Source organism: Anas acuta, chromosome 21 (assembly GCF_963932015.1).
Source record: "Anas acuta chromosome 21, bAnaAcu1.1, whole genome shotgun sequence".
NCBI classification, from domain to species: Eukaryota; Metazoa; Chordata; class Aves; order Anseriformes; family Anatidae; genus Anas; species Anas acuta.
Window position 1 is genome coordinate 2,016,131 of NC_088999.1, and position 69,027 is coordinate 2,085,157.

The following is a 69,027-nucleotide window of genomic DNA, read 5'->3' on the forward strand; positions in this document are numbered from 1 at the left end:
GCAACTGTGGTTGCATCTGGACCATCTTGTGGAGTGGACCTTTGCTGGCACTGGTGATGGGGGGAGGAGGGACCAAATTTCTTCTGCTGCTACTGAAAACAGTGGTTTAGAGGAGATGGAGCCAGTCTCACCTCAGAGGTGTACAGGGAAAAGGCAAGAGGCATTGGACTCAAATTACAAAAAGGGACATGAGGAAAATATTTGTCACCACACGAGCGGTACAGACCTGTAACAGAGGTACCAAGGAGATGGAGACTCCAGCTCTGGAGATTTTTAGAAACGGAGTGGACCAGGCACAAGCAACCTGGGGTAGCATGGAGCAGGAGGCTGCACTGGACACCCCCAGACAACTCTTCCCATTGAAACCTGTCCGTGGTCCTCTGCTTCTGTGGTTCCTAATCTGAGCCCAAAGACCATTTTCAGTTCCACAGCACCAGTGGCCATGAATCTCAAGGTGATTACAGGTGGTTTGGTTTAACCTGACCTTTCTGTGGGGTAGCCTCAGCCCCTGTGATGTGGGATACACCAAGTCTCCCCTCCTGGTGCTGCCGATGGTTTTACAAACCGCTGCCAAACCCCTGGTTCTCACCTGCCCCACGCTGGAGGAGACGTGGCTTCCTTCCACCTGCATGAGAGATATTTCATTCCCTAATCCTTAGGTCTGCCTTTGGTGCCTTCATCACTTGCATTTCCCTCACCGATGCAGGGATGCCTGGTGCACGTCAGCTGCAGGAGTCCAAGGCTGCGAAGTGGTGTGTGGTGTTGGGCCCTTCACCCCTCTACCTTGGTTTGCCACTTGGTCCACCTCTGAGCTTTGAGCTGGTGGTTCAAACTCTGCAGTGTTTCTCAGCCTGCTTCCCTCAGTAATACGAGCAAATTTAGAGCCCATTCTTGCACAGATGTATGTAACCTTGTTCTTTCCAATGCACGCTGCTTTATATTCACTGGTGTTGAATTTCATCTGCAGTTTTATTTCCTAGCTACTAATTGTTGGATTCATCTCTTTAAACCAAGGCTGCTGTGTGACACTTGGCCACCGAGGTCTCCCTAGGAAGGAGGCAGTGAGCAGCACCGGGCACAGCTCATCAGAGGGACGCATCCTGGACAGGGTGGGCAGTGGTGGCAGGGCTGCCCCCAGGGGCTGCAGGTTGATGACCAGCACAGCAGGAGGGCTGCTGGCTGCTGGCCGGCCGTCACCCTCTCTGGGCACACGGGTCTGTGAGCAAGATGTGGGGTGGATGTGAAAAACAGGCAATGAGAAGGGAGTCCTGTAATGCTGACAGCAGATTTCCAGTTTTCTGCATTGAAAACCTGCCTGTTTGAGCAAGCACAGCGAGCTGATGCTGAACCTTCCCACAAAGCCCTCCACCCAGCACAAAGCGGGGCTCAGCTCTGCCTGCCCCAATCTCTCCAGCCCTTCCAGGGGGCACGTCTGCGCTCCCCGAACTTTGCTGCTCAGCAGCTCCTTGGTCTCGTGACTGGACTCCTTGAATCTCCCCAGTTAAATCCACCTGGTTCTGGTGATTTGCTCCTGTCGATGCTTCTGACTGATGCTTCAGTTTGAAATGCTTCCCAGACCTCATCCCTGAAGACCAGCTCTGGCGCAGGGACTGCGTGAAGCTCTCCCGGTGAGCAATAATGCAGATAATTCATCCGTGTGACCTTTTCCTCGCAGAGTGTTTCTCTTACATCTTTACCATCTCTTGGCCCAGCAGACTTTTTGGCAGGCTCTTTGCTTCTGATGTATTTGAAAAAGCTTTTATTACCAGCTTTTACACCATTAGCAAGCTGCTCCTCCAAGTCTTTCCTGGCTTGATCTGCCAGGGTTTAATATTTAGCTCACTTGCCTTCGTGCCACTCCATTACGTGCTGGGGGAGGCTGGTCCCAGCTAACCTGCTGCTGTGCCTGCCATCTCCCCCACACCCCCAGGCTCTTGTGCTCCTGGAGCAAACACGTGGGCAAAACCGTCCCATTGCATTGTGACATTTGGTACTCAAAGCTTTGGTTTCTGGAGTCAGGTAGCTCCGTGGCAATGTCAGCTTTCACCGTCGCCTCCTCCCAGCCCAGAAACAGGGCAGCGAGAAGGGAGAGCCCAAAGAGAATGGGGTAACAGGAGCAGTCTGGTGCCTGGGGTGCCCCAGGGTGAAGGAGGGAGGCTTGTGTATCTGGACAGCTCTGCAGACCTCAGCCCTGGCTGCCCGCAGCTGGTGGCAGAGGGACCCTTGCACTTCACCTGTGGCATTTAATTGTCTGGGCTGGCGTGCCAGTGAGCAGACCAGCTTTCCCCTTGCCCTGCATGCTCAGCTCACACCCCCTGTGCAGGGAGGAGAAAGCCTTGCAGGGGGAGAGGGATGGACGCAGGGTTTCGTCTGGATGCTCGCAGGCTGCAGACGGCTGATGACAAGATGCTCGAGCCAGACGGCTGGCAGGAGCTGCCGCTGGCACTCAGCAGCACTCGTGTGACACTGAGCAGAGTCGCTGATTACACCCAAGTCCTTCAGCGGGTGGGGGGGACATTACAATCAATAAGCAGCTCTGGATATTATTTAAGAAGTCAACAGTACCAGCTTCAGGACTCTCTCATCAGATAACTGAATGACTGGGGGAAATTCAGATAACACCGCGGTGAGATCGCGGGGGAAAGGCAGGTTAAGAGGCACAGCTGCCTCCAAGCAGCACAGACTCTGTTATCTGCGGAGGAGCTACCAGGTCTCACTGTCAGCTTTTAAAGCTTTTAATGACACAGCTTGTGAATGGAAATAACCCCTGTAAAATAAAGGGTGGTGCGTTTTTCAGTCTTAGATTCTAAGTTTGCGGTATTAGCGAGGAGCTGATCAATTTTTCATACAAATGTAAAAATCTAGGTTGGTTTGTGGTGTGATGAATGCTCAGCCCTGCCAAGGTCTTTATATAATCTCACTTGGGTTTGCAGAAAAAAATAAAATAAAAAAAATTAAAAAAAGAAATCTAGGAGACCCTGGCTAATGCACAGACTGAAAATGTCACAGCACGCATTGCCCCTGGTCCTTTCCAGGCCGGACTTGGTCTGTCATCCACACGGGATGGATGAGGACTGTACAGGGACCTCGATGTTCAGATTGCAGTGTGTGGTTCTTCCTAAAAGCTGTGGGCAGAGGAGCACCTCAGCCCCTGGAGCTGGCTGGGGCACTGGGAGCTGTGGGCACACCTCATGTCTCCCACCGCTGCCTCTCGGCATGTGGAGAGCTCCAGGCAGGGTCCTGTGAGCTGAGACCCCCACAGGGCCCCAGGAGCCAGGAGGCTGCTGCTTGCATCCCCTGCCAGCGGTGGTCTCACTGCGTGGTTCCTCCCCCGGGAGGTGGGTGGTGGAGCAGGAGAAGGGGACGGTGCCCACCAGGGTAATGGGGGTCCCCACCTGCTTCTGGCGTGCAAGGGGATGTGGCGCTGCGATGAGCAGGAGCTGATCTCGGGCAGCCAGTGGGAATTTCAGGCCATCTTCTGGAATCAGGGCATGTGCTGCTACTTGGGGAGGCCTTGAGGTCCTGTCCTTCAGAGGACACCCAATTCCTTGACATCTGCAGGGGGAGGCAGAAGGTACAGGCGGAAGAAAGCCAGAGGGTGCAAGGGGTGCATGGGGTGGGACACCGAGGGGGGAGAGAGTTCCCACAGGGACAGGATTCAACATCTTCCTGACATGGTTCTGTAACAAGTCCTAAGCATATGGGTACTGCTCAGCCTGCCTGGCTCGGGGGCCCACCAGAAGATGCTCTTTGTTCCCCTGCATCAGCTGCTCCTAGTCCGGCCAGTCCTGATCTCAGCTGCACACAGCACCAGGTCCTCGGCACCACTTTTGCAGACCGGCTTTGCAAAGATGCCCAGAAGCATGCCCAGGAGCTGACAGCTCCCGCGATGGTGAGAAGGTCACCTCGTGGGGATCTGGCTGGGTTGAGCTGGGCAGCCGATGGAAGCCACAGCTCAGCACACATCACTGCCCCTGCTCCCTGCTCTGCTGCTGCTCTGGGGTTTGCTTCTCCGAAGGTGTCCCCAGGGCACAGGGCTGGGGCAGCCCTGACTTGCTCGCAGGCTGAGGGATCCTCATGGGGCATTGGAAATTTGCCTCCTCCACCCAGAGCTGGCTCTGCTGTGTCCCCTGTGCTGCTCCACTCGCTCCTGCATGCTCGTTTGTCCTTCTGCCCTCCTCAGCCACCCCTCCCCACCCTGTCCCCTGCCTCCTGTCCATTTGGACCCCCCAGATCTCTTTCAGGACTTCCCTATGCCATGCCCTGGTTCAGCGTTGCTCAGTGACATCCCCAAGAACTTCCCAGGGAGCAACAGCAGCAGGAGAAGCATGGAGACCTGCAGCCAGCCTGCCCAGCTGCCCCCCAGTGCTGATTTTCACCCTCTGGCCGTGCCCACCTCTAACTTGACCTCTGCCTTTCTGCAGACACAACCCACAGCCTTGGCCAGGCTGCACCTTCTGCCCCCTGTCCTGCCCCTGGACCCTGGGCAGGGGAGGTTGTGCCTGCAGCAGTCCAGACTCTGCAGAAAGACCCCCAGAGGTAGGTGCCGGTGGGCAGCACCCTGTGGGATGGCTCACGTGGAGCCTCCCCTGAAGGAGCTCAGCCACGTCCCCAGCGCCTGCACCCCAGCAGGGCTCCCTGGGTGACTCCTGCAGAGAGGGTGTTTTTGTGGGGGATTTTAGGGTGGAAATGGGCCACATGCTTGGAGTGCCAGGCTTGCTGCTTGTTCCTGCCTCATCACTGCATCTCCAGTAACACTCACCCGTGCTGGGCTGGTGCTTGGGGCTCTCTGGGGTGGAAAACCCTGGGCTGCTGGCAGCTTCTGGTGCTTGTGGTGAGCTGAGCACTCGTAAATCCCTGGGGCTGTGATTAATAATTCTTTCTGTTATTATTTAACAGCTTGTCAGGGTTTCACATGGGCAGCTCCAAGAAGATGAAGGTTTGGGGGTGACCTCACCTCAGCGCACTCCAGCAGCAGCTGCTGGTTTTGGGTAGTGCAGTGAGCAACCACTTCTCCATCCATACAGCTGGAACGAGGGACGCCAAAGTCCTGAGCTCCTGATCCACATGATTCCTCCTCCTTTTAGACCAGTTCCCCCTGAAAACTCCAAATTTTGCTCCCAGACTGATTCAAACTCTGTTTTTCCATCCCTGCCTCCTACAGCTTTGAGTTCCTCAAAGGATTTGTGCTGCAGGCTTCGCTATTTCCTTTCCATTATTGGACTTAAAACCCGCTGTGTGTGGGGAGCAGCTCCTTGTGTCACTTTGCCTTTGACACCACACCTCCAGGGCTGCTCCCTGCTTTGCAGCCCCGTCTTCACTGCAGACCTTTGCCTTCTCCACGGCTGAGGTGACCGGTCCTGGACCTGCTCTCTGTAGTCTCTGCAGGTTTTCTGCTGAGCATCATGCTCCAGCTCTTGCCATCACCTCTCCAGAGCAATAAATAGCACAGCTGTGTGCACGAGATACCCCTTGGTGGGGGAAAGATGTGCCTACAGCCTTCAGCATCACCTTCCCTTTCCCAGCTCACATCGGTCCTTCCTGCTGCTTGGAAGCCTTGGGTGACACCCCAAGCAGAGCCTGAGCCCCTTCCCACCAGCTGTCCCCATCTCCAGCTGAGGAGGGGCGAGGTTTGGGGCAGGGGAGCAGCGCGGTGCTGCTCTGCAGCTCAGCAAAGGTCGGGGTTCAGAGCAGCCACTGGTAGCAGCTGGGAGAGCTGCACTCAGCGGGGATGCCTGACCTTGGACCTTTCAGCTTGAGCTGGGGAGAGGAAGAAGGTAAAAGAAGGCACCCGACCGAGCAGCACAGTGCAGACTCCCTGAGGAAGGCCGCTGGGCATCGGTGTCCCTGCTGCCACTGCCCTGCTGCTGCTCCTGCCTGGCCCAGGGCTGGGAGGTGGCTCAGGAGCCCTTCCTTCAAACAGGAGAACAATTAACAAGAAATAAAATATCAGCAAGCCTTGAAAATCACCTGGAAGATAATAAAGAGAAAACAAATCTCTCATTTTTTTTTTGAGAGAGCTCTTCTCATCTCAGCAGATTTATTGCTGCCTTTTTAAATTTTAACAACTTGCGAGGCCAATGCACTGACTTCCATTACATTAAAACTTTTGCTTTTTATTCCCTAATTTGAAGCAGAAGGGAAGCTAAATCACCAGGCAGTGAAAGGTTTGCAGTCGACAGGCGCTGCTGTGCGAGGAGATGAATGTCTCTGGCAAGGTGTCCTGTCTGCGAGGTGACACGGGGGTGCAAGGCGAACGCGGTGAGCGGGGAGGCTCCTGCAGCATTTTGGGGTCCTGAGGGTGGGTGAGCACTGCTCTGAGAGTGTGCTCCACCTTGTCGAGGTCAGACAATATGCATTCTGCAGGGCAGGGACTGGTTAGGGGGTTTGGGCTGGCTTAGGGCACCCATGTCCCTGTGGTGGGATGGTGCTAAATGAGAATGGGGCTGGTCCACCCGTGGACACGGCTTCGGGCCGGCAGAGGCAAGGAGAAAGCAGCTGCTGTGCTCTGCCACTCCTTGCTGCAAGACCTTGAGCAGACACATCTCTCCAGGTCTGTCTCCAGGAAGGCCCTAAAAAAGCCTTTCCCTTGGGTGTCTTACAAACCTTTTTCACTTGTCACTGCTTGGCAAGGTCTGGGGGTCTCAGGGGGATGCTCAGGGGGTGCTCACACCTTGCCTTCACCCACTGCATCTGAGCAGAGGGCAGGATGCTCTGTGTGCCTCCCCATGGGGCACCGTGCCCTTACCCTGGCTGTCCCCTCAAATTTCAGAGCTGAGCTGGGGCCCCGTGGGCACACACGGTGTCTCCCATTGCCCTCAGAAGACCTGGACCACGGGAACCCAGAGAGCTGCAGGATGCCACGATGGGCACGGCCGTGCTCAGGGCATTCAGAGCCTGGTGTCGATGTGTGCCAGACGCCCTGGGCAGTGAGGACAAGTGCAGCAGAGGCTGCAATGTGCTGTGCACCTGCATATTGCTGGCTCAGCGCACACGTTTCCTGGGGTTGTTAGTGGCACCGTTGCCTGGTGGTGATAGTGAACGCTTCACTGAAGGGGCGTGGATTTGGTGTCAGGAGGAGGCAGACTGACAGCCTGGGGTTTCTGGAGATCCCTGTGCACCAGGAGGGCAGGAGGGGAGCAAACACCACATCTCCCCACCTGGGGATGTGGAGCAGCTCGGGCTGTGCCTCGCACATCTCTGGTAGGTGCCAGCAGCCCAAGGCAAGCATGGACACTCACCTCCGACATGGATGTGGCTGAATGCTGCGGGGTTTTATTTGGCCAGGAGTCAGGGAAACTCCCGAAGGGGCAGGGTTTGCATCTCACACCTCACGCCTCGCTCCATGTGCAGACACCCACGTGCAGCTCACAGCTCTGCAGCACGTCTGTGGGCTTTGGTGAGGGGTTGGCCTGTGAGCAAAGAGCAGGCGAGGTCTGCCAACCAGTTCTAGCTGAGGCATAGAAGAATTTAGGGTCAGATCCCCTTCTTTTACAGGCTGAAGGTATTCTACCTAGGGAACAGCTTTTCCTGGTCTGGGAAACCTGGTGGCCACAGTCCTGCAGGGGTCTGCACTGCAGCATCAGCCACGCGCCACGGGGACCTGCCAGCCCTGAACGAGGGTGCTGCCCGGGCCCCAGATTTCATCAGGGTGGAAGGGGAAGCGAGATGGCACAAGCAGAGGTTGTGCAACCCCGCGGAGTTACTCATGGTCAGATGCGGCATTGAGAACCTGCTTTTCATGAGGAACTTGACTTGCTAATGAGCAGCGAATCTGGGTCAGGCATTTCCCACACTGGGGATGGGTGGACGCGGGCACGGGCATCTTCCCGGGAACCTTCAGACACGAGGCAGGGCGGCCGGGTTTGTCTCTGCCTGCGACAACCATGGGGAAACTTGTGCACGGGGCGCTCTGCCTGCTGCCTGCTGCCAGTTTCCACGGGCTGGGTGCCTCCCCGCTGGCTGCGAGCAGCCGCAGCTGCGCGTCGGGCCCCAGGATCGGCACAGAAACTTGGCTCCTGCCCGCAGTGCCTGCTGCACCATGGGTGCAAGTCCCTTCAGGCCCCAGCTCCTCCCGCACAGCACCGCGGGTCGCAGCTGCCCCTCTCCTGGGAGCAAAGAGCTGCTGTGCGACATTTTCTGTGACACAGGAATTGTGCTGCCCTGCACGGGTGTTCGTGGGGGGAGAGGCTGACCAAAGCCGTGTCACCAACCAGCCCGTGGCCCTCTGCTGTGCCCCGGGTCCCTGCTCAGCACCCTCCACCTGCCGGGGTGGGCAGGACCCTCCCTGACCCTGGACCCCCTGCCAGTGCTGGCCCAGCTCCAGCACCAGGCAGATTTTTTGGCCCCCAGGGCTGCAGCATGGCAGGGAAGGAGCCTGGCAGAGGGTCTTCCCCTGTGCCCCCCCTGTGCGGGGATAGGGCTGGGTCTTCTGTTCCAGCATCTCATGGCTCTCGGACCAAAATCTCAGCAATTAGGCACAGCAGTCTTTTTCATTTGTATGCACGTCTGGGCACTGGATTTAAACACGAAATTGGTGCACTAAACGGGGGTGGAAGTACAGGCAAGTGGCTAATCAGACCTTTGCACCCTGTGTGCCAACTGGGATGCCCTCGCCTGATTTGCAGGTTGCTCTTGCCTTGTAGTCCTCTAATTCCTTGATCCAAGCAGCACATTCAGGGAAAATCAATGTAAATAAGGCTCCTGTGGTTCTGCCTCTCCCTGTCAGAGCCCAGCACTTGAGTCAGATGGACAAAAAAACTGCTCTCAGCAACTTATTTATTTTTTAAAACGAATCCAGCCTACAGCAGGATTACGTGGATTAGCAGCTGAGCATTCCCCTGCCTACAAAACATGCGCAGCCAGCCATCCAGAGACTCACTGACGGGAACCCTGTCCTCCAAACACGGCATGTATTTGCATGGCTTCTTGGCTGCTCGCACCCAAGCCCATCTGCTCAGCTGGTTCAGGGTCTGCCCACACCCCCGGGCTGCTTGGAATGATGCCCCGGGGCAGGGGCAGCAGCCTGGGAGTGTGGGTGGGCAGGAGGTGCTGAGGGCAGGCAGGGGGTCCTGTGCTGTAGCTCCCTGCAGGATGCTTCCCTTGCCAGCAGCTGGTGGGTGTCACGGAGCCTGGGGGCACTGGGGGCTGAGGGCTCTGGCAGGAGGCTCGCTGCTTCTGTGGACAACTGCTGGCGGAGCTGGTGGCAGGATTTTGCAGACCCCTCAGGACAGGAGGGTGAAGCATGGCCTGAAGTCATCAGGATGAAACCCAGGCTGGGTGTAGGGAGTATTGGGGTGCAAAAGCACGGGTGTGGGAAAAGTGCCCCAGAAAGCACCTTGTGTGGGAGCATCACTGGGGAAAAAGGGTGGGAACAGGTAGGAGATCCCCCACCTGCACAGAGAAGTCCCAGCTGCTGTCACAACCAGCCCCCTGAGCTGCCTGATGGGCTGGGATGGCTCCGAGTCCCGCAGAGCAGCACAGTGATGGAGCTGGCAGCACCCTCAGGAGGGTCAGCCCTTGGTGTGCAGCCTCCTGTCCTCCACGCGGCCCCCAGGGGCTGCGGCTCTGGGGGCACCAAGCAGGTGGTGGCAGCAGAAAAGCTGCAGGGATGCCAGCTCTTTGCTGTGTCCTTGCTCTCCATCCACCGTTGCTGCTGGGAGGATGCTGAGCCCCAGCAAACGCTTGCAGCCCGTGGCTAAGCCAGGTCCCCTGCTCCCCATCCCCTGTGGGAGCTGCGCAGCCTCCAGGGCTGATCCCTGCTGCCAGCCCCGCTCCCTGCCTGTGCCTGCCCGCCTGGCTCAGGGGGAACAGCCCAGCCCCAGCCCCCGTGCCAGGGAAGCCCGCTTGGCTGAACAAGTTTTCACTGACACTTTTTTTTTTATCTATTTATTTATTTATTTTCTGCAATGGAAGCATGCCAGCGGATTTGGAGCTGCTGTCGTCGGAGGGAGCCCAGCTCCCTGCGTGCTCCATTGGGGCTGCTCGGGGAGCACAGCCCCTCACCGGCACGGCTCTGCCTGCAGAGGGTCAGCTCAGCCCTGGCTGCAGCTGCTGGGGGGGTTTGGGCTCTGCCCAAGGGGCTCAGCACCAGCCTGGGCAGGCGCTGGTGACCTCCCTCCCCTCTGGCTGTGTCCTGGTGCAGGCAGCCTGGGGGCTGCGTCCCCCCATCAACATGGCCAGAGCCTTGCTGCTCCCCTGCCCGGCCCCTCTCTTCTTCCTAGGACCTGCCCCTGGGATTAAACGACAACTTTCAAGAGGGAGATGTATGTGTGGAGCAGGTGAGGTGATCGGAGATAGTGGGATGGAGGGAGGAGAACACAGGTAGTGCTGCTACATCTGAAGGTTTCCTTGGTTAATGTACATCTGGTGCCTGCTGTCTCAGCACACCAGGAGCAGCACGGGCCCCTTCTGCCTTGCTCGGTGCAAGACGTGGACATGGACAAGCCTGTGACTCACTGACTGGGGAACAGAAGGTGCTGAGCAGCTTTGTCATTCCAGATGCATCATCCCTCCTCCAAACAAGGCAGGAGCGTGTGCTAATAATCCGGGATCTCGTAATTAAATACCCTGCAGCCTGAATATGTATAAGAAGGCACAGTTACTGTTCCGAGGACTATCTCACTTGTGACATTTCTGTGGGTTAGAGTTGCTTTGCTTTGCAACTTCAGCGCTCACGCAGGGCTGGCTGTATGCGGCTCGCTATCAATCACGGGTGTGAAAAGTCCCCCAAGCCACCAGAAAATGGAAACAATCTTGAATGCTCCTGAAGTGAAAGCAGAGAGCCATTCCCAAGACATTCCTTCACCAGCAAAATGGCTTTTTAAGGAATTCAGACAGAAGAGGTAATAAGGGAAAAGCTGTACAGGAAAAGAAAACCCCACCACCTGCAGCAACAAAGCATGATAGGAAAATTCAGGGTGGAAGGGACTCTGGAGGTCTGACATGCAAGCTTCTGCTCCAAGCAGGGTCAGACCAGGCTGTTCAGGGACTTTTTTCAAGACCGGTTAGGTCTTGAACGCCTCCAAGGACACAGACTGCACAACCTCCCTAGGCAACCTGCTCCGACATTTGACGTCCCTGTGATGAAAACGTGTTTCCCCATATCCAGTCCGAACCGATCCCAAATCAGCTTGTGCCTGTTGCCTTTCATCCTCCCACCCTCCCAGTGACCCCCGCTCAGGCGGTCTTGAAACTCCCCAGAGCTTTCTGGCTGCACAAACCCACTGCCCTCCGCCTCTCCCCAAACACCCTCCAGCCTCTGGAGCTGCGTGGTGCCAGCCCCTGAACTGCCTCCAGTTTTGTGGTGCCCACCATGACCCAACACACGTGGGGTCTCTGGGTGCAGTCTAATGCGTGCTGTGCAGAGAGGAGCACATCTCCTTCCCAAGCACCCTGACCGTGTGTCCTACATCTCCGGGCACGGCCTCAGCCATCCAGACAGAGCTGGGCACATGGGGAGGTGGCCACCGAGGGCTACCCAGGGGATCTGAGGACAATCGGTGAAAACCCAGGCAGGAGGGGATCAAAATCACCATCTGGGGGCTCGCTGGGCAAACCAGCAACCGAAGCTGGTGCTGCAGCACCACCATTTCCAAAGGAAGCAGCAGCCCAGGGGGAGGATTTGTCCCCTGTGGGGCAGCAGCGAAGCCCCAGCGCCTGCCACCCCTCCCGAAGGCTCCCCGGGGAGGTGGGAGGAGGCGATGCCGGGCAGGGTGGGGATGCTCAGGGTGGGGAAGTCGGCTTGGCTGCAGCCTCCCCGTGGAAAGGAGAAAGTGCAGCACCGCCCTGCGCCGGGCACGGGGCCAGCGCGTCCTGCCCCGGCAGGCAGCACACCCCGTGCTGCAGGGACGCTGCTCAACGCGCTGAGCTGCTGCCTGTTGGCCCGGGACGTCCGTGGTGGCCACGGACCCGAGCTCCAAGGAAACATATGGGGTGACCCCTCGGTGCTTTGGGGGAGCAGAGGACCGGTGGCGTGCACCAGCTGCGGTGGGAGTGCTCGAGGTGTCAATGAGCAGCCTTCAGTGTGGCTTTACAGCCAGTGCTGGGCTTCTAGAAGTGGTTTTGGGGGATGAAGTGCTCCCACCTCAACACACCATATCTATCCTTATGGAGCAGCTGTGGCAAAACCTCCCTAAACCAGTGCAAAGTGCGGTTCCTGTAAGTCTGTCCCGTGTAGGGGGAAATGATGGTGATGAGGGTCTGTGCAGAGCTCACCCCGTGCCTGCAGGGTGAAACACAGGGCACTGCCATTCTCTGTAGCCCTGTCTGGAGATTCAAACACCACCTTCAGCAGGCATAACCCCTTGGTGGCTTCCTCTCAGGTATTCTCTGTGCTGAAGGCCCAAATCTGCTGAGCTTTCCCACTGACCTCCTTCAGGCCCCTCTGTCTGTGCTGCCTGCAACGCACAGCACAATGGGGCTCTGGGACACCCCCTGCTCCCAGTGCCCTCATTTTTGTGTGTACCCACCAACTGCTGGGACCGCCTGGGCGCGGGGCAGGTCCTGCTGCATTTGGACATCACTTAGGTGTGATACAGCTTGCAAGGGGGTAGTAATTGCACGGTGTAGAGTTCCTCCTCCGCTGTGTTGAGCAACCATAAATGAGGTTGCATTGGCACCATCAGATGCATTCTGTTACAATAAGTAGGGAAATGTGTGTTTCTGGGTCTTTTCTAAGAAAAAATGGTCAGATCTCCATTGATGGACTGGCCAGCCTCTTGGGACGTGCCACCAACAGGGGGCTGCCCGTGCCTGAGCTGGTGGGCTTCCCCGAAAGCGAGGACATGGCTCGTGTCAACCCTGCTCGTGGGCCGGGGTGTGCCTGTGGGCTCCCATCCTGACGTCTTCTGACACAAGTGAGGCACCCAGCGCTGCTGTTGTCCTGCTCCGTCCAGGGCCAGGTCTTCTTCTGGGCACTCAGTGCTGGGGCAGAATTTCGGTGCACTTTGTGAAGATTTCACTGCCAGCTTCCATCGCCGAAGCGTTCCTTCACCAGCCTGTGCGCAGCAGCCCCGTCCCCACCTCTCGTGGCGGGGCAGTGGTGCGCGCAGCGTTTGAGTGCAGATTGCCTGGCACTGAAATTCTCCATCCTGTATTCGCTGGTGCTTAAAGAGTTGTGCAGATTGTCCAGCTTTTAAGCAGCTAATTGCAGAGCTATTGGCATGTCTGCAGTGCATCGGAGGCTCGAGACATATATTTTGTTGTAGGCCCGCAGAAGATTAGATAATTTGTCCACATTTGCTGACAAGAACAGGCTTTGACACGGTCTCCCTAGCTCATTGCCAAAGCAAGATGAACCCATGATGGGCAAGAGGAGTGTTTGCAGGGAAGCACAGCCTTTGCAATGAGCCTTGCAGAAAGACAAAGCCCTGGGGACATGGCACATAAAGCCCAGCCACCAAAGGGTTTGGGGTTTCCACCACCATTTAGGAAAAGACAGTCCCAGCTCTCCTGGTCCCTGGCCGCAGCCCCCAAACCCAGGTACAACCAAAAATGTCCTGCTGCATGGGGGCCGGACGGGTGGGGAGCAGAACCTGGGCTCCAGCTCATCCTAAAGGGCTCCAGGACTTCTCCATAAGCCTGGGGGCTGAGGTTGTGCAGAATTTGCAGGGGCTCGCGTGCTGGTGCAGGTGTGGAGCATGCCTGGGCTGAGGCTGAGGTCTCGAAGGTCCAGGAGCAGCACCTCGTGCTCTGCCCCTTGCACAGCTCAGCTCCCACATGCTGCACCGGGCTTAGGGGAAACTGAGGCACTGCTGCAGCCGGGGAGCACTGGAAGCAAAATACACGCAGCACCAATTGACCTGTCTGTCTCCGAGGCAAGCCAGCAGCAGGTGACCGCATCCACCCTGCACAGGGAGGGCCCCGTGCTGTGTGTTGGCCCAGCCGCTGGAGAGGCTCCGTGGGTGAGCGCATGGGGCGGGGGGCCCAGCCCTGCTGCTGGAAGCCGGCACCCCCGGGACGGGGCCGAGCAGCCGCAGGGCAGAGCCGGCAGCCTGGGGCGTCGCGAGGAGCCGCGCGTTCCTGCGGCGCTCTTGGAAAGGGTTTTCCTCCCTGCGGGCAGGGGCCGGGAACTGGCCGTCCTCCCCGAGCCGCCCTCTGCTCGGGGTCAGCAGGAGCGCGGGGCGGTCGGACGGCGTGCTGCGAGCACTGTGCTCGGGTAAAAATATCCTCTGACCAGCACCTGCCTCCCTCCCCAGCACAAACAGAGAGCCTCTGCCGGGGAAAACACACCACCAAGCCCTTCAGGAGAAAAAAAAAAAAAAAGAAAAAAAAGCATCTGTAATTTTCCATGGAATTAAGGCACATTTTTGGCCTCCCCAACCCTTGGCCACCCTTTCGGGGCTCGCAGCCAGGGTTTCATGGGGCCAAGAGCCTGGGGCGGGGGCGAGCATTGCCTTCCTGCAGGGTGCAGCCAGCACCCACCCAGGGCTTCCCAGCAAGGGACTGGCACAGCTGGGTGCTCGTCCCGCACAGCATCACCACCCCCTGGGGTGGGAGGCAGCGGGGAAGGGCTCGGGTGGGCTCCTACGGGCTGGGATGCCTGACCCCGGCTGGGGTTTGGAAGGGGAAGGAGGTTCCTGAGTCCATGAGGACGCCCCCACTTTGGGGACATCCAGCTGTGAGCACAAAGTGGAGGGGCAGGGCCACAAATCTCCTAGGTCAGACACTGAGCTGTGCACGTCCCCATCTTGCCGTGCAGCCCTCTGTCACGCCCAGGTGTGGTGGGGCCCTGGGGCACCCAGCTTCCCAGCACCCAGCCCCCTGTACTGCCCCCGCTCAGCTCCATCTCCGCAGGCTTGCCCGAGGCTGCAGCCTGTCCAGCTGCCTCTGCCTCCAGCTGGGCTCCCCTGCACGCCCTGTCCTGCCTGCACCCGCTGCCGGGCTGCCTGGGGCAGGCAGGAGCTGGGGGGGATTTGGAGGGGGCACAGAAGGGAGCAGGGTGCAGAGAGCCGGCAGTGCAGGGTGCTGCCAACCCCCCCGGGGGGCTCCCAGTGCAGCCCAGCCCCATGCTCTCACGCACCCCCAGCAGTGATGCTCTCAGCGATGCGGGACCTGGGGCTGTGACGGGGCCATGATGCCCACGGTCACTGCAGGAGCCAGGGGCTGTGCCTTGGGTGGAGGTAATTTCCCTCTTGCAGCAATCCCCTGCAGAGAAATGCTCAGAGCAAATAAGACCCATGCTCATGCTCATCCCTGCACCACCTCCCTGCAGCCTGGTTGTACTGGGACGTCCAACTGGGCCACCTCCTAGCGCCTTCTGTCTCCACCCGGGACCCTCCCCACCTCCCCTTTGGCCGGGCGGGGGCCGTGCACGCAGCCCCCACACCCCTCCTGCAGGCAGGTGCTCCTCCTCCCCACCTTGGCAATGCGGGTATCTCGGTGTGAAAACACAGAAGTATGAAAATACAGCTCAGTCCCTGCTCAGTGACCTTCAAAACCACCCGGCACATTCGGCTTGGACGCCAAGCCCAGGCAGATGGCCCCTGTCAGCCGTTCTGGCCGGGCAGCGCAGGGACGGGCAGCACAGCGTGCCAGCACGGGAGGCCTCGGGGTCATTGATGGAAGAGCAAAGAACAGGGCAAAGTCTGGGGCTGGAGGGGATGGGGTGCAGCTAGACGCCCCCTGCACCGCACTGTCCCTGTGTGAATGGGGCTGCAGGCGGTGGAGGACAGCTCGGGCACCGGCCGAGGGCAGCTCCCCTGCTTGGAGCTCGGGGAGCCGGGCAAGGTGGCTGCTGGCTGGTGGTGGGGACCAGAAGTGACCCGTGCCAGGTGGGGGAAGGCATTGTCCTCCCTGCCTCCACTCCACGGGGATGCCGAGACCCGCATCGCCGGGAGCACCACGGCTCCTGAGGGCCAGCAGAGGAGAACCAAGCCGAAGTCACATCACCTGGAGGAAGGGAAGGGTTAAACGGCCCGTCAGGGCTGAGACTCTCTGGAAGCAGGGGAGACAGCTGGAAAAGATTTAAATAGCTCGTAGCTGTGTGTCTGCAAGCCGTGGGTGCCAGCGAAAGGTAGTCTTATTTCTGATAATATCTGGTCTGACACACTCAATGTGTTTAGCAGTTTTCAGCTCACTCAGGCAGATGAGACTAACTAGGAAGCTCTCATGCAGGGACTCCTGGATGCTGCATTACCATGCACCCTCCGAGAGGGATGTTGTCACCTCTAAATGCAAATAGAGGCTGAAGCTATGGAAGAAGCCGTGGCTGATCTCAGCCCGAGGAGTCGGGCTGGCAGCTTTGGGGGCACCCAGGCCCTGGTTTGGGTGCAGTCGTGCCTGGGAGCAGGGCGAAGCCCGACCAGGGAGCACAGAAACGAGGGTGGGTGTTGTGCCCTTACCTGCGGGAAGCCAGCACCAGGAGCCAGCCACATCTCACACAGGTCTCTTGCCAAATGGTCCCTGCTTTGGATGGGGATCCCCCGAGGAGGCAGTGGCACATGGCAGGGAGCTGGTGGCACCAGGCTGTGCCGGGGGATCCGGGCGGTGCCGGTGCGGGGCCGGGGAGCCGAGCGCTGTGCCGGGAGCTCTCACTGCCCGGTGCTGGGACACGGTGGCTGGGCCAGGAGGGGAGGTTAGAGGGCTCCTGAACTGGCTGCATGACATAACACAGGTCTCTATCGAGCAAAGATACATCTAATCACATGGAATTAGTCCCAAGAATTAGCACTGAAAACTGTTATTAAGTGTTGCTATTATTAAAGAGCGGAGCGCTCCCTCAGCGCCGTTCTGGAGCAAAATTCAGCACCGAGAGCGAACGCCATAGGCTGGTAAGAAACGTTCCCCCCAGCTATGTCTCACAAAAAATGGAGCTATCAGCTACACGAGCGCGCTCCTGAACTGTCCGCTTGGTTTTTCAGCCCTTTGAAAATGAAGATTTGGGTTTTCCACTGAAAACTTTTGTTCTTGACGTGCCCCCTGACCAGAGGTATGTACCACCCGGTACAATGTGGTTATGGGAGAGGACGTGGGCAGGGATGGGGACGGTCCCTGCGCCCTGGGGTGCCCCCGGTCCTGGCAGAGCCCTCAGGGGGCTGCAGGACCCCAGCCCCGGGGAGCCCCCAGCCTCCATCCCAGGAGGTGACTGGGAGCCTTGCTGGAGCACTGTGCCCTGAGTGGGGCTGCAGGAAGGCACTGCCTGGAGGGGTTTTCCATCAGAAAACAGGTTTTTATTGAAATCAAGCCTTTTCCTGGGAACTTGTCGATTTTGCTGCCATTTTCTCCAGGAAGAAGTCTAGCGGAATCACTTTGACTTTCTTGTTTCAGCAGTGTCAAAATGTTTATTCCGATCATGTCAAAACACCAAGCTCATTTCTGGAAAGTAAAAATATTTCATTTTGACTTTATCATTTTGTTCGCTTAACTCCCAGTTTATGTTCCGTGAAAGCATTTTTTAATATGCGCCGCCTGAGATCCTTTAGCGCCGCAATGTAGGGACGTGGCGAGGAGACATCTCCCCATCACACACCCACTCCTCAAAGGCCCCGATCAGCACTTGGGCAAACCTTCATTTTGCAGGGCATGCCGAATGCCGGGCTTTGCCCTCCAGCACAGGGCGGGCTGCTTGCACAGGCAGACGCCCCCATCTGCCTTGCAGACGGTCCCTGTTCCTTCGGCTGTTGGTGGCTCTGTGCCCAAGCCCCGCTGCCCTGCTTTGTCCCCAGGGAACAAACGCTGCAGGGCTCAGCGTGGTCCTGGGAGTCCTGGAGATCCTGGGGGTCCTGGGGGTACCGGGGGTCCTCGTGCTGCAGGTTCAGCCCAGCTTCACGGGTGCCTTGCAGGTGCCCAGGCCCGGAGCACCCCGCAGCCCCCGGCACTGGGGGGTCCCTTTGCTGGCGGCTGTCGCAGGCCTGGTTGGTGCTTTCTGGGGGCAGCGCTGGCACAGGGCAGTCACAGCCACCTTCTGCCACCTTCATTTGCAAGGGGCAGTTCACGTGTGCAGGGCAGGAGGTCACTGAGCTGGCTCTGCTCACCCTGTCCCCACTGAGCTCTGTGTCCCCTTTCAGCCTCGTTCTTCCCACCCTGGAGAGGGCAGGCACCTTGCTGAGGCTGGAGAAACGCAGGACACCTCTCCTGGAGCTTCAGCTTCATGGGATCACCCAAGCTGCTGAGTGACATCATCGTCATCATCTTCATCATCATCATCATCTTCATCATCATCATCAACACCCAGAGAAAGGTGGAGCCAGTGGAGCTGGGGGGTGCACCACACCCCAGCGGGAAGGGTTTGCCCAAATGCTGCTGGAAGCTGGCAGGAAAAGAACAGATTTGGCAGGTGGGGGGGTGGCCCCTGGGGACACAAACCTGGCTCTGATGGCGGTGACAGCCCCGGTCCCACCGAGCTGCATCGGCAGCTGGGGTGGTGCTGGGTGGTGCCGCAGGGTGCCACACGGTGCCGCAGGGTGCTGTCACCCCCGTGGTTAGGACACGGGAGGGCAGCTGGGGTGACAGGTTTGCGTGATCCCGGACCGGCCGCTTGTGCAATCTGGGATGACGCTGGCACAGCCTGAGCTAACCGGCCCTGCTGCCACCTCCAGCGGGGCTGGGAACCTGCCGGCGTGGGACGGGGCTGGGGAGGGCCTCCCAAAATGCCAGCACTCACCCCCCTGCTTCCCCCAGCACAGCCACGTGGTGCCAACACCGCGGGCAGCAGGGCATGCCCACGGGATGTCCCCACTGCCAGCCCCGATGTCACTGGGATGGTGGCACCGGGTGCCCCCAGCCCTGCTCCCGAGGCCGCTCTCGCCACGCAGCAATGCACGAGCAGCCGGGCCTGCTGCTTAACGGGCTGGTGGCAGCATGCAGCCGGCTTAATAGAGATGCTCCCGCCTGGTGCCAGGCGGTTAAGTGATAATTAACCAGGTGCTGGGGAAGGTGATGCTGGAAGCCAGCCCTGCGCTGCTGCTGCCGGTGCCAGCAGCCTCAGCTGGGACGCGCTGCCCCTGCCCGGGACAGGGACCTGTCCCTCCCAGCTCTGTGCCTCCATCCCGTAGCGAGGGGCTGCACCCCGGGCACCGTCACCGTGGGGCTGGGGGCTGCTGAGCCTGGGCCGGGACCCCGGGCATGCCGGGATGGGCAGCGCTGGGCAGCTCGGGTGGCTCCAAGGTGCCAGGAGCCCTGATGGTGCCCGGCACCCGCAGCCCAGCACCGGGTCCTGCAGCCACGGAGGGGGCTGCCCGTGCCAGGAGAGGGATGGGGGCACCGCGGGGCTGAACGGGGACGGGAATGGGAGCTGGGGGGCAGCGGGAGGGCTGGGAGCGGGGCGGGAGGAGGGGGAGAGGGCTGCGGGATTGGGGACTGGGGCTCGGGGCTCGCTGGGATCAGGGGGTCGGGGACCGGGGGTCGGGGACCGGGGGTCGGGGATCGCGGCTCCGGGTCGGGCCCCGCACGTGTTGCTCCCGCCCAGCCCTGGGGGCGTGGCTTCGCGCAGTGGGCGTGGCTTCGTCCCGGGGGGCGTGGCTTGCGCGCAGGCCGCGGGGAGCCCTCGGGGGCGTGTCCTGGCGGCGGGGGCTCCCCCGGCCCCTCCGGCGGGGGCGTGGCGGGCCCGGGGGCGGGGCCCGTAGTAAAGGGGCGGGGCCCGGCGGCGTTGCCCGGGGCGACGCGCGGATGCGGCCGGCTCCGTGACGTCACCCGCGGGGCGGGGCGCGGCGGGAAGGGGGGCGACCCCCGGGGGCGTCCCGGCGGCACCGCGCCAATGGGCGGGCGGGAGGGGGAGGGGGCGTGGCCGCGGGGCGCCTCCCGCCAATGAGGGGGCGGCGGCGGGAGCGGGGCAACAATGGGGGGCGGGAGGGGGGGGGGGTAACGGGAGGGAGGGGGGGGGGCACCACGTGGGGCGGCGGGGCCGGGGCGGGGCGGGGCGGGGCCGGGCGCGGGCACAGGGAGCGGGTCCGGCCCCGCCCCGCCCTCCCCCCGCCCCCCCCCCCCCCCCCCCCCCCCGGGCCCTCCCCCTGTGTCACGGCGGCGCCCGCATTCGCGGCGGAGCCGAGCGCCGAGCACCGGGCACCGAGCACCGGGCAGCGGGCACCGAGCGGGGCCGCCCCAGCATGTGGCCCGCCCGCCCCGTGGCGGCAGCGCGGCGGCGGCGGCGGCGGGGGGCAGGTGCGCGGCCGGTGCGCGGCCGCTGAGCCGGGGACCGGGGGGACCGGGGGGCCGGGGGGGGGGACCGGGGACCGGGGACCGGAGCCGCCGCCGCCGCCGCCGCCCGAGCCGATGGACGCGGCCCCGGGAAGCGCCGCTCCGGAGCCGCCCCGCGGCTGCTGAAGCCCCGTCTGGCCCCGGGCTGGCGGCCCCCGAGGAATATGCGGCGCCCCCCCCGGCCCGCCGCCCCCGTTAGCCGCCCGTTCCCCAGCGCAGAGCCGGTCGCTGCCTCCCGGTAGAGCCCGCACGGACCCGGTGCCTCCCCGCACCCGCACCCGGACCGGTGCCCCCGCCCCCGTGCCCGTCTCCCCCCGCCCCGGAGCCCTTTCCGCGCTCCTCTCCTTTTTTTTTTTTCTTTTTTTTTTAATTTTTAAATTTTTATTTTTTTGAAAGATTTAAAAAAAAATTTTTTTTGGGTGGAAACCGACCGTACCTGCTGCTGGGGCGGGGGGCGGGGGGTGGGGGGGGTGGGAGCGCAGCGCCGGGAGCTGGGGCGGGGGGGGGGGACCATGGAAGAAAAGCTCCAGGCGCATCAGGTGGAGATCGACCCGGATTTCGAGCCGCAGAGCCGGCCCCGCTCCTGCACCTGGCCGCTCCCGCACCCCGACTTCGCGGCGGAGGACGAGGATGGGGGCGCGGCGGGGCCCCCCCCGGCGCTGGCGGCCGGCGGAGCCGAGGGCACCGAGAACGCGGCGGCGGCCCCGGCCGAGCGCAGAGCAGCCGCCGCCGCCGCCGCCGCCCCGCCGCCGCCCGGTGCGGATGTTGGACAGCTCCGCAAGGCCAAGACGTCCCGCAGGAACGCCTGGGGGAACCTCTCGTACGCCGACCTCATCACCAAAGCCATCGAGAGCTCCCCGGAGAAGCGCCTCACCCTCTCGCAGATCTACGACTGGATGGTGCGCTACGTCCCCTACTTTAAGGATAAAGGAGACAGCAACAGCTCCGCCGGATGGAAGGTACCCGCGACCACCCCCACCCGCCCCGCTGAACGACTTTGCCCCGCTCCCGGAGCCCCCCCCGCCGGTGCTCGGTGGCCCCGCGGCTCGGTCGGGTTGCGGGCAGGGGAGCGCTGCGTGCCCCGGCTCCGTGCGCCTCGGCCCCGCTTCGCCGGCTGCGCTCGGGCCGGTGCCGGGCAGGGCCGGGGCGCCCCGCGCCTCCCCGCACAGGGCACGGCGGCACCGGGGCGAGGGGCGACCCCAGCGCCCCCCTGCACCGGGAGCTCCGGGGGGAACGGCTCTGGGATGGATTCCGGCGGTGCTGGGGGTGCTGGGGCTCCCAGCCTGCTCCCAGCCCACCGGGGTGTGCAGCGCGCAGGGTCCCCTGGTGTCCCCGGGCAGGTGTCCCCAGGCTGCCTCGCACCCCGCGTGTGGCAGTACGGGGGCTGCGTCCCCTGCCCCTCGCAGACCCCACAGCTCCAAGCTCGCGTCCCCTGACCCCTCTCCCACCGGTGTCTGTGAGCCTCCTTCCCCTGGCTGTGCCGCACCGGAGCCGGCTGGGGGCACCGGAGGCTGGGGGGGCTGCCCTGACCCCCACCACCCCCCTGGCACACTGCTGCTCTCCGGTTCCGTGGTGGGCAGGGGAAGAGATCGCCTGTGTCCAGATGGTGTCAGTAAAAAGGAGACGGTTTCTCTTAAGCCCTCCCCTAAGCCCTGTCACCTCCAGCGTGATTAGTGTGTAACGAGGCTCGGGGGCTCTAATGCTGCCCTGCCGCGCTGGTGGGCTGACCTTGTGCTGGCACCGTGCGCCCCCGTCCCCTGCAGGTGGCCCAGCCTGGCTTGGCTGCTCGGGGGGCTCTTTTGGGTGCAAACAGGGCCCTTTTGGGAACAGCGAGGCCAGATGCTGTCTGTCTGTGCCACCTGCAGCTGGGCTGTGGGAGCTGTTGGTGCAGGTGGAGGCTGTGCTCCTGCTGGGTGTGCAGGGGCAGCGGTCCCGGAGCAGCCGTGTCCCCGTCCTGCGCTGTCGGGAGCTGTGGAGGAGGCAGCAGGAGGCACTGGTCCTGTGGTTCTGCTCCAGCCTGTGCCTCTGGAGAGACCAGCACGGCCTCGGGCATGTGTGGGGGGAGCTGGGTGTCCCCAGGGCTCCCACCTGCTGGGGACAGCGTGGGGGACACGCACTGAGCGGGCCTGGGGCGCAGCAGGGTGCTTGCTGTGGCTCTGGGCTGGTGGCTGGGAGTGCTGGGTGTGCTGGGGGCTCCCGGCAGCAGCTCCAGTCACTGGGGTGTGGAGCATGTGGGGGTCCCCTGGGTGTCCCCAAAAGGGCAGCCCCAGGAGCAGGACGAGGGGCTGGGGCCATGTGTGGAAACAAGTTCATGTGCCGAGCCGTACATGGGGATGGGGCTGCGTGTGCCTCTTGGGGCCGGTGCTGGCACACGGGAGGTGGGAAGTGCCGCTGAGGAGACACTGGCAAAGCCCTCCCTGTCCCTTGTCAATGGGGCTCAAGCCACCTGCAGAGGGGTGACCGGTGTCTTCTCAGGGTGTGCAGGGGCTCAGACAGGGCCACAAGGGGATGGTGGCGATGTGTGGGTGTGTTGGTGTGGGTGCGTGAGGCGGTGGGGGCTGCCTGTCCGGGGCTGCCCGTCCGGTGCCCACCGGCACTAGCTCTGACTTCTGGCCTCTGAGCAAGGACAGGCAGGACTTTGCAGGCAGGACCCTCGTGGTGTGGCCTCACCCTCTGCCAGCTGTCACCCGGCTGTCCCCTCGCTCATCCCATGGCCACCAGCAGCGCCGGCGCCCCAGTTGTGGGTCTCCCCCAGGGAAGCCTCCAGCAGGGAGCGTGTGGGAGCAACGCCGGGCGCCCAGCTCTGTCCCTTGTCCCCCACACCCTTCCTGGTGTCCCTTGTCCCATGGGACAAGGATGGCGGCTGGGCTGTTGGATGTCTGGTGCCAACTGAGCCACTCGTCCTGCACAGGGCGTCATGGATTTGGTGCGGGGGCTGTGTTGGTCAGAGGGGCTGTGTGGGTGTGCCAGGGGGGCCAAATGTGTGGCCCCACACTGCAGAACTGTGGTGGTGTCAGGGCATGGTGGTGGCTTGTTTCATGGGGCTGGGGGTGTGGGGACCCGGGGCTGTGCTCCCGGTGTGTGATGTGCCCGAGGGACGAGCTGTGTGCTGGGGTGGCTCTGCAGGACGGGGACCTGGCGCTCTCCAATGCGTCCTGAGGAGTCCCATCACCAGCCAGAGTGGCTCTACGGTGCCTCTGCTGCTGTCCCCCCACTGCCCCCCACTGCTCTGCGGTGCTGCCTCCCTTGTCCTGGCACTGGAGCGGTGTGCGGGGACCCTCCCACTTGGTTGTCACTGCCTTGGACACCGTTGCACCAGGGGTTAAGCACCCGTGTCCCTGCTGGCTGTGCCCTGCCCAGGGCAGGCTGGCAGCTCGGTGAAGCCGCGGGAGCACCTGCAGCGCTGGGCAGTCAATTTTGTAGTAACGAGCTGCTCGAAGCTTATTAAAGAGCCCCTGGAGATGCCACGTCCCTCCTGCCCCAGGCCTGGGAGAAGCATCACGGATTTAAAGCGTTTCATTACCGAGCACAGTGGCATCGGAGGGGGGTCTCGGGTAATGGGCTGCTTCTTTAATTAGCTCCTTCTCAGCCTCCCCATGCTGGGGAGAGCAAATCGCAGAGGTCGGAGAGCCAGGCCGAGGGCTTGGCTTCCCTGCGGGGCCTCAGGGTGGGCTCTGCCACCAGGACTCCATCCCACATCCAGCCGGCCATGGGGACGCTGCGTCCGCACCCGGCAGAGGTGTCTGATGTGTCCATCGGGGCCGTGCTCCCTCGGGCTGGTTCCGTACCTTGGAGGGGAAGGATGCCAGCACAGGGTGTGTTTCGTGATTTTACTGTGAGGTAAACCGAGGCACAGCACCTAAACGCTTGGCCGTGCTCAGCAGTGGGACAGGACCCTATGGGGCAGGGGTGCTCTGGCCCCGTGGAGGATCCCAGGGCTCCGAGTGCCGCAGCGGCTGGGCTGGCGCCGCGGGCATGTGCGCCGGGAGCTGCTGCTGCTGCTTCCCGATGCAGGGCAGCAGGCGCCCGTGACTGACAGTTCTGCTTAATTAGGGAGTTGTTATTTTATCAATTCCAAAGCGCTTGAAGTTTTCTGCTCCAGCTCACGCTTTCCACTTGTTAATGGGAAACCAACACCCTCCGTCAAAAAGGCAGCGGCACGGATGCATTTTAAAGGTTCTGCTCGCTCCGGTTTGACATCCAAAATATAACAATCAAGCAATCAGCTGGTGGATGCCTGTTTGATGCGGCTCTGACAGCGCTGCAAACCTTAATTTCCCAGCCCTCCCCTCCACCTCCTCCTCTATGGCACCGGGGCTGCAGCGTGACGGCGGGCAGGGGTGTGGAGACACGGGGTCCTGGTGGCCTGGGGGAGCACGGGGCCTCTGCAGAGACCCCCGGTGCTGCTGTCCCCATCGTGGGATGCGATGGGAATGAAATGGGGAGAAAAAGGAGTAGAAAGGGCGTTAGGATGCAAGGATGGCCCGGGGACCCTGTGCTGTGAGGTCAGGGTGTGCAGGGGGCTTGGCTCCCGGTCCCTTCCTCTCCACAGAGCCCATAGCCCCCTTGTAGCCCCCACAGTGGGGACAGGGCCAGGATCCCCCCTACACATGGGGGACCCCAAACCCTTTGAGCATCTCAGGGATGCAGCGGGGGCTCCTTGCCTGCCCCTGTCCCCAGCTCGGCAGCTCGCTCAGCCCCGAGCCACGGTGATCTGCTCCTGTGCACCACAGTGAGTGCCAGGGGCATGGCCACGAGGGATCCCCCAGGATCTGCTCCTCCTTCCCACCTTGCTCTATCTCTTTCTGGAGATTTTCATCTTCCTTCCCTTTCTTAATTTTTTTTTAATTTTTTTTTCCCCCTCTCTTCTGGAATCGCTTTTCACGCAGCGCTAACTGCTGAAGTAACACAAACCTGCTAAATGGTCCGGCTTTATGATAGCATAAAAATGATACTACAGCAGTGAGTGGGGCTTTATTAAACCCAAGGGAAAGGCTCCAAATGAACAGCTTGCTCCGCTCTTAGCTTCTTCCCCCCCTACCTTATTTTTAATAACCGCTGGAATATAAACTACAGTTAAGATCCTGCGGAGTAGACGAGCACTCGCAGCCCGGCGCCCGCTATCTGTCTGTCTATCTGTCCGTCCATCCCCGCGTGCGTGTCCATGCGTGCATCCCTCCCTCCTGCTCGCTGTCCGCAGCCCGGTGCTGTGACGTGAGTGCTAGATTCCTGGGCTGGGAAACGAATTTCCTGGTGCTTGGCTTTTGTACTTAAAAGGCCTCATAAATATTTTGTGTGGACGCCGTGCCCCAGCGGAGCGGGCTGGAGCCACGGGAGCTCCTCTGCCCTGGGGGGGGCCTGGGCAGGGTGCTGCCACCAGGAGCTTTGCTTTGGACGCTTTGCTAAAAACCCAGGGGATTTCCATGGCAGCCTCTTCCCTGCAGTGTGTGGAGGCAGGGGCAGGACTCGCACGCTGGCCCCCATCCCTCGGTGCAGTTTTTGGCTGGGGAGCTCTGCGTCATGCCTATTGCCACACATGGGGGCACCCCCAGCCCCACGCTGACCTCTCCATCCCCGCTGTCATCCCCCAGCCCCGCTGCCTCCCTCGGCTCACACGTGGCCGCGGGGATGCTCGGGAGCCAGGCACGGCTCTGCTGGGGTCTCCCCGCCCGCATTACTTTTAATTAGCCAGACGCTGCGCGCCAGCTCTGCTCTCCCGCTGAAGGTGCCTGATTAGTGCCGAGGTGAAAGGCACTTTGGGTTACGGAAGGACACTCGGAGAGGCTTGCCTGTCTGCCGCTGAAGCTCATTTTGGACAGCATCTGTTCATTATTATGTGCTGCCTTGGCCGCCCGCCAGCAAGGAGAACTGAAAGCACGGCACAAAGATTGCTTTCACCCGCCAGGGGGGCGGAGGCGGCCGGCGCTGGGAGGGGGCGCGGCGGCGACGTGGGTGCCGGGTGGGGACCCCCAGAGCGGGCTGGTCCCTTCCCTGCCCACCCCCAGGGTGTCCTGAGCTGCCCCCTGCTGTGGTCTGGCCGGGGGTGTCCGGGCCCTTGGGACTGCCGCAGTGGGGCTGAGCAGCGGGGTCTGTAGGGGGGGCTTTTTCCAGAGTCCCCACCACCTCCAGCACTTTGTGCCCACTGCAGGAGGGACGCAGCAGCTCCCGTGGCTGTGGGACAGAGGAGGTGTCCCAGGGGTGCTGGCAGTGGGGACACATGGTGATGCAGGATGGGTGCTTGGTTTTGCTGCCTGGGCTCCGGCATGGCCAGGGCACAGTGAGCGATTCTGTGGGGTGCCCGCTGCATCTGCACATGCTTGAGCACACATGCAGCAGCTCGGCTTGCACGCACTCCCTTGCACACCCATGTACGTGCACATGTGGTGCACGTGCAGCCCCGCTGTCCCCTGGCCACGCGTGTGCACGTGCGCAGGGCTTGCCACGTGCGCTCCCATGTGCGTGCACGCCCGCACGTTGCAGTCGGGCACGCGTCGTGCGTGCAAGGGCAGCGCAGGGAAGGACCGGGAGGGCACCCCTGGAGCCCGGCCCCCTGGGATTTGGGGTTGTCGGGAGCGTCCCCGTGTCCCCGGGGGACAGGGAGGGGTCAGGGCCTCGCTGTCGGGTGTCGGAGGCCGGGCTGCTCTCTGAAGTCACGGCTGCGCCTCGGCGGGCATGGGGAGCTGAGCGGGGAGCCGAGAAGCCACCTTTGGTTTGCTGGGAAGAAAAAAATGGAGGGGGGGGGGGGAGAAAAAAAAAAAAAAAAAGGAAAGAAAAGAAAGGCGAGGGTTGTTCGAAGCCGCCTGCCACCTGGCGCGGTGCCAGCCCGGGGACGCTCCGGAGCAGACATGCCAAGCTGTAATTGCAGACAGGCTCATTTCAAGAGACGAGACGGTTATTTTTAACTCGCGTTAAGGTAATGCACTGATCTCCAGCCTGCTGGTTCAAAAGTTCAGCCCCACCGTGTCCCCCCCAGCTCACCCACCCCACACTGCTGCCCCCCGGCCGGGGGCTCCTGGAGAGCGTGGCCCCTTCCCGGAGCATGGCCGGGCCCCCTCGTGCCCCCCGCGCAGCCTGTGCCGTGCCCCCAGAACCTGGCTCCAGTCCTGCCAGCAGAGGAGGCGGCTGTGGCCCCAGGTGCATGTGGGTGCAAGGGAGCACCCAGCGGTGCCCCCCGGGGACCTGCAGGCTGTCAGGGTGGTGCAGGGATGCTGATGACCGTCCCCATCTGCAGGGTCCCCCCTGTGCTCGTGGTGTGCCCTCATGGTGGGGGCTGAGCCTCCGGGTCGGCTGCCGAGCCCGATGCACCCAGTGCCGCAAGTTGGTTCGCAGCGGGGTCTGTGCTCTATGGGGCTCTCATTGGTGGTGGGGCTGCCCGAAAAACAGGCACTGTTTAATTCAGCTCTTTTTATTATTATTTTAGCTTAAAATTTATCACAAAGCACCAACGGGGCTGCTCCTCTGCTAGGGAGCTGAGCTGTCGCTGGTGGCAGGGCAGGGAGCGCGGGGATGAGTCTGGCACCTGCTCCCCGAGCCCCTGACCGGAGCATCGGAAAGAGGAGGAGAACCCCCCACGGGGTACCAGTGAGGCGAGAGCTGTAATTAGCACTTTGTCCCCCTTCAGCCTCCCCTGCCAGGGGCTCAGCCGCAAGGAGCCAGTGCGAATGGAAGCTCGGGGTGCAGCCTGTCTGTCCGTCTGTCCCTGAACGCCCCCGCTCTCTCCTCACCCTGCTTCGTGCTGTCAGCAGTTCGCGAGCTGTCCTGGAGCTCCCCGCGGCTCTGAGATCCTTTTGTCCTCGGCCATCGCGTGGCCGGGATCGCGGCCGCCGGACGTGGCTGCTCTCGGGTTTTTGGCAGAGCACGGTCTGAGGGGACCCACGGGGAGCTGGGACCTGCTGGGCCGGGAATGCCAAAATCCAGCATTTCCCGCGTGCTGCACGGAGTTCCGCCGCTTGCCAGGGCTCGGTGCTGGCCCACGTGGCTGTGCTCTGGCTGCCGGGGCCGATAAATCAGGGGGAATTGCTCGGTGCGTCGGCGGGGAGTCGCGGGCTGTTGCTGGTAATGAGTTCAAGCAGGGTGGCACCGGGGCTGCTCCTGGGCTGTGACCCGGACAGGACACCTCCTGGCTCAGTGCACGGCCAGCCCCACGGGGGATTGTGCACTTCCACACCCCATGTGTGCAGATCGGGGCCGTGCAGCGACCATCAGCTGCATCCAGCATCTGCTGCTGCTGCACCGGCGAGGCCTCGAGCATCCCTGCTGCGGGGCCGCCTGGCCGTGCTTGGGTCCGGGGGTTTTTGGTGCCATGTCCCGGGCTGGCAGCACTGTGCTCCAGCCCCAGGTGCAGGGTGCGTGCGGAGAAGCAGGCAGGGAATTAACAGGCTCGAGCAGCGACAGGCTCATAAATTTGGATTTTTTTTTTTTTTTCCCGAGTCTGTCAAACCTATGTCTGTCCCAGGGATGTAAGACAGCGTTTTATTGCTGCCTGCTTGATGGTTGTTCCCTTCTCCTCCGCTGCCGTGATTTATCTCTGCACTTTGCGCTGATTGGATTAGAAGTTTAAATGCTAAGGGTGCATAACAATATATTTTTCTTATTAATATTAAAAAATCATTATTGGATTTTTTATAGTTCTGTTTTGAATTGAATCCCCTTGCTTGATTTATTCTCTCTCCCAGAGTAGAATTTAATGCTAATAGGAACAATCATTGCTTTGTTTTGAATCTTTGACTGTTTGGAAAACTTTCCCTGCAAAGGGAAATTACAGCATTATTAAGAGTCCATTAAAAGAGGGTTTGCCCATTCCTGGCTATTACCTGCGAGCTGGAGAGAAAACACAAAAAAAAAAAAAAAAGCAAAGACAAAGAGTCTCTTCTGTAGGGCTTTCTGCTTACACCCTTCCCTAGGTGTAACGCAATTATCACGCCAATTATTGTAATCAGCTCTATTATGTTGCAGGTATTAATTGCAGGTCCCATCGGTTAGGTTTCTTGTGGGACGCCGTGCTGTGGACACGCACATCGCGGCTCAGTCTGACCCGGCCGCGTTGGCCTGGGCACAGGTGGTGCCAGGGGGCTCGGCCAGCTCCGAGGGGCACCGGGTGGCACGGGGTCAGTGGGGCCAGCTGCCCGCTGGGCTGCAGACGTTTAAGACAGAGGAGAAGCACGGCAGCAGCCCCGTCCGATGCTTTTTGCTGCAGTGCCCACAGGCAGCGGGTGCTGTAGCAGCGCGGCGGGGAAGCTGTGAAGTGGTGCTGGAACCCCCTGCCCCAAAGCTTGCACCCCAGCTATGCCCCCGGCATGCTTTGTCCTGTGTCCCACTCCCTGCACCCTAAACCCTGCATACAGCACCTCAAAGGCTTCAGCTGCAGTCCCACTCCCTGCACCCCAAACCCTGCTGCGTGCACCCTGCATGCTTTGTCTTGCATCGTGCACCCCTATCCTGCACCTTTCATCTTGCATTGTGCACCCTGACCCCAAACCCAGCACCCAGAACCCTGCACCCCACCTGCCCAGCCCTCCAACCAGCCATTGCCCCTTGCAAACCTGTACCCACACCCCTCGTGCAACCCGTACCTTGAACCCCCCTGTACACCCCACTCCCTAAACCCACACACCCCGAAACCCACCTGTGCTCACTGGGCACCCCATGCCCGCACCCCACCACCCTCCTACCCATACCCAGCACACCCCATACCTGGAGCTCATCTCCCACCACCTGCTCCTTGCTCCTGCCCACCCATAGCTCTGTTTTCCCGGTGCAGGGGGTGCTGGAGGGGACAGTTGGGACGTTGGGATGTGCCTGGGACACTTTGGTTGCACAAGGTCACTGCAGGGTGCATCAGCTGGGGGCAAGCTCCTGTCCCCCCATGCCGGCTGTATCCTGCACCCCATCACTCCTGGCCTGGACCATGCCCAGGGATCTGGGAGTGTGGTGCCACCCCCAGGGTGTGACAGGGTCCCCAACACCCCTGCCCACAGCCCCAGTGGGTGCGATGTGTTTGGAGACCATGGGGGGCCCTGTGCTGTGGGGATGCTGCTGCTGCTCCCGCTCAGCCCGCGCTCCCACGGCGCACTGCCAGGCCTGCAGAAGAGTTTTTCCACCGCTGTGGCAAACGCAGGCAGCAGAACAGAAGCCCTCAGTGTAATGAGAAGATGCCAGACGGGTGCGTCAGAGCTGGGGCTGCTCGGGGCGAACCCAGCCCCGCCATGTGCCCTCCCTGACCCACGGCGGGGGCAGCCCCCAGCCCTCCTGCGGCGCTGCCCGGAGGGGGGCCAGCCCCATGTGGCCTGGCTGCCTTCACCCCACGTGCAGGGGCGTCCTCCACCCCGTTCTGATGCAGCCCCGATGCAGGCGCCGTGTCCTCAGGCGTCCTCCCTGCTCTCTCGGCCAGGCTGCGTGGGGATGCTGGCGCTGGCCTCTGCTCACCATCCCCGCATTTTTTCGTGGCTGTCCTGCTCTTGTTTTCACTCTGTGGAGCCCGAGCCCACTATTGAGGAGTGGCTGCGTGGGGCAGCTCCTGCCCAGGGCCCTGCGCTGGTTGTGGGGCCATGGGGGGGATGGCAGCGGTGGGGGGCTGAGGACAGAGGCATGTGGGGTCCCCAGGGTGCACAGTGCAGTCCTGGCTGTGTCCCAGCACGTGGCCTGGCCCTGGTCCCACTTCTGCCTGTGGCTTCTCAGAGGAAGGGGGGACAGGATTTGGTCACCCCCAGTGCAGGGTGCAGGGCAGGGGGATGCAGGTCTGGGTTTGGGGGTTTGGGGAGATGTGGGTCCTATACCAACTGGTGTGGGTCACGCTGTGTGAAGCCTGGGGCACGGCATGGGGAGGTTTGGGGTACGGCACCAAGCAGTGTGGGGTGCAGGGCTGGGAAGTGTAGGGTGCTGCTGCTATGGGTAGGTGTGGGGCAGCGATGGCCTCGGGGTCCCAGATGCTGTCCCATGCCCTCCCCGTGGCACAAATTCTGCTCCTGCCTGCCTGAGCGAGCAGGACCAGGGGGCTCCTGTAATTATCGTGCGCCCTGAATAATTCATGGCCGTTCCCAACAAAGCCTCTCCCTGCCCCAGCTCCCCCTACACCGCCTGGCAAGCGCCGGCAGGGGCCGGGGGGTGCTGTGAAGGGCGGTGAGGTGGGGACGATGTCCCCAGGCTGTCTCCATCCCGGAGAGGTCCCCGTGGTTGTCCCCTCCCCTCCCTTCCTCCTTGTTATGGTGCTGCTGACAGTCCCCGGGGTGACTGGCACAGGGACTGGGCTCTTTGGGGGTCTTGGCACGAGCACTGAGCACCCTGAGCCGCCCCTGCAGGGCTGGGTTTGTGCCGGGGGGAGGCTGAGGCTGAGTTTTGGCTGTGGGGCCGGGGGGGCTCCTGGCACCGAGCATCTGCGAGGCTGGGAGCCGCCAGGGGTTAAATGAAATAAAGCCGGTGTGAAACTTTTGGCTCGGGAGCTGCAGGCAGAAAGTGCATTTGTAGCCGCAAGTGGCCGCCTTGAAGACAATCCAGATCTGTCTGGGAGCCGTCTGCTGCTAAAACCCTTTGATCCACTTACTCCTCCCCGGGGAGCTCCCTGCAGCGCTGCTGCTAATGCCCCCGTGGCGACAGGGGCTTAGCTGCCAGACGGCTGCAGGAAAGCCCCCCCTGCCAGGGGGGCGGCAGCAGCAAAATGGGGAGAGAGGGGCTTCTGGGGGGGCAGGAGAGATGCCTCCAGGCTGTCTGCGAGGCTCGGCGAGGATGCTTGGTGCCAGCCCCATGGAGGTTTTGGTGCCACACAAGCCCAGCGTGTCCTTGCACCTCCTGCACTGGTGTGCCCTGGGGTGCTCCCAGGGGTGTGGGTCCTCCTTGTCACCACCCCTGCACCCCCTGGCAGGGCCCATGGGGCAGCTGTGCCCCCGTGTTTGGGCTTTATCCTGGTGGGGTTGTGCCCGGCCTCACTGTGCCTAGCTGGCAGATGCAGGGATGGGGGCGTGGAGCTGGGTTTAGAGCCAGTTGGGGACCCTTTGCTGGTGGGGAGGCTTTTCTGAGTAGGAAAAGCAAATTTGGGTCAAATTTGGCCCATTTGCAAAAAAAAAAAAAAAAAAAAAAAAAAAAAAAATGAGAGAGAGAGAGAGAAAAGTGGCAAAGGGCAGAGAGGAGGCAGCCCCTGTGGGGTTGGATGGGGTGGGGGTGGTTTGGGGCCACGCTTTGATTTGACTTCAGGAAGTGTGCAGAGAGCGTGGAGCTGCACCAGCTGCTGTGAATGACCTCGTGTTGCACCTCTGTGGGTCTGGGGGCTTGCGGGGTGCACCCAGCCTCCCGCTGGTCCCCACTGCGGGTGGGCGACTTTTGGATGGACCCAGGGGGCCTGGAGCAGGATGAGGCCGTGGGCAGGAGCAGGGGCCCGGTGCTGCCTTCCCCTGCTGGGGCTGCAGCCGCTGGGCTCTGGCACGGCGCGGTGCTGCCCGCGTTTTCGGAGATGCCGAGTGTCCCCAGTGGCAGCACCTCCACCCCGAGCCTCGGAAAGGGGACGAGTGGCCGGGGATGGTCGTGGGGGGCAGGCGGCGGGGGGCCGGAGGTGTGAAAGGAGGCAACGGCGGGGCGAACAAAGGCTGCATTGAGCCCCGGCGCTTGGCCGCCCCGCCGGCAGCGGAGCAGGAGGCCGGCCAGGAAAAACAGGGCCGGGAGCGGGGAGCACATCGTGTCCCTGGCTGGGGCCGCCGCAGCCCTCGGTACATTCTGTAGTGGAGGAAGCTGGCGCGGGGACGCGCTGCCTCGCCGGCCAGCCCCGCACATCTGACCCCGGCGGGGCCACGGGTGCTGCGCCCTCCGACCACGCTAATTGTCTGATTAACGAGCCCCCCCCCCCGAGGCCGGCCGGACCCCTTCTCCCGCCCGCCCTGGGGGGCCGCAGGCTCCTTGCTTCTGGGTCACTGCAGGGGGAGGAGGGGGGGCGGCTCGCAGACAGCGAGCGGGCGCCGTGCCCAGGAATTCGAGGATGGTTTGCAGGCTGCTCTGCCCAGGCAGCAGCGTCTAATTCAATTAGAGCTCGGTGTCACGCAGCCGGGAGGCCGGCAGCGCGTGGGAGCGGGTGGGGGCCCCCGCGGGGATGGAGCCCGACTGAAGGGCTGCCAGGTCCCCCGGGAGACGCCCGGATGTCACCGGGCTCCCCCCCAGCCCCCAGCGGTCGGGGTCCCCGTGTCCCCCCATGGCCATCCCCTGGTGCGCGCTGGGCAGGAGCAAGTGGGTGGCATCGCCCTGGTGGCAGCTGCCTCCCCGCAGTGCTGGGGGGGTTTCCAGGGCTTCCCCCCTTATCCCAGCCCCATCTTCCTCCTCCTCACTGCCCTCCCCTCTCCAGCCCCCAGCTGCCCCACAACTGCCCCCCAGCCCTACTGCAGCACTCGCCCCCCTCCTGCCCCACCATGCAGAACCCTAAAGCCCAAATTAGTGACCACGAGGGCTGGATGGGGCTGAAACCTGCGTGGTTCTGCCTCTCCCTGCACCCCAGGGCCTGCGTGCTCCTTGTGGCCCCGTTCTGGTTCCTCTTGTCCCTTTGCCAGGCATTTTGTCACCCCTGGTGCTGGTTTGCAGGCGGGCTGTGCCACACAGAGGCCGGGCAGGTTTCTTGGGTACTGTGCTCTGCAGAGCCCTGTCTGCACCGGGAACAGCCCTGAGGGCGCTGGCTCCTCCAGGTGGGCGAGGGGGACCTGGCCCCACTGCAGCACCCACGGCAGAGCTCAGGGCGGCCCCATGGGGCTGGGGCAGGGCCGGCGGCTCGGGCAGGCTCGGGCTGATGCAATTCTTGCCTTGGCAGGTAGCACTGCCGAGCTCCTGCGGGAGCGGCAGGAGGGGAATTGTTGTGCTCCTGTTGCTCTGCAGCATCCCGCGGGGATGCTGCCGCCTGCCCAGGTGTGTCCGCATCCTGCTCGCGCTGCTGATGCTGCAGGTTCACCCTGGAGGGGAATTTCGGGGGCTCCTCTGGGGGAGCAGGGGCTGTGCACAGCTCTTCCCCTGCCCCTTCTGCTTTGCTGCGTCCCTGCGTGGCTGCGAGTGCAGCCCAGAGACTTCCCCGTGGATTTCTTGTCACCCTGTAGCACCTGGGGGGTGACACCCTGCCTGGGGGCATGGCACATCCCCACCCACATGCATCTGGGGTTTACAGCTGGGGAAGTTTGGGGCATCTGGGGAAATCTCGGGGTGTTCCTGGTACTTCTGAGCCCAGTCCAGGGATGCTGGGGGGGGGGGGGTGGAGCAAAGCCCCCGGCCAGGCACTGTGGGATGCGCTGGTGCCGGGGGGCTTTGTGCAGGGGGACCCCCCTGTCACCCTCAGGTACCTGCGGGATGTCGCCAGCCCCGCCGTTTCCCTGGCAACAGCGATGGCATCCCGAGCACCTCGAGCAGAGTTCCCCTGCATCCCGCGATGTCATCAGCCGTTGCCCGGGCAACCCAGCATCCGCAGCCGGGCGGGCGGTGTGGGGAGCACCCGGCACAGCCACCCCAACGTGGGGCGAGGGGTGAGGGGTGAGGGCCGAGGGGTGAGGAGCAAGGGGTGAGGGCAGTGCCCAGGCTGTGCCTGGGCTGTGGCTGTGGGGGCCGTGGGTGGCCGTGGCCATGTGGTGGGGACGGGCTGGGAGGCCCCGGGGTTGTGTTTTTGGGACCCGGGGGGACGATGAAGCATGTGGCCCGGCAGCGGCTCTGCCTCGTGCTTGGGAGTCCGGCAGCTTGGAGGTGGAAGGGGAGAGGTGGCTCGGGGACGTGGTGCCCATCCCGTGTCCCACCCCATGTCCCATCCTGGCACCGCTGGGCTTGTGGGGAGTTGGTGTTCCCAAATGGTGAAAAGCCAAAAGAGGCTGAAAAAAAGGGTCTGGGTCAATGGTGTTTTCCTTTTGTGTTCACCAGTGTGCGCCTGCTTGCAGCCAGGTCCGGAGCAGCAGCCTCAGGGAGGGCACTGGGGGGGGCTCCATCCTCAGAAGCAACCCCCCCTCCAGAGCCCCAGGCTGGTTGTACTGGGAGGAAACTGGAGCCTGTGGTGCTGCCCCCACCTTGCGCAGAGCGCCTGCACAACAAATGGCACAGGTCCCCGCTCTCATGGGGACACGGGGGGGCCATGAGCCCCCCGCCCGCCCCGGGCTTGGCAGCTGATGTGCATGGGGGAGGCCCCCCCCCCCGCCGTGAGTAAGCGCGGGCTGGCGAGACCCCGGCGCGAGGAGCTGCGGGGGCGGCGGGGGGGCCGCAATTAGCAGGTGCAAGGCAAGCTGCTGCCGGGGGGCAGCTGAGTCACCGCAACGCACCGCCGGCTGTGCGCCTGTGCACGCGCACGTGGGCGAGGGGGGGCCGGGTGGGAAGGGGGTGCACGGGGGGGGGGTGTGCCACGTGGGGGTCTTGCCAGGGGCACACGTGCGTGGGGTGACGCAGTGACGTCCTGCTGCCGGTCAGTGGCATCCCCGGCACCGGGGGTGACATCCCACCTCCCCAGGGCTGCTGGGGCCGCAGCGTCCCCATCTCCCTGTGGTCCCGCAGTGGCCTTGACCCGCCGAGGTGACATTGACCCGCCGAGCGTGTCGCCTGTCTCGTCCCGGCAGGATGCTCGCGGCAAGGGGGCTCTGGGACCCCCCCAGTGTCGCCCCCTCTCCCAGCAGGGGCTGTGTGCGGCTGGGAGACGCTCGATGTCCCTCGGGTCCCTGCGGCACCGCGCTCGGTGACAGCTCACCCGTGCCACATTTGCCTGCCCCGTTCTGCCCATCCTGCATGGGCTGCGGTGGTGGTGGCATGGGGCTTTGTGCCCCCCATGTTCCACACACCGGGGGTAGAAATGGAAAAAAGGGAGATGTGGGGGTTTGGGGGGATGTACTTTGTGTTGTGTTTTTTTTTTGATGGAGGCTACCTGCGGTGCTGCGTGTGCCGGTGTGGGCATGGGGCTGGCTGGCTGGGCTGATGTGTGGTCAGGCTGGTGCAGGTGGGGGGGAAATGGGGCAGATGGGGCCATGCTGGGGGTGCCGGCTGCAGCGGGGCTGCCAGTGACATTTTGCCTCCAGCTTTTCCGCCGCTCTTTTCTGGAGCCCTGTCACCGGCTGGGGCCGCAGCCAGCCCGCAGGGTGCCGGGGCTGCGACGTGCAGCAGGCGGAGCTGGGCAGGGAGCGGGGACAGGAGGGGGGCGGCGGGGACAGAGCAGGGGGACCCGGCACTGCCACTGGCTGGGAACTGCGCATGATTTTCACAGACATTTGTCAAATAGGGACCTTTTGCAGCATTTCACATTTCTGCGCCGTGCAGCCAGGCCTCATGCCAAACGTTCTCTCCTCTAACCCAAAGGCTCGGCATCCCCAGCCCTCTCCTGCACACCTGCGGGGCTCAGACCCACACAGGTATCGGCTCCGGGCTCTTCAACAACCAGGTCATCTTAACAGGAATAAGGCTGGGGCACAGGATGTGTTTCACCAGGAGGGATCCAAGGTAGGGATGTCCCCGCGGCCCCAGCCACCTGCCTGGTGCCTGCCTGCCTCAGGCTGACAGTGATGGTGATCCCAGTGCTCCCAGTGCTCCCAGTGCTCCCAGCTTGCTGGCAATCCCTCCTGGCATGGCCAAACCATCCCCTCGCCTCCAGAAGCAGGACATCAGGGGTGGTGCAGGAAGACATTGGGGATGGAGCAGGGTATTTGGGATGGAGCAAGGAGCATATCGTGTTTGGAGCGGGACATTGGGAACGGTGCAGGGAGGACATCAGGGATGGAGCAGGAGGACATTTCGATGGAGAAGAAGAAGGAGGGTTTGGTTCCGCAGGAGCAAGGACTCGCTGCTGCTCTGAGCATCCCCACCATGGGGGTCCCAGGGGACCAAGGGGCTGTGATGAGGCCGGGCAGATGCAGAGCAGGGCAGGCTCCCTCCTGTGGGTCCTCGGAGACTTGTGTGCCCTGGTGCATGGCCCTGTGCCCAGCTTCCTGGGCCACCTTTGAGTGCAGTCCAGCTCCGGAGTAGATCACAGCCCAGAAAACAGGACTCATGGCTGGGTCCTGTGGTTCCCTTGGGAGAACCCCCCAATTTTTTTTTTTTATTTTTTTTTTTTGGGGGGGGGGGTTGCAGCTCTGTCCCCAGCCAGCTGTGCCCTGGTACCTGGCTTGGGGGGCAGCCAGTGGGGAGTTGAAACGGTACCCGAGGAAAAGGGAGCGTGGCTGCTTTAATTATTTGGCTGCGGTAAGAACTTGGTGTGGAGGAAATTGAACCCAGGGGAAAAAATACTGTAATTTCATGCAAAAATTACATGGCAGCTCCGTGTGATTTACTGCAGCTATTTTGGTGGCCAACTCTGGGGTGTAATTAGAGTATTACTGGATAAGTGGCTGATGGTGGAGAGGGTCTTTCCAAAGCGTCCCAGCCAGTGTAGCGTGATGGAGGGGTCCGGGCAGGCCGGGGCTGGGGCGCTGGTGGGGACGCAGCAGCCCCTGAAGGCTGGGAGCCTCGCTGCCTCCTGCAGGAGGCAGGCGCCGTGCACGGCATCCCTGGTGGTGACGGCGCCCTTCGGACCCCGGAGGGAGGCACCGGGGCTTCTCCAGCTCTGGGGAGTCTTGTTGCGGGGTGAAAGCACGGCTCTGTGTGTTGGGTTCCTGGGGGAGCGGTGCCGGTGGGATTTCCCAGCGCGTGGAATTTGTGGGGCGCCAGGGGAGGACGTGGTTTGCTCTGGGGCTGGCTCGGTGCCGTGTGTGGGACTGGGTGGGCGGCACTGCCAGGGGGATACAAAGGGAGCGTGGCCTGACCCCGTGCCCGCCCCATCACCTGCAGCCACCCCTGCTGCTGCTGCTCACCCCACAGCATCACCGCGGGACCGGGCTGCATCCTGTGGGCACGGACCCACAGCCAGGGCTCAGAGACACACCTGGGGGACCCAGCCCTGCGCCAGCCACCCCGGGAGCACCACGTTAATTATCCAAGTCTGTCCTGCAGTGATCTAACGAGCCCTCAGGGAACGCACGGGGAGGCCCCGAGGTGCTCGGAGATCAGAGGTGGTGCAGCAACGCAGGATAGTGGTGGTGCAGGTTCCTCCCTCAGCATGCACCGCAGCAGAGCCCAGCAGTGTAGGGATGGTCCCAGCAGCATGGGGGCTATTTTGGCCCCTCCTGGCCTCAACACACCAGGGAGAGGCTGTGGCTGGAGGAGGAGGTGGCCCTGGGGAGGCCCTGGTGGGTTTTGGGTCTGTTCCAGGAGAAGCCCCAGGTGCTAGCCAAAGGAGGAGCGGAGCACACCCTGGGCCGGGCTGGAGGAGCTGCCCTGGGGGGGTCACCCGCTCACTTGGACTCTTTGGGTGGCAGCCAGGGTGGGCTCAGCTTCCTCTGTGCCTGCCTTGGCCGAGGCTGGGTCCTCCCTGTCCCAGCCCTGGGCAGCTCCTGGGCAGCTCCACCAGCCCCAGGGCACCCCCGCATGCATCCCCAGGCACCCTCAGCCCCACGTTCGGGCACCCGGGCGCTAGCTCCAGAATCACCTGGCGCTGTCACCTTGCACCTGGCCTTGTCCCCTGAGCCTCATCCTCGAGCAGGGAGGATGCTGGCGCTGTGCTTGTGTCCTGGGGGCAGTGGGGAGAGGCTGCCCCACCACGGGGGGCTCTCAGAGCTGGGGACGAGGCGGGGGCATGGGGAGGATGCTTTTTGGAGGGGGCACGGAGCGGCGGCAGCTGGCTAAAATAAAATAAATCGGCTGCCATGGCGACGGACACACTCCCACCACACAACTCGTAGCAACCAGCTGTTTGGCAGCGGCAGTAACCAGGGCCGGGAGGGGGATGCGCGGCCTCCCCACGTCTGCCTCCCCTGCTGCTGCCGCTGCCGCCGCGAGGAGCCTCCTGTGACGAGGCTGGCAGAGGCCGACCTGCCCCCCGCTGCCCCCACATCCCCTTTGGGCAGCCCTGGTGTGAGGGAAGGGCCGAACCCAGCAGCCTGTGCCATTTGTCCGGGGGTTCAGCACCCGCCTGGGGGGCTCTGGCACCCGCCTGGGGGTCCCAGCGTGTCCCCGTGCTGCGTGGAGGCTGCTGATGGAGGCTGTGGGGGGTAATGGGGGGTGGGTGGGGGCCGTGGTTGGGTTTGCGTCAGTGTCTTCTCCTGATGGCTTGAAAATAGCTGGCACCGCTCGTGGCCAGGAGGGGAGGGAGGCACGGAGCCAGCCACGAGGCTCAGGCCATGCCAGGCCCATGGGGTAGCGAGGGGGGCATGGCAGGGCCGGTGGCTGGGGCGCCCCCCAAGCCCCAGCTGCCCCTCTGCCCCCCCCAGGGGTGATTAGCGGCCCCTAACGAGATGCCGGCCGGGCTTTGCCTGACATCCTTGCACTTCCCATAACTACGGGAGGCAGGCGAGGCCCAGCGCCGGCCGTGCTCATGGCCTCCAGGCTGCCGCTGGCCTCCTCGCGTGCCAGCCACCTGCGGCGGAGGGCTGGGGATGGCCGCGGCCCGTCACGCCTCTAATGGGCGCCTGCTTCAATTAGCAGCAGTCAGCCCGGCTCTGCTCAGCGGTGCGCTGACCCGAATTCGCTCGCCTCCACTCGGCAGCCGCCGGCGAGACCCCCGTGGTGTGTGGCTGCCCCCGCACTGCGTGGGGCTCCCCGGGGAGGCTGGCAGCCTCGCTCTGCCCCCCCAGTGCCCTTCCCGAGGGCGCCCGTTCCCCCCTGAGCCCCCCCTGCCCTGCCTGGCTGCAGGAGCAGTGCCCCAGGGAAGGACGGGCTGGGGAGGGCCCTGGGTCCCTGTGGGGGTGTTGTGGGGCATTGCGGGGGGTGGCTGTAGGGTGCTATAGGATTCTGCAGAGACAGCTGCGGGGCACAGCTTGGGGTGCTGCGGGGCAGCATCAGGGGCTGGCTGTGTGGCTGTGGGGCAGCTGGCAGGGGGTGCTATGGGGCAGTAGTGCTGGCTGCTATGGGGCAGCACGGAGCACGTGCAGCCACGCCGTGTCCCACTCAACGGGGGGCTGCCAGCTGCCAGCAGGTGGGCACTGGGAGAATGGGGCAGAGGCTGGAAAATTCATTATGGGAGAAGGGAGCAGTGACAGGGGTGGCGTCCCTGCTCCGTGCCGGCACCTAGCAGTGCTTGGTGGCAGGAGGTGCCGCGGGCACCGGGGGCACAGCCACCCCCTGGCACACGGCGCTGCCGCACCGAGCCGCTGCCATCTGCTCGCCAGGCAGGCGTGGGCTGCGCGTGGGATGCACCGCAGCGGTGCCAGGGCTGGTGGGCTGAGCGCAGGGGCTGTGCCCACACTGGGGCAGCGGGGGGCATGGTGACATTGGTGGCAGTCCCCAGGGGACGGTGGCAGGAGGTTGGTGGCTGCCCTGGGCATAACGGTGCCTCAGTGCTGGTGTGGGCTGTGCCGTCACCTGCAGGAGGACGATGCCTTGTGCTGCTGTCACCTGGCAGCGAGCGCCCTGTGCCACCTCCAGGCTCTCCGTCACCCCTGCGTGGCATCCCCCCCGGGACAGGGCACCATCAAGGCTGTCGGCAGCCTCTGCCCCTGCAAATATTTCCTCCAATACTGGCAATTTTTGTATGTGAGGAGTAAATAAGCATCAATTAACCCCCGGAGCCACACTCACGCTGCCGGAGAGCGGGTGGCAGAGTGCTCGTTAGTGGCCCTACGCTGCTTCCTCCCGATAGCCTGCGTGCGAGGCCCCGCCAGGCACCGGGCTCATTAGTGGGCTGCAGCTGCAGACAGGGCAGATGTGGCCAGCGTGTGGGGCCACAGGAGGGTGCAGGACATGCAGGACAGGGCTGGATTTGGGGTTTTTGTGCTGTTGGGCTTTTGAGGTTTTGCTCAGAATGTCCCCAGGCGATGGATGGAAGGGTGGCAGGCCAAGGGACAGTGCTGGGGACAGCACACAGGAGCGGGAACCATGGCAGGGACAGGGCAAGTGAGCATGTTGCAGATGAGCCCCAGTTTGCCCGAGCTCTTGGCGCAAACTCGCAGGTGGCTCCAGAGAGGTCCCTCGGATGCCTGCTGCCCAGCTTTCCATGGGGGAAAGTGCCCAAAATCTGCTCTTGACCCCAAAGTCAGCAACTTGGGGGAAAGTGCCCAAAATCTTGCGCTGACCCCAAAGTCAGCAAGTTGGGGTCCTGCAGGGTGGGCGCCCCAAATGATATTGGATCAAGCCTTCCCAGGGGCTTGGCACAGCTGTGGCATGGCTCAGGGTGCTGCAACGCAGCCGATGTCTCTGCTGGGTTTCCTGGCAGCCAAGTGCTGGCTCCCAGCGGCTCCTCCCCGGGACAGGGGATGGGGGCGTGGGGTGGCACCCTTGGTACTATGGGCCCTGCCTGGCAGTGCCAGCCCTGTGCCCAGCTGGGCCTTGTGCACTCCTGCTCTTGCTTGGGTTGCACTTGTGCCATACCCTGTGCACCCCTGTGGGATGTCAGCCCCCCACACCCCCACACCCCAAAGCCTGCAACCCCCCAAGGCTGGAGGGGATGCAGGGCAGGAACAGGCATGTGGGCAGCAGCTGGGTGCTGGGGCCCTTGCAAGGGGAGTCCCCCCCAGGTCTTCCCCAGCCCCCCGGGTTTTGCCGGGCACGGCCCCCCGCAGGCAGCCCCTGGCCGGTCAAAAGGACGCGGGGAAAACGCTCCCAGCGCTGCCAGATGCAAATTGCCAGTCGAGTCACTCATCCAGACAATGGGGTCCGGCTAATCCTTTTACAATGGGACTAATTGCTAATCAGACCGATTTCACACTGCCTGTTCCCCTGACAATGAGGCTCGGCGGAGAAGGGGGCGAGGATGCTCCAAGGGAGCACCCACCCGCCCCGCACCAGGGCGCAGGGAGCAGCCCCGGCAGCCGGGCTCAGGGCTCTGCGGCGCTGGGGCAGCCCCCGGCATCGCCCCCCCCCCCCCCGGGGTGCACAGGGCTTGGGGCTGCCTGCAGCGTTTGGGCAGCAAGGTGCACAGCCCAGGGCGCCTCTGCCCCTCCAGGCTGCTGCCCGAGATGTCAGGGGCCTGCTGTGGCCGGGGGGAGCCCTGGCATGCTGCGGATGAGCTTTGGAGATGGGGGGTCCCTGCCTTCTGCCGTGGGGCTGTTGGGGGGCAGGATGCTGAGCCTTGGTGAGGGGCATGGGGTGTTGGATGTGCAAAGGTGTAGCTGGCACATGTGGGGACAGGGAGGGGGCGCAGGCTGGGCAGAGAGGTGATACAGGACAAAGCAGGGCAGAGCAGTGCAGGGGGCACGGTGGGGTCCCGGCAAATGGCATTGGCCTTTGCATGCACCCCTGCGCCCTGCCAAAACCTGCCAGAGCCCCAGTACTCCCCAGGCAGGTGCTGACATGAAGGCTGCCGGCCCTGCAGGCTGCGATGTCCCCTGCACATCCCTGCCTCGCTGAGCCCCACGTTTTGGGGCAGGTGATCAGGCCCGGGGCTGGGTGCTGTTGGTGGCAGTGGGGTGGTGGGGGCAGCGGGGAGGTGGCAGCAGCTCCCTGCCCCTGGTGCAGCAGCTCCCTGCCCACCGCTGCTAATCAGCTCCTGCCTGCCCCTGCCCTGCGCCCTGCACCCAGGGCCTGGCGCGTCGGGGTGCTAATGAGGAGAGAGCCGGACTCGCTGCGCCTCGCGCTTAATTGCTGCTGTCTTTTGGCTCTTAATGAAGCTCTGCTGCAGAAGAGGCAGCAGCCTCGCCTCCTCTCCCCCTGCCAGCCTCCTCCCTCCAGTCAGGTCCCTGCCTGATGCCAGCCTGGGCACGGGTGGTGCAGGTGCCCCTGGGGGTCCTGCCCTGAGCTGAGAGCAGGAGGCAGGCAGGAGCTGGGGAGGAGGCTGGCCCCGTGCTGACTGTCCCCCATGGCCAGCTCAGGGGAAGGCAAGGACCCTAGAAATTGGTCCCTGTCCCTGCTTTGTGCAGGGCAGTTGAGGGCTGCTACATCACCTGCCTGGCAGGGCAGAAGCGGGGCCGTGCTGGGACCCCTGGGAGCATCCAGCCAGTCCTGCTCCCCAACTCCAAGTGTCCCCATCCTCAGGTGTCCCCATCCCCAGGTGTCCACACGTGTGTGTGAGGTGGCACCACAGGGCCAAGCTGGCTGCTGGCTCTGCAAACCTGGTGAAAGCCACATGCTCTGCTGTGGTCCCCTGCAGCTTGCACTGCGGTGCGGTTACACGGAGGGGAGCTTGGGCCATCAGGTGTCCCCAGGGAGGGGCAGGAGGGGCAGGGGGAGCTCTCTCTGTCCTGCTCCCTTTGCTGCAGCTGGAGGTGCTGGTGGGTGGTGCGGACAGCCACCGCCGTGTCCCAGCCTGTCCCAGAGCTGTCCCAGCCACTGCCTGCCCCCTCCCCAGCTGCGCGTGGGGCCATGCAGGAAGGGGTTAATGGCTAGCCCATACCTGCAGTTGCATTTTAAAGATGTGAAATTAAAGCCCGTAATTTATTCTCCCCACACACGAAGGAGCAATTAGTTCTAAACACGGCTTAATCAGTCAGCGCGAGATTGATTTCTGTAGACTTGGATTTGGTGGCTGCTGGCGAGGAGCCAGCCTGGGAGCAATCTCCAAATAAATGAAGTGCAGAGAAGTAAGCCATTACATAATATGATAGATGAGGCTGGAGCTCACTCGCCTCTTCATTAGTATTCCACTGTACGCTGGCGACGGCACCAAACTTTCTCCCCAGCACCTTGGTTCCTTCCCCCTCCGCATCCCTCTGTCCTCCTGGGGAAAGCAGGGAGCTGCAGCAGCTCCCTGGGGGCTGCAAAGACCAGCACGTGTCCTTGGCCCCTCTCCTCCCCTGCCCGGCACTAGGAAGGCCCCAGGACCACCCAACCCATCACCCTGAGGGGCTGTGGATGTGGGCACAGCGTGCCCATGGGGATGAATCTGGGCTTGCAGAGCCCCCGCACTGTGGCACCAGCGCCTCTCGGAGCTCACTGCTGGGAGCGGGCTCGGGCAGGGTGCAGGGGGCTGGCACCCAAGGGTGTGCCTGGTGGAGGGCATCCCTGATGGAGATGGTGGAGGTGCAGGGTGTGGGGTGGTGGGGGCAGCAGGCGGCTGCTTCTGCTGCTCCCCATGGGCTGGGAGTGCCGCTGGGCTCTGCTGGGCACATGGGTGGTAGGGGCAGGAGGGATGGAGAAGAGAGGAACCCCTGCATGGACCTCGCTGTCTTCGGTGCAGTGCGGGGCCTGAATCTGCAGCTGCCTCTGCCCCTCTGGCCCAGACAGCCCCAGGAGATGGAGCCCTTACCACCCCCCCCCCCCCCAGCTTCCCGTGCCCCCGGCCACGTCTGACCACCCCTTCTGCTTGTGTCCCCGCAGAACTCCATCCGGCACAACCTGTCCCTGCACACCCGCTTCATCCGCGTGCAGAACGAGGGCACGGGCAAGAGCTCCTGGTGGATGCTGAACCCCGAGGGCGGCAAGACGGGGAAGACGCCCCGGCGGCGGGCGGTCTCGATGGACAACAACAGCAAGTTCCTGCGCATCAAGGGGAAGGCCAGCAAGAAGAAGCAGCTGCAGGTGACGCAGGAGCGCGGGGAGGACAGCCCGTCCTCCCAGCAGGCCAAGTGGTCGGAGAGCCCCGCGTCCCACGCCAGCGATGAGTACGACGCCTGGGCGGACTTCAGGACGCGGGCCAACTCCTCGGCCAGCACGCTGAGCGGGCGCCTCTCGCCCATCATGTCCAACCACGAGCCCGACGAGCTGGAGGAGGACGATGGCACTCCGTCCTCCCCGCTGATGTACCCCAGCCCCTCCAGCACCATGTCTCCTTCCCTGAGCGCCCGCTGCTCCGTGGAGCTGCCCCGGCTGACCGACCTGACCGGCACCATCAGCCTGAACGAGAGCCTCGGGGAGAGCTTGCTGGAGGACCTGCAGGACGGCTACAACATGAGCCCTTCGCAGCAGCTGCCCCCGGCCGCCCTGCGGCAGCGGAGCTCCAGCTTCACCTTCAACTCCAAGTGCTCCAGCATGGGGGCTGCCACCAACACGTACTGCGGGACCATCTACAGCCAGCCGGCCATGAGCCTCATGCGCCGCCTGCCCATGCAGACCATCCAGGAGAACAAGCAGGCCACCTTCTCGCCCGTCAGCTCCTACAGGAACGCCTCGCTGCAGGACCTGCTCTCCTCCATCTCCTATGCGCACAAGGAGAGCATGGTCCCGGGGGACCTGCCCTTGCCGCAGGCTGGCCCCATGGTGCCGGCCCGTGGCCACAGACAGACCCCGCTGCTGTGCGGCGGCGGGGAGCAGGGCTTGTCCTCCTACCCGGCCCACTCGGCCTCGCTCATGAAGAGCAGCGCTTTGTACCACCCGTCACCAGCCAGCCACCACCCTGCGGTCAACACCAGTGCCTTAGCCAATCCTGTCAGCCTTATGAGCCTGCCCAGTGACACGTGCAGCATGACGGCCATGCCGCACCACGGGCACCTGCATTCCTACGCTACTAACCAAGGGGCACACATGAGCTTGCTGGATTCGCTGCAGGGCCCCTACCCGGGGGCTGTCCACCCCCCCGTGTTGGGCCAAGACAGGTTCCCAGCAGACCTAGACCTGGACATGTTCAACGGGAGCCTGGAGTGTGACGTGGAGTCCATCATCCTGAATGACTTCATGGACAGCGACGAGATGGACTTCAACTTCGACTCGGCGCTTCCGCCGCAGAACGCGCTCAACGTGCCCGTGTTGCCCGGGGGCCCGCAGCCCACGAACCAGAGCTGGGTGCCTGGGTGATGCCCGCCCGGGCGCCCGCCACCGAGACGTCGCGAGGGGAACGCCGAGACAAACTTTTTTTTTTCCTTTCTCTTCTGCCTTTATTTGTTCAGATGGGCTAGAGCCATCGGGTCAAACTTGCGATGAAACACAAACCCTAGGGTCAAACGTTGAGACGGGGTGGGGGCCGGCCCCAGATGCGCACGGCGGCGCCAGGGGACACGGGGCAGGCAGGAGTGGTGGAGCCAGGTGGTCCCAGGGCAGGCAGGGCAGCGGGAGGGGAAGCCCTCTCCAGGGGGTCCGAACACCGGTGCTGGCTTGGCTCAGCCCTGTGCCAGAGGTCCTGGGGCTGGGTGGTGGAGCGGGGACAGCTGGTGGTGCAGGGACCTGCTCTGTGCGCGTCATGTTCCAGAAGGGGACCCTTTTCTCAGAGCCACCTTAGGAAGCGAGTCCTCCAAGTAGAAGTGTCAGGAGAAGGGAGCCTGCCCCGGGCCGGGGAGTTCATCACCCCCAAAACCCTTCTGGGGACCTGAGTGCTACCCGTGCGCCCAGGCCCCCTCCGCTGCTACGCTTCTGGCAGGTTTGTCTACCAAGCAACAGGAAGGGTCGGTGATGGAGGGAAGGGTGTGCAAGCTGCAGCAGCACATGTGCACTGTGCAAGCCAGAGGTCATGCTGTAGTGCCACAGTTACACTGCAGTGCTGCAGTCATGCTGCAATGCAATGGTCATGCTGCAGTGCCGTGGTTGTGCTGCAGTGCCATGGTCACTGGCGTGGGCTGTGCCGTGGTGGCTGTGCCAGAGGACGTGCTGCTAGCCACGTGCCCTGTGCCAGCGCAGGCCAGGGGGAGTCACAGGGTCGGGGAGGGGGGCGTATTTATTTGATTTCATGCACTCTTTTGCCATTGAGTTATTGCATTGGAAGTAAGGGTCGAGCTTAGGGAGAGGAGAGAGGCCAGGGGCAGCGTGTGCTCAGTGGGGGCTGCGCCCATCGCACGTCCCAGCTTGGCTCGGCCGTGGTGTTGGATGCTGGGGCCGTGGGCAGAAGCAGGGGGCTGTGGTGTGGGTCACCCTGGCTGTGTTTCTGTCTGTGTGTGAGAGAGGGGACGTGATGCTCACCCTGCCCTCACCTCTCCAGGTTCCCAGGCCAGCGTGACCCACACTGCTGGCCCCATGGGCAGAGCTCAGGGAGGTGCCATGGGGCTCACAGCTGGGACAGGAGTGCCTGGGGTCGTTACTGGCTTCAGGAGGAGCTCCTACCCCAAGGGCTCGCTGGTGCTGGAGAGGTGGTCTGGGCAGACGGGCTGGAGGAGTCAGCAAGAGGTCAGCCCCGGTGCACCAGTCTACCAGGGGCTGGTGCTCGGTGGGGACAGGGACCACAATTCGAACGGAGCAGGGCTGAGCCCTTGGACCGCTGCGTCCTGCCCTGCTGAGCCCGGGCACAGTGAGGTTTCTGGAGGGGGGCAGCCAGGCAGGAGCATGGTCCAGGGGAGATGGAGGGGATGGGAGGAGAGGGCAGTGGGAGCCGCTGCTCTGTCCCACGGGATTTGTCTTCCTCCTGGGCACTGCAGGTTCTCTGGTACACCCTGCCCCTGGGAAGCAGCGAGGGCTGCTGTGTGGAACCAGCGCGTCTTCCCAGCCCGGCTGTTCCCTTCCCACCGCGGTGTCGGTGCTGGGTCCCACCGAGCCACAGGGACAGCACAGCTGCTTGGAGCTGGGGCAAGGGGACCCGTGGGTGGGCACCCCCTGCTCCTCTCCTGGCCCTGGGTCTGTGGCAGAGCGTGCCAGGGGAGCCCCACGTGCCACCGCTCACCTCCGCCCTGGGCACACAGCGGGCATAGTCTCTAAAGACATTCTTACAGGTTAATTAATTATGTTTACATTATTTGATCATGTACAGAATTTAATATATTCTATTATATATAATCTTTCTTGAATGCTTTTTTAAAAAGAATTATTCTTTGGGTCAGGATCATTCGTTTTATACACCACCTCTTGTTTCAGGCGTATTTAAATCATCAGAAACCGATTGCGATTGCAAATGGCTATTTAGTACCCGGCCCCCCAGCTCTGCATGGGGGTGTGAAGGAGCTGGCGAGGAGAGGCAGGGAAGGCACTGGGGCTGCCATGGGAGATAGTGGGGGTCCTGCCCCGTGTGCCCCCTGAGCAGGGGAGAAACAGGGGGGGTGTCTGCATGATGGGCACACCCAGCAGCTCACCAGCACCTGGCATGCGGGCGTTTGCAGGCGGGGGTGCCCGTGCCCAGGGACCCCCCCTCCACACCAGCAGGAAGAGAAGAGCCCCCAGCCCCGGCCCCGCTCGCCTCCCCCTGCCCCGCGGCGCGGTGGCCCCGGGCATGCACCCCCGGGGCAGGTCCCATTGCGAAGCTGTCTTTGTGGTTCGTGACCGTGGGGTTGTCGTGTGTGCGGTGGAGTCGTGTTGGTAAGCGTCGTGTGTACAGTCGTCGTGCGGTGCGGTGCGAGGGACAGCGGGCGGCGGGGAGTGGGGCCCCCAAAAAGCAACCCGGGGAGGGGTGGGCAGGAGCTGGGGTCTCTGGGTGGAGGGGACGGGGATGGGCTGGACCTTGGGTGCTTGGACCATGGCGTGGGGGGAGCTGATGATGCCCGTGGGGCCGGCAGAGCCCTGGCGAGCCTGGATGCTCCAAGCACCCCCCCGCCTGTGCTGCTGCCGGATGGAAATCAGGGCTGGGTTTCGCTCTGGAACCTCCACCAACAGCTCCCCAAGCACCATCCCATCGCCTCCCACCTCGCCCAGCTCCAGCCCTCCCCCCTGCAGCCCCTCCTGTCCCCCAAGCCCCGTCCGTGCCCCACGGGACAGCCCATGGGGCAAGGAGCGCCCGCTGCTCCTGGCCCTGCGCTCACCGAGCCCCAGCCCTGCCTGGAGCCAGGAGCCGGCATTGAGGGGACGCTGGGGGGGGGCCCACCGGTTTGCTTCATACGGCGGCTTCGGTCCGTCCTTTCCCTCGTATTTATAACTGTACAGACTGGGGGGGAGGGTCTCTGACAGGCGTCATCTCTCACCACGCATCTATCGTAGGCAATGGTAACTTTCTTGGTTGTGCTATTAGAGTTTGTGTATGTGGCAATGTAAAGAACTGTGTATAGTGCATTGTACAGCATATTTTCATGAATAAAATTGTTTTAAATATTACAAGGCTGGGCTGCTGGCTTTGGTGCTTGCATGTGTCTGGGCTGGGATGGCGGGGACTGTGCTGGACCGGAGGGACCTGGGGACACCCACAGAGAAGCCACGATGTCTGCGGAAGCAGGGCTTGTCCCCCCGCTGGGCTCTTTGGGGATCCAGGCAATCCTCGCTGGCCAGCGCCTCTGGAGATACTCCTTGGCAGCCTGCAAATAGATCCATTTACTAAATGTGACAATATTTTTTGAGGCTAGTGGCCAGCTGCAGCGTCACGGCCAGCCCTGCCCTGCCCAGGGCACGGGGATGCTCGCGCCCTGCACCCGCTGCCCCATGGGGGGGTTCCCTGGGTGCAGCCCCAGAAATCCCCTTCTGTGCAGCTGCCTGGGCTGTTTGGGCTGGAACTTCCCCTTCAGTGGGTGAATTCATTTCCTGCCCCAGGAAAAATTCCTGAAACTTCCCAAGTGGATGCAGCTCCTGGTTTTGGCAGTGATTTAGGGTCTTGGGGCAATGTGTCTCAGTTCAGGGGTGGGTCTTTGCTCCCAGACCCCTCAGCTGTCCCCAAAAGCAGGACTCAGCCACCCAAGGGGCTCCTCACCACTCATCCAAGCAGGCTGGAGAAGCTTAAACCCATCTGAGGGTCTCTCAGAGGCCCAAAGCAGAACATTGCTACTGAGCCGAGAGGTCCCCTCCAAAGCCCCGTGCCCATCCTCCTCCTGCAGATTTTCAGGTGGTTTCTCCGTGGGCTGTGCAGGGAGGGCAGCACCTGGAGACCAAGGGATGGGCCAGGCCACCTGGACTTCGCTCCGAGTCCCTGAGCCAGGTGACATTCAGCCACCCCCACTGGCTGCTGGTCGAGCATCTTCCACTCTGCTCTGGTGGGTCCGGTGTTGTCCCCAGCTCACAGGCTCCAGCACAGCACGCAGTGCCACCTTGGGGACCCGTTTGTCACACGGGGCTGAACGGCTGGGTGGACATGAAGGAGCAGACCCGTGGTGTTATCTGGGGGGCACATGGGGCTGCGTTCTTCTCACAGCTTTCCGTAGGAAACTGTTTGAGGCAAAGCTGCCCAGCGTGCCCCATGAGGAACCCTGCACTGCAGCTCCCGGTGCCCACTGAAGGCATCCGCAGGGGTTGCAGGGCCTGGTGAGGACGTGGTGGTGGCCGCAAGCCAGCCGGTGCAGGTCTCTGCCGGGCAGGGGGAGCTCAGCAGTCTGCAGGAGCAAGGGGCTCCAAGGCCAGAGCAAAACTTTGGTTCAATCCTGATCCAAACCAAAGTCCACCAGGACCGAATGCCCAAGCACAAGCTCCCCTGGTGTCCCGTGGAGTGCTGCAGCACCTCCGTGTGCTGCGCGAGGTGAGGCTGCCCTCCAGCACCACTCTCCCACTCGTGCACAAGGGATGGGGACCCCAGGGGTGCCCAGCAGAAGCATGTGTCAGGGGCACAGCACCAGCTCCTCCGTGTCACCGGTGCTCCTGCTGCTCCAGAGACACGAAGCCAGGATGCACCTTCACCACGAGAAGCACCTTCACCCTCAGGCTGCCAGCCCCAGGGTCCCTGCCCGGATTTTGCAGCATGGTTGGACCCCAGCGGGCACTGCTGGGACCCTGGCATCCAGTGGGACCTGCCGAGGAGAAGAGTCCCCCGTGGGACCATGCACAGCCTGTGGTGTCCACACAAACTGGGAGCTCTCCAGCCCAGCACGGCCTCACCCAAAGCCCCCACATTTTCATAGCCTTGTGAGGAAGCTTCACGCTGTGCCCAGGTGCCCTGCTGCTGTTACCCGTGTCCTCAGCAAACCCCACTACCTCAACAGGGAAACTTGTAAACCCAGTTTAAAAAAGAAAGGGGAAAAAAAAAACACACAAAAAACAGGAAGAAAGACATCAGCTTGGTTTGACAGGATCTATTTTCCATAAATCCCTGTTGATTGGCATTAATTATATCACCCTTTCTGATTCGTTATTCATTGCATTCCATATCAGCCGTCCCATTATTTTGCCTGGGATCAATGTCAGGATGACAGACCTGTAATTACCTGCGTCGTCCTGTTTCCCCTTTTAAAATATTGGGCCAACCTCCACTTTTCTCCCAGGGCCCTGGAAACCCCCGTGTGCCTGGCACCTTACCAAAACTCAACGGCAGTGCAGAAGCCAAGGCCTCTGGATGGTGGCTTCCTCCCTGCAAGGCTGATCCCAGGAGCATCCCTGGTACCTCTGACATGGCACGTGGGGATGCAGCCAGCTACCACACAGGTTTAGGAAGCCAGCTGATGATGCCCCGGTGCCCTGGCTGTGGCTGTGCCTTCCCAGCCAGGAGCTCAAAGCCCTGCTGCAAACGGAGGGGCCGCCGACCATGCACAGTCCCTGGCGGGAGGCAGCGGTCCCCTCTCAGGCTATGCATGATTTCCATCTGGCTGTGAAGATGCTCTGCACATGTCCCACCCCCTGTCTTGCTCTGGGGCTCGGAAGGAAATGCTGGAGGAGGACCACGAGCAGCTGCACGGCCCTGAGCTGGGAGCAGCTGCAGGCAAGGTGCTGGCGGCGCCCGGCTCCTGTGGCTGTGGCAGGGGGGAGCTGCGCCCACAGCTCCTGGGACCACGGCTCCGAATGCTCTCCTCACGTCCTGGTCTGCAGGGACCACCATGGAGACCCTCAGCCAAGATGGACCTGGGGTGGACACAAAGAGCACGACAGATGGCAGTGGGTTGGGTGGGATTTAAGCCTGAGCGGGATTTAAGCCCAGGGTCATGAGGAGGAAAGCTCTGAGGATGGCGAGTAAGGCTGAGAGACCAGGAGCTATCCCACCTGCTGATGTGGCCACTGCACGCACATCTTCCCCGGCTACCCAGGGAGCCCTCTGAGACCTTGTAAGAAGCACAAGGTCCATGAGAGCCCTTCCTTCTGCATGAGGAGAGACAAGAACGGCTGCCTCTCCTGCAGCCTGGGAAGGGTTCGCAAGAGATCGCTCTTTGGCGATCCTTGCCCAGGCCCTGCCCTCCAAAGGACTCAAAAAACATCCCCTCCCTGTGGGCCTGTGGGCATCCTGCAGTGCTGCAGGGCCATGGGTGGGTGGGGTCAGTGCTGGGGGAGCAGGGTGGGAAATGGGGAAATGTATGGAGCAGGGGCAGGAGGGCTTGGAGGAGCCCCTGGTCACATCCTCAGACAGAGCGCTGAGATGTGAGGAGCCAGGGTCCCAGGGCAGCACAGCGAGGAGGTTGTGCTTCCCACTGACCCCAAAGCCTTCATTTTTTGCCACAAAAACACCTCCGCAGGGGCTGTGCCCCCATCTCCCTCACGCCCAGCCAGGGGTCTCCACAGCCCCGTCCCCTCCCTGCAGCCCGGTGGCACCAGGCAGTGGCAAGGGGACATCGGCCTCGTGGATCCAGGAGGGGGGAAGTTGGGGCAGGCTGAGGGCACCAGAGCAGAGCATCCTCAGTGCCCTGCGTGCCTGGGACGTAGCCTTGGGGACAGGTTTGCCTTCATCCACCAGGCAGCCAGGGCGCCACGGTGGAGCTGGGACTGGTTCCTGCTCACCATTGCTGGCGGCAGGCTTGTCCTGAGAGGATGCTTTGACACATTTTGCTATTGCATGAGATAACTGGCACTTGAGAGGCTTACTTGGAGAGCTGCAGAAGTGTGCTGCTTCCTACTCTGTGAAGAAAGCAGTCCCCGCGTGGCCACGAATGCTCGCTCGGCTGCACCAGCGGCCTCCCCGCTACCCCCGTGCATCGTCAGCTCAGCTCCTCAGAGCCCCTGGGCGAGCCGGGGGACCCAGGCACGGCGCTGCTTTGTCACCAGGGCTGAGTGCCAGGCCCTGGGGAGGGGACAGCGGTGCCTGTGGGCACCCACGGGACACAGGGCAGAGCCGAGGCTAGGCGCAGATCCGCATCCCGCGGGCAGATGTATCCACAGCCGCCCTCGAAGCATGTGGAAGAGGATAAGGACAGAAGGCTAGAGACAAACGAGGAGGAAAGCCTTCAGGAGCATGTGTCTGTCATAAGATATTCCCTTGCAGAAATCTTGGAAACCTTAGAAAGAGTTTTTGCTCAATGTTATTAATTAAGGCAAAAGAATCCCCATATGGAAAGAGAAACAGTCAAGTTATATTTTTGCTAAATACGCGGCACCATATGGTAACATACAGAAAATTGGCCACATAGGCAGCCTAGAATATATGTTACCATATGTTCATATGTACTTTATAATTTCTTTGTTTTTCAAAGAGGGCATTGTCTTATGGGGCAAAAATGAGCAGCCCACCCCAGGGAGAAGGAGAAACATCACAAGCTGCTTTTGCTGAATTAAGCCCAAGGAAGCAACCCAACCACCTGGCCCGGGGGCTGCGTGCGCAGGCAGGACGGAGGAGGCAGCGGGAGGGCAGGCGAGCTTCTTCCCCTGCTGCAGCCTCCCCTGCGCCTCCTCGGCATGGGAACGCCGCGAGCGCTGCTGACAGTGAGCTGCGGGCTGGGAGACCCGGAGGAGGAGCGAGGAGCCTCCCGCTGGGCTGTCCCCAGGAAACCTGAAAACCCCCGCAGTGAGGGCCAGGAGGGAGAGAGGGAGAGATCTGCTGGGAAAGCCCAGCAGGGTCAGAGGCAGCTCGAAGCCCTTCGAGCCCCAGCTGGAGCTTGGCTGGTAGCTGGTGCCGGCAGCGCTGTGCCCACGGTGCAGGGCATGGGGCACGGCGAGGTGTCCCCTGGCACAAGAGCCTGGAGAGCGGGGGCTGCTAGTCCCGGGGGGGCTTGATAGGGGGGCTCAGCTCCGTGCAGAGACAGATGCAGCCTGCCAGGAGCAGCAGTGCCACAGGCACCCCAGGGCCATGCAGGGACACGAGCGGCCCTTGGGTCAGGTCTGGCCGCTCGGTGCCCATTTGCTGTCCCTGCCAGACTTCTGCTGTCCCCACCATGCTATCCCCTGGGGAGCGTCAGCTTGCGGTGCTGCATCTCCATCCCCCTCCAAGGACACAGGCCAGGCTTTGTCCCTGCTAAGTACAGCCCTACCCATTTTCCAAACAGTTTTTTTTTTTTTTTCCACCGCTTTTTCCCTCCATCGACCCCAAGTCCTCCTCTCAGGGCAGCTTTGCCCATGCTGGCTGCGGCAGCGTTGCTCAGCGTTGCCCTGAGCGCAGCCCCAGCTCCCACAGCAGCGGGGCTGGTGCCCTCCGGCTCCTCACCACGCCGTAATTTAATCCACAGACCTGAGAGCAGGGCTTCGGGGCTTGTGGCCGGCTGATTAATAGCCAGTGAGTCTGCGGGCTCATGGCCTTCCTGGCTGCCCTGTGCTGCTGCCATGGCGCAGACTTTAATGCGGATCCACAGAGCGCTGCCTGCACAGGGCTGAGGAGCAGTGCTGGTGATGTGCCTGGTGCTGTGGCAGTGCATTGCCCTTCCCAAACCTGGGGGGCTGCGGGGCCACAGCCAGGTGGACGAGGCAGAGGTCTCTGCTGGCATTCAGCTTTGTGCCCAGGTGCTCAGCCCCTGTGCGTGCAGCTCTGGTGCACAGCCCCTGGCCACGAACACACCTGGCAGCTGCAGAGCACCTGCAGGAGGAGCAAACCTGCTCTGCACGGCGAGCACCAGCCCCTCTCACTGCTCCTCCTGGCCAGCTGCCCTGCCCTGCATGGCAAGGGCTCGATTGCACACATGTCCCCAGTCCTGGGGCGGTGAAGCCAGCAGTAAAAATGTCCCAAAAAGGGAGCGTGGGCTGCTCCTGTCTGGGTGCAAGCTGAGGGGTGACACCCATGTCCCCACCCCCCCGGCATCCTGGCGGTAGTGCGCACTCCTCACTGTGCCACCTTCCTCCAGGCACAGGGCAAGACCTACACCAGTGTCCCCCTGCCCGGGGGCTCCTGGTGGGCTGCGTGCTCTTGGGCACCTGAGCTGGGACTCAGGAGGGGGCCACGAGACCTCCCCAGCACCGTGCCGTGCCCCCGCCCCTGCGGGTGGCCGGAGAGGGACACCCCCAGCCAGGGAGCCAGGCAGGGCTTGGCAAGGGGGACACCTGCGTGCCCACCCCTGGAGAGCCAGGGGTCCGCAGCCCCCCCCTGTGCACCGCTGCCCCCCTGGAGGCCGGCAGACCCCCACCACGGCCGCGAGCCGTGGTGCCGAGGGCCGGGTGGTGCCGGCCGCCAGCCGGACTGCACACACGCAAAGGCAGGGCGCGCTTCCAGCCCCACTTCTAAGCCCCCCCTCGGCTCGGAGGAGCTTCATTAAAAGGAAACACAAACCAGAAGCAGAAGGAAGCACTTTTAAGTTGCTGGCAGCTTTGCCTGTCTATGAGTTATGAGGTCTTGCTTTATTCATGGGGCAGGAAAAAATGCTTATCTCCTAAGAGTCCATTATGCTTCATTTGGAGCCCGGGTGCGATCGGTGCTTTGGCAGAAAAATCCCCCTGCCCCGCTCACCCTCCCGAAACTTTATCTCACTATTTCATTACTGGGAGTTGCGCTCGCCCCAGTTTATCAGCGGTGATGGAGTGGATTGCTGACTTCTCTGCTGTCCTAGCAAAAATGAGGATGGAGACATTCTGCTCCAGGTTCCTGCTATTTTCAGAGACCTTGGCTGCATGATTTATTCATAAAAAAGCCATTATTTATGCCAAAGAAAGAAGACAGAATGGGTTAGCTTTTTAAGTGCTTATAATGCATTATATGGTACCTTAGCCTGCCAGACATCATTTATAATTGTAGAATCCCTTAACCTCCTTTTTCTCTTTTTCCTACCCTTCACATCAGTGCGGAGGGTGATAGCAAACTCGGTAATTAGCAGAAGTTGACAGATGTGGCAAGGAGAGGTAAGGTGAAATATCATCGAAGGAGACGTTTCTGCAGCACCTGAGTGAAGAGGGACCCTCCCTCCTCCCAGCCTTCATCTCCAGCACCAGCAGCTCAGGGAATCGAGCACCAGGATGGAGGGGTTGGCCGGGGGGCTGGGGCTGGCACCCACCCGAGCCCCCAGTCCCACTCCCCTCCCAGCCTCTGCCTCTTCTGATGGGCTGCGGCTGTTCCAGCTGGTTCCCAGCTCGAAAGGGGTCCTGAGAAACCCACCCCTGCTCACAGGCATTGTGAGGTCCCGCACCAGTCCCAGGGGAGCCTCGAGGCTCCCTCAGCTCCTGCAAAATGAACACAGTGAGAGTCAGAAGAGCCCCAAACCTCCCGACGTGATGGTCGGGGCTGGAGCATCCCCTCCCAGCAGGGGGAGGCTGTCCTCTGCCTCTGTGCCCAGCAGGGTCCTGTGTTGCTTTGGGGTGACCCCAGGAATCCCCCGGAGATGGGGAGGTGCATGTGAGGGGCTATCCCACATCGTTCCCCCCAGGTCTCAACCACCTCCTGCCAGCACAGTAACATCTGGCCCACAGGTTCTCACCAGATGTCTCAGAGGCTTACAGCTGAGTCCATTGCCTGAGCTCAGCTGTATGAGTCCCTGCCAGCCCAACTGCCCCATCACTGTTTTCTACCTTTGGTCCTGGCCACACGGTGAGAAATATGGGTGGGCACCAGCACAGCCCTCTGTCTCCAGTGCTGAGTCATCTCATGCAAAGAAAAGGGACTAAAGGGGATTTTAAACAACTCTGTGGTTCCTGGGTCTCCTGGCCACATGTGGCCTGTGCCCCACATCACTGCCGAGTCTTGTCGAGGCTGAAAACAGTGGGAAAGGGAATTATACACAGGGTGCCGGAGGAGACCGCGACATTCCCAGTATGATCCATCTGGGGCTGGGTGCAGGGGTGTTGGAAGGTGCCACGTGGTTCACCAGAACCAAATCCTGTGGTGCTGGGGAGGGCTGGGGGGTTCCCACAGGGGGCAGAGCCCCCACCAGCTCACCCCAAGCGTGGGGGGCTGTGCTGTGCCGGGCACAAGGTGCCCACGCTCCTGCCTGTGAGGTGGAAAGCAAGGAAAACAATTAGCGAGGTGGAGGTGAGAGCAGCCTTCCCTCCGGCTTCTCCTCTAAGCCGGTTTCAAGTAGGAGAAAATCCCCATGAAAAGGCAGTGCCATTTCCAAGATCCTTGAGTTCAAATGCAGAGACAGAATCTCGGCTCTGATTTTGCTTTTTAAGCCTAAGATAAATAAAAATGTAAGAGATGGGAAATAATGTAATGTAATCATCAAGGAGAGGAGAAACCAAAGGCTCAACTCTCTCTCACACACGCAAATATAAACACACACGCAGAACACATTTTAAAACCAATTAAAATCCCTTTGCAGAGAAAGCTCTTTCACCCACTCTCCGGGATACAGGCTATCTGCTTCCTTGGCGCACTGTATATGAATAATTAAAAGCTAAACATATGTTAAAAAATGCAAACAGTACATGATCCTGGAAACTTCCCCTCCTTATTATTATTTCCACAAGAAAGCTGTTAAATGGTTATAAAACTCGTGAAATACGCCAACCTTGGCTCCTCACGCAATTCCCTGCTTCGGTTAGGAAGGAGTTAAAGCCATTTGGCAGAGACTAACCCATTAGGCCTAATAATTATGAAATTATAGAGGTACTCAGGTGACTGTTAATTTCACACATACTGTTCAGCTCTGTGGCTAATGAGAGCCTGAAGAACTCAAGTGCCTCATCTTTCTTGTTGAATGGTGACCTGCAATTAATGAGCTTCTGCAAGAAAAGGCAGCATTTTGCACTTGGGGCTAATAAGATGGCTTTTGTGCAGCAGCATTGTGATACCGGGAGCTTTCGAATGAAGATTAAGAACTTTTCCCCTTATTTATTTATGAGCGCGGCGCAGTCCAAGGGACCACACATGCAGAGAAGCAGCCCTGGTGTGAGTCTTGGAAGAAACTTCGGAGCGCGCTGCTCCGGGCGGTGGCGAGGAGCCTCCACCTCCTGCGCTGGTGGCAGCGAGCGGGGGGCAGGAGGGGAGCACACGGCCAGAGGGACGGGAGCAGGAGCACCAAGGGCTGACTTTGCCCCCAGCAGTGCATGCGGACAGCCCTGCGCTCACCGGTGCCAGGGATTTCTTGGGGTGCTGACACAATTTCTGCCTTCCAAAAGCGCTCTGGGAGCTGTGTGGCTGCGGTGTTTGTGGCTGGGCAGCTGCAGCAGGAAGGCAGGCGCAGGCTGAGCCTCTCCAGACCCACAGGGGAGCAGGGTCACTGTCTGCTGGCAGGGCTTGTGTCTGCCCATGGTGGCAGCGTTATCACAGACACTGGTATCAGCAGTACTTCAGTCTTTCAGTGCCTCCTTGCACTGACATTCGCTTTATGCACACACGCATGTGAAGTAGTAAACCCCTGCCAGCCGAAGCCAACGAGCCTTTTCAGGGTGTTGGCTCCATCACCTGTACCTGAGCAGATCAGAATTCCCTCCCTCACCAGCCCTGAGCATTTCCCACTCCCCAAGTTACCACCTGAGTCTTGTCCCCCTGCTGAGCTCAGGCATGAGCAGAAAGAAGAGGAGCTGGCCCAGGACACGGCTTTGTGGAGCAGCAAGCTGGGGGCCAGGAGGGCAGGCTGCCTCCCTGTCCTTGCTGCTTGGGCACTCACGGAGCTCATCCTGTCCAGGCCCAGTTCCACCTGGATGGGGTCCATCACTGGGGGCAGTGACCTCCCCGCCCTGATAAGGAGGCTGGCTGATCTGCAAAGAGTTTCCCAGCTAAAAGCCGTGCTGATGCCATAGGGCAGGCAAACACTGAATGTTTCCCTCAGCAGGGCCTCGTGTGGCTTTGGTTGTCTCTCCACGGCTGCATTCTTCTCACGCCATCTGCCCGGGATGGGGTGAGGCTGGAGGGTCCCACAGCATGGCCCTGCGCAGAGCTCTCAAAGCCCTCTGCCTGGGGCACCGCGCTAGCAGGGCTGAGTGCTCCTTGCTCTCGTGGCTCTCTGAAGATGCTGCTGCTGGCTCTGTGCCTATTCTGTACCACGGGCACCCTTTGGGACAGTTGCCCTCTGCTTGACACCCCCATGCCATGGCTGACCTAGGCCCACCATAAATGACTCTTCATGGAGAAGCTTCCGACCCTACTCCAGGACACATGAACTTTTCTTTAAACCCACCATAAATAGCTGCTCCTTCATTTGCCCCAGTTTCTTTGGGCCATACCGAACACACGGGTCCTTGCCTGGCTGGTAGGTGTCTCCTCACAGTAACTGCTCTGCCATTATTTCTGCAGCCTAACCTGAAAGTGTTTGAGATAGGAATGACCCACAGCCCTCCGTACAAACACCCTGCGAGGGTCTGTGCTGGCCAGACCTCCTGGCTGGCCACTGCTGATAGTGCAGGAGACCCTGAGGCCCTTCTGTCTGCAGACAGCAGCTGTGGATCCTCCCTGTTCCTGCAGAAACTTCTCCTCACCCAGCATCTTGTCCATGTCCTGCTCTCGGTGGACACTGGGTGCTCAGCTTGCCCTGGGTGGGCCACCAGGAGCTCATCTGCTCCAAAAGCACCCCGCAGGAGCTGGGTGCTCCAGCAGCACGTGGAAGCCCAATGATGCCCATCAGCTCTTTGCAGACCATCAGCTCTCTCCGAGGACCACCACGCTCGTGCTGGGGGACATCAGACCCCATAGGTGTGACATGGCACAGACATGCTCGAGGAACATCTGTCTGGCCCCACGGCTCCCCTGTGGCTTTCTCCCATCACTGCGAGCGTGGCCCTGCTCTGATGGGTGATCGCCCGTGCAACCCTAGCTGTGTCACTGTGGCCCATGGGCAGAGCCAGGACAGCACCATGGGGCTGAAGGAAACCTCCCTCATTTCAAGGAGCAGAGGGCTCGCTGCTGACATGTCCTGGCTTCCCCCTGCCTCCCTGTCCCTGTGCCGCAGCCCCTGGCATCACCAAACACAGCTCACCATGGGCAGTGCCTGCAGGCTGCCCTCCCTTCTCTGCGAAGCAGCGACCTGGGGTGGCACAAACACGTCCTCCCTCTCCTTTTGCCCAAAAGCCTGCCTGTCACCACCGGTCCCCTTGCTCAGGCAGACGTGGACGTTCCCTGGAGAGGCTGCACTGCTCGGTGAGATTTGTGTTTGAACGTTTCACTCCCTGGGACAGTGGCAACTCTGCACACGCTTCATTCTCTGCACTGCCTTGTGTTCTCCATGGGAGAGCTGAAACCCCAGCTCTGTAACGCTGTGGTGGGGTAGGGATGCAATCCTTTTCACCCCGTGCACCTACAGCTTTTGAATGAAGGTGTCCAGGCAGAGAAAAATGGTATCTGGGGAGTGTCTGGACCTCAGTATAGGAGCCTTGCTTCAGCCCAGCAGCCCTGGGTCATGCCGAAGTGAGCCTGGGCTCTCCCAGGCTGAAGGAGAAGGAGCCACCTGAGCGCAGGCTCTGGCACCCAGCCTCTCCCCACCTGCTGCTCCCTTGTACGAGGAGATGAGGTTGTGCGACACGCTGCTCCTGATAAATCTGGGCTGGTTGTTAGCCATTTCCTTGTTATCTGCCACTGGCTTGCAATAGCTTGTTTGATTAATTGTTCCAGTGCTTTTCGGGGAATCAGCTTTACGCTGGCTGGTAGGGAAGTCCCAGCTCTCCTCCCCTCAGCTGGCCCTTCCCTGGCCCTGGGGGCTCCTTGTCAGGGCTGACAGCAGCCCCAGGGGGACCCTGTCCAGCCCCCACCTCCTGGGGCCGATGCTCCCAGACCCTGGTGTCTGCTGTCAGCTGTGCCCCTTGTCACTGGTGGTGATGTGGTGATCAAATGGAGTGAGGCTCAGCAAAAGGGGGACCAGCAGGAGGGAAGGAAGATGAAGGTGAAGGGTGGCATCAATGCCCCTGCCATCCTTGGCTGGGGCCAGTGAGCACTGGGGCCAGGGAGCGCTGCAGGAGCTGGGGGGCAGCAGCCGCTGCACAGGGCTTGGCAGAGAGGGGCTGGGGGCCAGAAGGGGGCTTCAGGCCCAGCCTAGCTCCAACCGCTGCACTTCAGGCGAACGTCTCTCCGATTTTGTTTACTGCCTTTGATGGATTTTTGCATTTTTCTCCCACGTTGCCTTTCCATGTGCCCAGTGCTGGCCCAGCAGTGTTTCTGCCCCTCTTGGCTCGGGGCTGGGGCACTGCCCGAGGGGCGCTTGGTGGGCTGCCAGGCAGGGCTCGAGCATGGTGAGGCCACTTCTGCTTGTGCAGACAGCTTGGACACATGGAGAGAGCAGCCTGCCCTCTCTCCAAAGGAGCACGAGGGGCTCTTACCAGCTTGCAAGAAGCTTTCTGGCTGCCCTTTGGTCACCCCCTGCCACACTTTCCCCATCCACATAGTGGCCAGGAGCAACCCAGTCCCAGATACTAAGGGCTCTTTAATCTTGCTGTGAAAGACAGACTAAGGGCCGGCAGCTGGAAGCAGAAGCTGCAGGAGATATATTTAGAAAGGAGGCACATCTTTAGCGGAGGCCGGGAGGGAATGGGTGCCTGGGGGCGATTCAGTCCAAGGCCAGACACCGCTGGGGCGAGGAGCCCCAGCAAGGAGCCCCAGCAAGGAGCCCCAGTAAGGCAAGGGCAAGCTCTGCCTGCAGGGACAGTCAGACCAGTGACAACAAGGCCATGTGGTCCCCTAATACAACTGGGGAAACTGAGGCACGGAGGGGCAGCTGTCTGAAATACACACATGCAGGTTCGGGAGGGCTGGCTACGTGCCACACATCCCAAGCACCTATGAGCTCTGGTGCTCCCCGTAGCGCCGTGGTGGTGACACCCCCAGGCACCCTGGTGTCGCCCACCTGGACGCCATCTGTCACGCCAGAAGGACGCAGGTTTCCCGTGGATCCTGTGTCACCTCTGCCAGCCCCGAGGAGGCAGCTCGGGGCCCCCTGAGCTTCTTGAGTTGCACCAGGTGCCTCCGCTGAGCAGCTGAGTCGCACCCCTCATTTGCAACCTCTGCTATCAGCAGCGTAATTACTTTGTCTCAACAACCCCAGCGCCACCCAGGTGGGTGACGCCTTCGCGTCCCTGTCCCCAGATGCTTCATTACAACAGCCCAACATGAGGACATCTCCGATCCCAAGCCCTGCCAGCTCCAGTCCCCAGGGAGCTGGTGCCGTGTGGTGCCTGCATCCCAAGTGTGGCGGCTCTGCGCTGAAGCACAGATGTTCAGGCAGCGTGGCTGATACCGGGGGATCAGCCCGTTGTGCAGCGAGGTGTGTAGGTGCTCAGATAGCCCCATTACCTGAGTTACTTGGGGGTCTAAGCCCTGCAGGGTCCCACTGGCCAGGTTCTTCTGTGAAAATGGCATTGGCGGGGTGAAAGTTGGGATCCATTGATGCCTCAGGAGAGATTAGGGAGAAAAGGCATCCCCAGACCCGACATCAGATGTCCTGCCAGCATCCTCACAGCTGGCTGGGAAGCTGGTTTTCCTGATGAGCAGGCCCAGGCTTTGGAAGAGCTGTCAGTCTGTGTGAGGGTGACAGGCAACCCCCAAACAGCCCCTTGTGCTGCTCAGCCAAGCCGCATGTCCCCAAGGAGCAAGGGACTTGGCTGCTCCTGTCCTCTACAGCGCTGGACCACGACCAGGCCATCTGGCTGGGGCTGGCAGCACAGCCACCCTGCCTGTCTGCATCAGCATCCCATCACTGTCCCCGTGCCAGGGGTCACCCTGTGCTGTGCAACCAGGGAACCCCACACCCCAAGCTTTCCCGATGCGTGCTCACCCTCCGTGCCCTGCAGCACTGGCAAAAGGGGGCACATCCGTCCCCAGAGACCCGAGGGTCTGACATGGCTCATAGGGCTCTGCATGCTTTGGGGGACAGAGCAGCATGGCAGCAACATGCCAGCCCCACTTCATGCCACCAGACATCCCAGCTGATACAGAAGGGCTGGTCCAAGCCACAGGTCTGTGCTGGGTGGGGGAGCTGAATGCTGGAAAGCTGAACATGCCCTGCTAGGGGCAGACCTGTGTGCTCAGCAGCCTGAGCAGAGCCGGGGAAGCAGCAGGAGCTGAACAAAGGGCTGCAGGGTGGAAAACACACACAGATAACCCTGCACACCTCTTAACCACTGTGAGGGGCTGCCAGCAGTGCTGTTGCAGCGAGCTTTGCAGCAGCACACATGCCATGGCCAGGGGCAGAGGCCCTGGCAGGCTTCCCGAGGCAGTGGCCTTGCCATGTTCCAGCTGGCCGAGGAGGGCAGCGGGGAGATGCCCTCGGTGCTGGCACACCACCAAGGGGAAGGGCTGCAAAGTCCTGGAACATCTTCTGCTCCTGGGCTGTATCATGGCAGAAGAACGGGGATGAAGCTGTAAGAAGCCAGGTAATCCCTCACTTCGCCCAGCTCACAAGGGGCTGGGGAGGAACGGCAGGGCTGCAGGCATGCAGGAGGCTTTCCAAAACCACGGCACGTCGCTGCCCGTCTCACCTGCTGATGTCTCTGGCTACAGAGGCAGAAAGACACCTGCAGCCTGCCTGCGAGGCTTGGGGACAATGTTTCCTGGCAAGCCTCCATCTGCACAACCTATGGTGTTGACAAGCCCCACTGAGCATTGGGAAGGAGCCAGCGTCTGGCCGCCAACCATCTCCCTCCTCCTTGGCTTCAGTAGCACAAATCACCAGTGAGAAATCCTTGGTGAGTGTGAGTGTGTGTGTGTGTGTGTGTGTGTCCCTGTGTCTGTCCTCAGGGGACACCCCGTCACCTTGTCACTGCGGCACAGCCATGGGTTGCTGCTCTGCAGAGTGCCTCGGGCCAAGCCCGTGCCTGTCACGCAGCGATGCCGGCGAGATGCCTGGTTTTGGCTGGCACCCGCAGAAGCCTCCTCTGGGAATCCTTGGCTCCTGCCCCAGGAAAAGCCCCTGTGCCCAGGCTGGAAGACAAGGCTGAGCTTAACAGCCCCACCAGGGACCTCCAGACCTGCAGAGTGAAGCCTTCTGCTAGGGGAAGGTCTGGCAGCCACGCACTGAGTTACAGCTGGGAAAGGTAACTTGTCCTAAGTGACCCGGCATTTATTGGGCACGGGGGACTGGAGGGATGTTTGCAGGCACAACAGCAGTGTGGCAAAGCCCTGGGGTGACCCTGCATGCCCAGCCTGCTCCCAGCTGGTCTCCCCTGCCTACTTCTCTGGCCTCCTGCCCAGGCCTCCTGTCCAGTGCACGCTGATGCCACCCCCTCTGGAAAGACACTGGGTCTCTCCCACCCCAGACACAAGCCCACGAGCTCAGGAACCCAGCAGGGGGTGCATCTCCTCCAGACACCCAAAAATAAGCCCTCAGTGCCATGGGACCCCATGGAGCAGCACAGGACAGGAGCTTTGCCCTGCCCATGGTTCAGAGGCACAATGGGCCTGGGCACAGCTCCTGGGGGACAGCCTGACATGATAGCGTGGGTGACAGCCACATTGGGCCAGGGGCATGGAGCTGTTGGAGCAGGTCTAGAGGAGGCCACCGAGATGATCAAGGGGCTGGAGCATCTTGCATGTGAAGGCAGGCTGAGAGAGTTGGGGTTGTTCAGCCTGGGAGCTGAGGCTCTGTGTTGGGAGTGTAGGGATAGGGCAAGGGGTAATGGCTTTAAACTACAAGAGGGTAGGTTTAGATTAGACATAAGGAGGAAATTCTTCACTATGACGGTGGTGAGGCCCTGGCCCAGGCTGCCCAGAGGAGCTGTGTGTGCCCCATCCCTGGCAGTGCCCAAGGTCAGGCTGGATGGGGCTGGGGGCAGCCTGGGCTGCTGGGAGGGATCCCTGCCCAGGGCATGGGGGGTGGAATTGGATGTTTTTTAAGGTCCCTTCCAACCCACGCCATTCTGTGACCACATGGCAGGGCACCTTCCCTGGGACACAGGGTGAAAGAGCAGCCTCACGGCAGGGGAGTCAGGGCTGGAGGAGCAGGGCAGGGGGGGTTCTGCCTGCTGCCCCCCACCTCCTCCGGGGCCGGCCAGCAGCGGATTGCACCAGCGGTGGACGCAGCCCGTGTGGGTGAATCAGCAGTGCCCAGGAGCCCCGCTGCCTCCCCCCAGAGCGTGCCGGGGCCGAAGAGGAGCTCTGCCCCCAGCAAGGGCAGCATCCCCCTCCCCGGAAAGCTCCCACTTTACAGCCCAGAAGGCACTGGGGAGACTGGGATTCGCAGGCACGCTGGCTGGCCGCGCTCCAGCCTCATCAGCATGCCAATTGCTCTCTCACCCGCTCCGTTTCAGATCCTACCCTTAACATTTAACCACTCCCCATTAATTTCCGAATTGCCACACACGTCGCGGAGCCGCGCCGGGGCCGGGCGGTTCCCAGGGCGGCCGGGCTGGGGGTGCCGGGGGCGGCCCCGGCCGAGCACCCCCGGTGCCGGGGGGTGGGAACGGGGCCGGGAGGAGCGGGGAGCCGGGGACCCGCCGCTTGGCTTTGTCCTGCGGCAGACACATGGAGCACATTAGCAGCCTTTCAGGGGAAGTTTGATCGATGGGGAAGGCTTTCTAACTGACTATCAAAGCACGCATGGTATGTGAGAAGCAGACACCAATTAGTGATGTCTTTTTAAAGGCTGCCTTGTTAAGAGGGGAATAAGGGGAAAGAATGAAATTGGCCAGAAAACATGGAGCTATTTAACCTTAATTAGAAGAAAGGTGTGGGCTTTGTGAAAAGGCCATTTCTGAAAAGGGTTTTTCTCCCTGGGTATAAAGAGATCCTGCCTACTTGTTAGAGACTTGTTAGAGTTTATAAGACTGGGCAGGAGGCTAACTTGTAGAAATGCCTTTTATGCCACTTGAATGTGTGGCTTGCTTATTATAGTCTGCCATCCTGCCAGGGTGGCTGGTGGAGAGGAGAGGAGAGAGCAGCACTGCCAACTGGCTATAAATTTCATGAACATCATAAATGTAAGTGCTTTCTGGAGAGCTGTACAGATTGCACATAAAAGTCCCCCTTCTGTCCCTGTAAACTAAAAAGAGGGCTTTTTTGGCAAATTAAAAATTGTAGAGTGTATTCCATGCTGAGCTCGGAAGCAGCCAGGCTACAAATCCACAGCTACAAAGTCGCAGCCGCACAGGGAGGTCTCCCGCACACGCGGGCATCTCCGCTCCCGGCTCCGACATGGCGCTGGGGGTAGCACGGCCGGCACCGAGGGCACGGGGGGGCTGAGCATGCCCCCCAGGAGGGCTCCTGCAGGGAGGTGGCCTACGCACCACAGCGCTCGTGTTACTACCAGGCAAGGCACGGCACGCCGGGACGATCAATTGCGTGTGGCTGCGGGCACAGAGAGCTCATGCTCTAGGAGCTGCGGGCTGAGCATTGCACACCAAGAGGGGCCCTCTGGGACGGCACCATGCACTCATCCCCCACTGTGGATGCCGACACCGGACATGGTCAGTAGGCACAGAAAGAGGCATTTTCCCTGCCAGCTGCCCAGGATGGTGCTGTGTCTGCCGGGAACACCCCCGGCCTGTGCGGCCGCTGCAGGCACGGAGCTCGGCCCTCGCGGGGCTGCTGCTGGAGTCGAGGCTCCGTGCGCGGATGGCGCCTGCTGTCTGCACATCCGAGCGAGTTCAAGTTCTCGCTGCACGTATCAGAGTTTTTTCCTTCCCCCCTCCAGCTTAATAAGGGCCATAAATATCATCTAATGACTGCATAGAGCAAGCATTTATAGCAGGCAGGACACACACACACATGCAGTGTGGTGCTTCCCACCAGCCACCTGAGTCCTGCGGGCAGCACATTCCCGCACAGAGGGCAGGAGGAACTGCTGCCAGACCAGGCTGATGGCTGAATCCAGAATTCGGGCTAGGAAGCTGGGCAGGTGGAGGGAACACAGCACCTATCTGGTCTTGTCCCCTGCTGCCAGCCATCCCCACAGAGCTGTGATGGCTGCACGCTGCTTAATCACATTCCAAAACTCCTTTATGTGGTGCACAGCCAAGCAGGGCTAGCCAGGACTGCCCTGTGCAGGCTTGGAGCTACGGAGCCCTGCCATCACCCATCTCTGTGAAACACCCTGAGCTAGGCTGGGGTTCCTGTGTGCTGCCTGTGCCCCATCAGCACCTGCTGGGACACTGGGAGGGGACTTGGGTTTAGTGCATGGGGAGATCATCGTGCCTGTGCCAATGAGCACCACTGGCTGTGCTCCTGCCTGGGACACAGACAGGGATGCCACGTGCCAGACATCAGCACGAGCACCAGGTTGCTGCCCCCAGGGGTCACCTGCATCACCCCGTGCCCTCCCCAGCTCCCTGTTGCTCCCAGGCAAGAAAGGTTCCCTATTCTCATGGGGTGCTTGCTAACATTCAGTCCCAGTTTTCCCGGAGTGTTAGAGGAGAGCTTTGCAAAATGCACTGCATGCATGTGGGCACTGTTAACCCAGGGAGCAGCCCTGGGCTCTGCAGTCCTTAGGGTGGAAGGAATGTGGTGCTGTTAAACTGAATCGCCCTGGGCAGCACCCTGAAACAGATCCCTCTTCACCCTGTTCAGGATCATCCCTGGCCAGTGCTGGGTCCCAGCAGGATGGTGCAGGGATATCTCTGCCCCCCCCGGGCAGCTGTGGCCTTTGCTTTCCATGGGCTGAACCCATTCAGCATCAGCTCCTGCCTGGAGGCCTGCAGGCGCGGGTCCAATTCTGCTCTGCAGGAGACCACAGCGTGCACAGCTCCCGGGGGCTTTGCAGCCTCGTTGCAGAGCAGTGCGTGATGGCACTGCTATTGCTCCTTCCCACAGCCATCAAACTTCTCTTGTTGTTGCACCTCCTCCAGGATCTCCCCGCACCAAATGGGTGGCTGCGGGTGCCAAGACCCCGTGGCTCCTTTCCCTTTCTGCTGCACACACGTGCCTGAGGCCCCAGGAGCAGCAGGGATCTGTGGCTTCGGATAAATAGAAACCAGGGCTCAGCACGGCTGCCTGCTCCAACGTGACAACATGACAGTGTGTGAAGGAAGCATCCTCGTGCTGAAATCCTGGGGAAAAGCATGTTTCTTGGGTCTGAGCGCTGATTCCCTTGCGGCCACCCGGTCTCCCAGTAGCAGCACACCACACTTGGGAGCAGAGCAGTGTGTCCCCACTGGCCCCTCAGCCACCGTGCCGTGGCTCTGGGCAGCCCCAGTTTGTGCCTGCCTGGCCCAGCTGCTTCCCACCCCCAGGGGACAGGTTCCCAGCCTGTGACTTCCCTGGGCACCGCAGGGACTTGTGCTGTGTGTTCCTGCCCTCATCCTGCAGCTGCACCCCCAGCACACCGAATCTGCCATGCAAACACTTTGGGGCAGCTCTGTACCGTAGGGGACCGTTGCCACCTCTGTGCCAACCCCCCGGATGCCGCAGGCTTTATCCCACCCCAGCACTCCTCTGCTCGACCCAGGGCTGAGCACGTCCCAGGGGACGAGTGGGTGGCAGCAGAGGGGAGCAGACGCGCCGGTGCCAGCCGGCTGGGCTGGTGTCAGCCTGTTCCCAGCTCAGGGACAGGCTCTAGAGCATCCCAGGGGAGCGCGGGTGGCCATTTAGGACTGAGGCTGTTCCAAAACCGCAGATAAAGCTCTGCAATTATCCTGCACTGCACCCTGGGGACTCTGTGTGTCCCAGCACTGTGGGGCTCAGGCAGAGAGCTTCCCTGAAACCCGCTCTGCAGATGGCTCTGACCCCCTGCACACCCTGTCCGTGCAGAGACAGGCTTGGATGGAGCGTGACCTGTCCTCAGACGACTGAAGCTAAACCAAAATAACCCCAGTCCAAGCCAAGCTGAATTGCCAGGACAGCCTTTTGCATCAGTTCCCTAAATTAGAATAAAACTGAAGTGAAGCTGGCATGCGGACAGGGAGGCAGGAAGGACAGCGAGCAATTCCCAGGCCCCTGCCGTGGCGGTGGCTCCGGCTTTCTCTGGGGCTGCCCCCCAGGAGTCTGCGGGGCTGGACGTGAGGGCTGCGGGGCCAGAGCCTGCACACACGTGTGCTGGGGAGCATTGCTGTGCCTCTCCTGCAGGATGCTGGTTCTTTTTTAGCACTGCGAGCTGCAGAGCAGGGAATCAAGTGTTGAAGGCTGGTGTGCATGGGGCGGCCTGTCCTCCAGGCACCACGGCAGCAGGCCCAACACCCCAACGACCCCCTTCAATGTCTGGGAGGACCTGCTCCACCCAGAGCTGTGTCCCTGCCCTCCGACCCTTTCCTGCTGCTTCCTGGGCATCCTGCTTGGACCCACACCATGCCCCAAGAACGGTGGCCGTCACCCTGTCATCACCTCCCTGTTACTGCATGGGGCACTTGTGACAGCGCCAGGCCCCTTGCAGCAGGGTGAGCAGTGTCCCTGTGCCCTCAAAGCCCGGCCATGGG

The 69,027-nt window shown here is 61.8% G+C and overlaps 1 protein-coding gene across 1 annotated transcript; it reads left to right on the plus strand.

Moving 5' to 3' along the window:
* Positions 1-19,958: 19,958 nt before the first annotated feature.
* Positions 19,959-48,894, plus strand: FOXO6 (forkhead box O6). The gene is made up of 2 exons (XM_068657803.1): positions 19,959-21,095; positions 44,332-48,894. The coding sequence occupies exons 1-2, from the start codon at positions 20,649-20,651 to the stop codon at positions 45,742-45,744; spliced, it is 1,860 nt and encodes a 619-aa protein (XP_068513904.1). The 5' UTR covers positions 19,959-20,648; the 3' UTR covers positions 45,745-48,894.
* The last annotated feature ends 20,133 nt before the right edge of the window (positions 48,895-69,027 follow it).

Coding starts and splice junctions, on each gene's coding strand:
- FOXO6 (XM_068657803.1), top strand. CDS start 20,649: ATGGAAGAAAAGCTCCAGGCGCATCAGGTGGAGATCGACCCGGATTTC. Junction 21,096..44,331: donor ACAGCTCCGCCGGATGGAAG/GTACCCGCGACC, acceptor GTGTCCCCGCAG/AACTCCATCCGGCACAACCT.